This window comes from Ostrea edulis, chromosome 2 (genome assembly GCF_947568905.1).
Source record: "Ostrea edulis chromosome 2, xbOstEdul1.1, whole genome shotgun sequence".
NCBI classification, from domain to species: Eukaryota; Metazoa; Mollusca; class Bivalvia; order Ostreida; family Ostreidae; genus Ostrea; species Ostrea edulis.
In genome coordinates, this window is record NC_079165.1 from 105,728,809 (window position 1) to 105,800,897 (window position 72,089).

Consider the following 72,089-nt stretch of genomic DNA (forward strand, 5'->3'; position numbering starts at 1 on the left):
TGACAGTAAGCAGTACATAGTGACAGTAAGCTGTAGGTAGTCACTGTAAGCTGTAGGTAGTGACAGTAAGCAGTAGGTAGTGACAGTAAGCAGTACGTAGTGACAGTAAGCAGTAGGTAGTCACTGTAAGCAGTAGGTAGTGACAGTAAGCAGTAGGTAGTGACAGTAAGCAGTACGTAGTGACAGTAAGCAGTAGGTAGTCACTGTAAGCAGTAGGTAGTGACAGTAAGCAGTACGTAGTGACAGTAAGCAGTAGGTAGTGACAGTAAGCAGTAGGTAGTGACAGTAAGCAGTAGGTAGTGACAGTAAGCAGTAGGTAGTGACAGTAAGCAGTGACAGTAAGCAGTAGGTAGTGACAGTAAGCAGTAGGTAGTGACAGTAAGCAGTAGGTAGTGACAGTAAGTAGTAGGTAGTGACAGTAAGCAGTGACAGTAAGCAGTAGGTAGTGACAGTAAGCAGTAGGTAGTGACAGTAAGCTGTAGGTAGTGACAGTAAGCAGTAGGTAGTCACTGTAAGCAGTAGGTAGTGACAGTAAGCAGTGACAGTAAGCAGTAGGTAGTGACAGTAAGCAGTAGGTAGTGACAGTAAGCAGTGACAGTAAGCAGTAGGTAGTGACAGTAAGCAGTAGGTAGTGACAGTAAGCAGTAGGTAGTGACAGTAAGTAGTAGGTAGTGACAGTAAGCAGTGACAGTAAGCAGTAGGTAGTGACAGTAAGCTGTAAGTAGTGACTGTAAGCAGTAGGTAGTGACAGTAAGTAGTAGGTAGTGACTGTAAGCAGTAGGTAGTGACAGTAAGCAGTAGGTAGTGACAGTAAGCAGTAGGTAGTGACAGTAAGCAGTGACAGTAAGCAGTAGGTAGTGACAGTAAGCAGTAGGTAGTGACAGTAAGCAGTAGGTAGTGACAGTAAGCAGTAGGTAGTCACTGTAAGCAGTAGGTAGTGACAGTAAGCAGTAGGTAGTCACTGTAAGCAGTAGGTAGTGACAGTAAGCAGTAGGTAGTCACTGTAAGCAGTAGGTAGTGACAGTAAGCAGTAGGTAGTGACAGTAAGCAGTAGGTAGTCACTGTAAGCAGTAGGTAGTGACAGTAAGCAGTAGGTAGTGACAGTAAGTAGTAGGTAGTGACAGTAAGCAGTAGGTAGTGACAGTAAGCAGTAGGTAGTCACTGTAAGCAGTAGGTAGTGACAGTAAGCAGTAGGTAGTGACAGTAAGCAGTAGGTAGTGACAGTAAGCAGTACGTAGTGACAGTAAGCAGTAGGTAGTGACAGTAAGCAGTACGTAGTGACAGTAAGCAGTAGGTAGTCACTGTAAGCAGTAGGTAGTGACAGTAAGTAGTAGGTAGTGACAGTAAGCAGTAGGTAGTGACAGTAAGCAGTGACAGTAAGCAGTAGGTAGTGACAGTAAGCAGTAGGTAGTGACAGTAAGCAGTAGGTAGTGACAGTAAGCAGTAGGTAATGACAGTAAGCAGTAGGTAGTGACAGTAAGCTGTAGGTAGTGACAGTAAGCTGTAGGTAGTGACAGTAAGCAGTAGGTAGTCACTGTAAGCAGTAGGTAGTGACTGTAAGCAGTAGGCAGTGACAGTAAGTAGTAGGCAGTGACAGTAAGCAGTAGGTAGTGACTGTAAGTAGTAGGTAGTGACTGTAAGCAGTAGGTAGTGACAGTAAGCAGTAGGTAGTCACTGTAAGCTGTAGGTAGTGACAGTAAGCAGTAGGTAGTGACTGTAAGCAGTAGGCAGTGACAGTAAGTAGTAGGTAGTGACTGTAAGCAGTAGGTAGTGACAGTAAGCAGTAGGTAGTGACTGTAAGCAGTAGGCAGTGACAGTAAGTAGTAGGTAGTGACTGTAAGCAGTAGGCAGTGACAGTAAGTAGTAGGTAGTGACAGTAAGCAGTAGGTAGTGACAGTAAGCAGTGGGTAGTGAAAGAAAACAATAGGCCGTGGCATTAATCATTGAATAATTATTGATATGAAAAGTTTGTTGAAATGAAAAATTGATACAGATAACTTTGAGAATTTTTATTTTGATCAGTTGCATCTAAATATCTTTGATTCGAAGCTTTTATGAAATTAATTTTTTCTTTATATTTTGATTTGTTGATGCAAAACTTATACGGTACCAATTTTGATGCACCAGACGCGCATTTCGACAAATAATGTCTCTTCAGTGATGCTCAACCGAAATGTTTGAAATCCGAAATAACTATGAAGTTTTAGATCTAAATATAGCCAAAAACAGCGTGCCAAACAAGTGGAGCCAAATTCGTCCAAGGATAAGAGCTATGCATGAGGGAGATAATCCTTAATTTTGAAATGAATTCCTAAATTTTATAACAGCAATTAAATATACATCCGTATTTTCAAGCTAGTAACGAAGTACTTAGCTACTGGGCTGTAGAGACCCTCGGGGACTAACAGTCCACCAGCAGAGGCCTCGACCCAGGGGTCATAATGCAAAACTTATATCATAAATCCCAAATTATCACAAATTCCTTACTATCAATTATTCAAATTCAACACAGAGTACTTGATATTAATAATTCTATGCACATGTTTAGTATCATAGTAAATGCTTTTTTGCCCCGGGGTTGGTTGGTTCGTTGTATAATGTTTAACGTCCCTCTTGAGAATTTTTCACTTATATATAGACGTCACCAATGCCGGTGAAGGCCTACAAAATTTAGGCCTTTACTAGGCGTTTACGGCCTTTGAGCTGGTATGGATCTTTATCGTGCCACACCTGATGTGACGCAGGACTTCGGTTTTTTGTGGTCTCATTCGAAGGACCGCCCCATTAAGTCGCCTCTTACGAAAAGCAAGGGTGCGGTACTGAGAACCTATTGTAACCCGGATCCCCACGGGACTCCCGAGTTTGGAAAATCATAAAATTGTCTTCCAAAATTGCCCTAATTCTCCATATTACACAGATGTACATTACGTGGTGACGCATTTGTATATTGCCTGTGCCCAACCCAGACGTGAATTTAGGTAATGGCTGTTCCTTCACCAACACTCGGCATTTAGAAACGAGATCCGCGGGTCTTTTGGCTGAGGGATGTACCGTGTCGTGGAGGACGTTGGTGCAATCATCTGTTTTATCTCTTGTTCACGCATGTACAGACCTGTCAGGCTACCTAAAGATTTGACCTAGATATACATGACGCTCAGAGCCATTGCAGCAAGGGTCCCTCATCGTGTTAACGCCTACCACGACACTTGCCATCCGTCCCTAAAGTCATAATCTGATTAAAGACCGGTGGTTTTCACTTCAAATACCGAATCAGATTCGATGGGAACGAGATTCGAACCCGAGACTACTTGGTTACAAAGCGAACGTCCCAACCACTAGACGGCCTGCTGACAGAGAACATGAACGGATCAAGGATTATTTCCCCTGGTCGAATTTTTTGCAAGAAAAATGCACAACTCGCTCAGAATTGGCATCTGAGCATTATGGACCAATGATCATTAAAATAGTACAAAACATGGGCCACTTTCTAACCCCTCCTCATGGAGATCTACACTCTCCATAGTAAATTGCCGTAAGGGTTGGTTGTACTCTGTGTTAAACAGTTAAAAGCACGATTGTATCTTGCGTAGGAATGGTTGTATCCAAATAACGTTGGGCCACGGTGCAAAAGAGGGCGGGTTTGAAATACCTACACGACATATACTGTAACTTCATCTGCAGATTTTCCAAAGTTCTTTGTCTGACGTCAGGCGTAAATTTCTAACCTTTCTTCATCTGCTGATGTTTTCTCGTGAGGTGTTATTTAGACAAAGAGATTTTATGGAGCACCAAATTAACATAAAGTCAAAAAATTTAAGATATTTTTAATTATTCGAAGATATCCTCAATTCATTTGATGCGCGCAACAAAGACATCTTCGAACAATTCATTCATATATCGATTCGGCATATCCCAGTCGAAATAAAAGACACCATACAGTCTTCCACATTTGCTTTGCACTTCGGTATTTTATTGAAGATAGATGTTAACGGCAAACTAACAACTCAACTTTATGACAAACGGGGTGACTTCAGTTTCTCCACCGTCAACTTCCCATATTTATGTAGCAATATTCCATCATCACCTGCATTTGATGTATATGTCTTTCAACTGATTCGATTCACAAGAGCTTGTTCTGCATATGATCATTTTTTAAACCGAGGCAGGCTACTGACGGAGGTTTCAACAGTCTCGTTTAAAGTCAGTATTTCGCAAAGTCTATCGTCCTTATTAACAATTACAGCCCGTCATTGGGTCAAATGCTGTCTAACGTGTTTCATACCAATTGTTAGGCTAACTCTTCCTAGACACCGAACCTACCTCTGGTGTGTCTAGGGGTCCGTGTTTGCCCAACTCATCATTTTGCATTTCTTATAGGACTTCTGAGATTGATCACTGTTCGTTATCTTCACCTTTCCATCTTCAATTCTGAATTAAATTGCGCGCATGATTAATTGGGTTGGTGATCATATTAATTATTCTGCTGAATTGATGCGCGCCATAAGTGAATTGTTGCTCTCTTTAAATGAATTGATGATATCAACAATTCAGGTGATGCGCGCTATGTCTTCATGTGAAGAGAGGAATGATTCAATCAATGATATAATCAATTCAATTAATTCGAGCAATCATTGAAGTATTGCTTTCTTCAATTGCATTAATGATATCATTAATTCATTTCATGCGTTCAATAATTCTTTCAGAGATAGCAGTATCTAATTAAAAATATCTTCAATTCAACATATCCACAATTGATTTAATGATCTCTTTAATTGGATCGAACTGGTTTAGAACCTCTGTCTTTTAGAAGAGCAACTGCTAAACTAGTTACAGTATACTATGTACAAAATTCATAATAATGAGGTTCCGCAGTATCTAAACGAAACAATACCTAATAAAACAAACAAAAAGTCCACGTACAATCTCCGTAATGGAGACAACTATACAGTACCAAAATGTAGACTTGAACTTTATAAAAAAATCATTCGTTCCAGATGCTGTATCAATGTGGAATTCTCTTAGTATTGAATCAAGACAGGCCTCTTCAATTAAACAATTCCGTAAAAGTATTAGCTCTAATAATATCAATAATTCTAAACCACCTATATACTTCTCACATGGTTCTCGTTTCCTGAATATAATTCATACCAAACTAAGACATGCATGTGTTCTGAATTATGATCTGTATAGACGCAATATTGTTGATTCCCCGTTGTGTTCATGTGGCATGCGTGAAGATGCATACCACTTTTTCTTTACTTGTAATAAGTATTCAAATGCTAGATATAAATTAATGGATAGATTGCTAAGGTTAAATGATTTGGTAATCATTGATACACATGTACTACTTTGGGGTGATAATGTTTTATCTATTGAACTAAATAAACATATTTTTTCAAATGTTCAGACGTACATTCAAGAAACCAAAAGATTCAATTAATGCTATATTGTACTACTACTTATAGAATATACCTATATGTACCATTATTGTATTAACTATTTACTGTATATTAATGACAATTGTGTGTTATTCTATTTTCTATAAGGAGAAGAACTCGTAAGTTGCAAGAACTTGTTTCTAATCCTTTTGTATATAGTATATACAATAAAATATGTTCAAATCAAATCAATTGGATCTCTTTAATTGGATCGTTGCTCTCTTTAAAAGAATTGTTTCGCGCATTAATGCCTTATACAAAATCGCTGTAAATAATTAAAGATATCAATTAGATTAAAGAGATAGTCAAGTTATTTATATCGAACTCCAATTTGAATTTTGCGAGCATTGATTCCACCACGTTGATGCGCTCATCAATTGAATTGAAGAGAGCAATAATTGAATTGATGCGCGCATCAAATCAATTATCGCTCTAATCGACTTAGACATCTTAGATCCGCGCCATGTGCTCTTCCGTAGCTTTCCCTTCAAATATAAGGCACATGGACTCAAGGAGGGGGATGCCCCATTTGTTTTTCCAACGATCATTTCAGTTGTTTTCTTATCCACATTAAGATACATGTATATTGTTTGACTGCCCCCCCCCCCCCCCCATTTTTTAGAGTAGTTGCGAATGGGAAGAAAGTAATCTTTAAGCTATGAAATGAACCCATGTGTAGATGCATGAACACTAGTACCCCCCCCCCCCCCCTCACCATGCAATCACGATTTAAGAAATTGCAGTTTGAGCAAAAATGAGGTAGTTTTAGTCACAGGGGCTTGTCTTCCCCATTGTGGAAAATAAAAAAAGGAAAATATGAATCCTCTTGAAAACCTCCCTTGAAGTAGTTTTGAAAGATGCCGACACGTTTCGGCAATTATAATATTTCGTTTAAATCATACACCGCAAGTAGTATCATATCGATATGAAATTTTTTCAACCTTGTATTCAGCTCAAGAAGCAAACATCCGTGCGATTTTTCGTAGGTACTCGATATTAAACACGAGTGTTTGAAAAAAGTAACTACTTTCATTCAAAGTATGGGGCATATTCTGTTTCTTAATACGTCTGTGTCTTCCGTACGATATGTTTTAGACAAAGAAATCTCTCATTTATGTTGTTTCTGAGAAAAATAAATAGACCAATCGCTTCAACTGCCTGGAACCCGTGCGTTACTGAATCTTTTCACCATGGTCACGACTCACGATGGTCCACGGTGAATAATTGATTTGATAAAATCTTCAAATAATATTAAGGATATCTTCAATATTTTGAGTTTATGTTGAGTTGGCGCCTCATGCATAAATGTACAATTTCTTTTCGGTCAATTTCTAATTATGAACAAAAATGACTGTGACAATGCAGCAGCAGGAATACAATTTACTACATGATATTAATCAATATGGCAATCTTTGATATCTTTTCACCTTGGTAACGATACATCTTCCATGCGTTTCACCCTGCGTTACTTTCATTTTCAAGCATTAGGTTAATCGATCCTCGTGTGATGTCATAGGTTTTTGCAAAAATCTTTATCAAATTAAACTTTGCGCATGAAAGAAATATATCTTCAAAGGAATTTTATTTACTACATAAAATAAAATTTTTTGGTAAACTATTGATATTGAAAAAGTGTATATTTTCTATAGATAATCAATTCTTTATAATTAAAAAAATGTTGTCAAGGGCAATAACTCCTATGCTGGTATTTCTTCTACTGCATGTCTATTATGCATGATTTCCCTAATATCCACAATTAATTTATACATATTTATGAATTAACAGTTTTCTTAAACTGTTGACATTTAAAATCTGTCATTTCAACAAGATTTTATCTATTTTAATTATTCTGTACAACAAAAATGTGTGATTTTCTGATGTTAACATATACTTCCGTTTTTTTTTTTTATGTCTGACGTCTTTAAAAATGTGGCAACATGCACATTTTCTATGGTTACTGTTTAAATTTAACTATATTGAATGGAAATTAATACAGTTTTTGCACTTTTAACCATTATTATTGATAAGTCACATGAGGATCGACCGACCTTAAAGTTTACATTAAGAAGTTTGCTGTTATGTAAAATGTATTGAAAGAACATCCTCAGAAGCCACCGTAAGTTCCGACGATGATGAAAGAAGGATATCAAACAAATTGTTTCTAGTATACATTCGTTTGAGAAGACTACAATCGTTTCTAGTATGCATCCGTTTGAGAAGACTACAATCGTTTCTAGTATGCATTCGTTTGAGAAGACTTTATACATAATTATTTCATGATATTTTTTTTTTATTTGGTTCGGTCCTCAATACTTAGCTCACAAATGTAATAATTCGATAGTTTTTATCAATCATGATTGCATTATCGTCGAACTCACGGTTTCCGACGATGTGATTGTATGTATTTCACAATATTTTTGGTATTTTTATTGGGGGGGGGGGGGGGCTATCATAAAAAGAGTTATGGACCTTGAACTTTGCAAATTTGAGGGATTTTAACAGTTTTCTGGACACTTTATGCATATCCCTGCACCTCTTGATTTGAAAATGTATACATAAATGAAATATATCAATGGGGTACAGATCAAGTTTCAGGGATGTGACTGAATTCCTCAGAAATCAGAAGAAAACTGGTCAAAAGGGAGGAAAATACCTTATCCTACCTGAAAAATATCATATTCTGCCACTTTAGATCAAATCCAAAGTGTTTCATTTTTTCAAAAATTGAGCAAATCAAAGGATTTCCTCTAAAAAGAGGAAAAATCATACCCCTGAAGTTTATATGTGGGCTTTTTTTTATTACCTTTTTTGAAAGAGTTGTGGACCTTGAACTTTGGAAATTTCAGGGATTTGACTGTTTTCGAATTTTTTCAGGGGGAGGGAGGGAAGTTCTTTCTTCATATATTGATTGAAGCTATTTCCACTTTGGTCAAAATTTGTGGCACTTTTGCCTACAAACGATGATGTCTCTAGACTATATATGAGTGAAAAATTCTCGAATGGGATTCAAACCACATACAAACAAAACAAACAAATGATTTCAACATGCATCAGCATATAATAGATCACAATTTTCAATGCTGTTAAAACAAAACTTGACAAAACTGTATATTAAGTTTGGCCTGTTATATCATTACTGTGAATAAAATAGGGGAAGAAACTTGTCTTAAGACAAATTCAGTATTTTGATGACTCGAACAACGATATATCAATTGGTTATTAAGGATCAAATTGGAGTTTGGGTTTTCGTAACCTTTTTTGCTTTTTGTTTAAAGATGCGGGCCGTTTGGTGATACTTGCCATCACAATGATATATATAGTGTTTACAAATGTTAACATGTTTCTAGAGCTATAGATACTCTGTATATACCATGCAAAATTTATGAGAATTGATTTATTGATACGACCAAAGTAAAAAGTTTTCCCGTACCTTTTTAAGGGGATGTGGGGTGGTGGTGGTGGTGGTGGGTGGGTGGGGGACTATTCCTTTATGCAGCTAAATTAATTTGAGTGGTTTTTTTGGCTTTGGTCAAAAGTGACGCTTTATCAACAACTGATGACGTCTCTATATATGGATGAAAGAATTCTCGAATGGGGATTCAAAGCAGCATACAAACAAAACAAAGGAAGAATTTTAACATTAAAATAAAATAGTATATCAATTAAATCTTCACTGTAAATAAATTAGGGGTGAAACTTGTCTTAAGACAGACTTCAATCTGACAAGTATTTAGTAACAACAATTATGAAATATATGTACCTGTCAGTTATTGGCATTTTAGATTAGAAAAGCTTTTAAGAAAATTTCAACAATATCAATTTAAAATTGATATTTAACATAAAGGGGGGGGGGGGGGGGCAAGTAATCGCCTATTACTGAAATATTCTTCAGCAAAAAATATCTCCACTTTCTTTAAAAAATGTTTTTCATATAGGTATATGTATATTTCGAGAATTAAAATCCATTGAATAAAATCAAACACAGAGGAAATGACACTGTTTTTACTCAAAATAAGAGAAACTGAATATTGTGCCTAATGTATATATTTTTTGGATGAGAACTCGTTATTTTCCGTACTTATTCGCTTAAGTCAGTACTTCGTCATTGAGGTCATTAAGAACAAAAAAACCAATCACATGGCGTAATTTGAGTCACGTGAGTGGTCCGTTATAACTTCGGCTATTTCCGCTGCTTTCTGTGACAAGCGTAAAACTTTCATCAACAGCGGCCATTTTGGGTTGGTAATATCCGAATATTCCGTCTGTTCTACGGATAAAATACGACTTAAGAACGACTCTGGACACTCCGAGGTCAAATGAATTTGAAGATGAGATATTGTTGAATGATTTAAGGCGGAAAAAGGTGGACTTTATTCATTTCTAAACAACATGTGAGGTTTTATGTTACTCAAATTTGTCAGCTTTTTGTGATGGACTATCATGGCGAATCGAAATTGGAATTCCAGGGAATAATTATGCGGATAAAAGACAGCAGCATGGCATATATTGCAACAAACCGGATTTATATATTTGCAAAACTTAAATATCTTCATTCTGGATCGTAAGTAGACTTGAAAATATTCTGAATAGTGCCGATTAAAAGTCTTCAGTCTTTGACTTTTGATTCGGCTCATCATGGCCGACCAACTCGATAGTGTGGAGGGTCCTCCAGCGGCGAAGAGGGCTAAGATTGCATCTCCCAAGCCTTCTACGGAGGGTGGAGGTAAGTTATAAACTCTATACGTGTTATTATGAAAATAAACGTAAGGAAATAAATTTTCTCCTCTGTGTATGCGCTACCTTGCATAGAACATAGCCCCTGCTTTGCAATGGCAGATCTTCCTGGGAAGCAATGACATCAGTTATACACAATTATCTCCACTTAAATGTCTTATGAGACTAAGTATTTGACATGGGTGGTAAAAATAGTAGCATATTGAAAATTTGTTGTTATTTTCAGATTTTAACGATTTGCTCATTCATGACATTGTTGATGCACTACCTGATGAACTGATGGGGTCAAGTGACCAAAATGGGATGATGGACTCGCACCATCCCATGCAAGACCCATCGAAACAACATGCTCAACTTACTCAACTACTATCAGGAGCCTCATCAGCATCGAGCATGGCTCCGACAAGTAGTAAAAGTCCGATGCCGAACATGGGAAGTTTAGGAAATATAAACAATGCTGCAAAAAGTCCTAGATCTGCTAATTTGTCATCACCTCCGCATGGTTTAGGGGGTAAAAATGCTGTGTCTCAACATGTTGGGATGGACAGCTTTTCATCAAACAGTGCTGGTTTTTCATCAATGAACTCTGTTGGACCTATGGTATCAAATGCAAATATGATGAACAAAAACATTGGACATAACCCGATTAATAGCATGGGTGTGCAAATGCCAATATCAAACATGGGACAGCAAGCAAATTCTATGATGTCAAATGGTCCACTCTATTCTGCAAGTGGACACAATCAGGGAAGGGGAAATGTGTCGGGAATGGGTCAACAGTTGCCTAGCATGTCTCAGGCGGGTGTAATGGGAGGGATGAACCATCAGCAGATGCATGGACCAAAAAGCATAGGACACCCAGGAATGAGCATGCAGCCACAACAGATGATGAAGGTGCAATATATTGTCCTTTGAGGGTCTATTTAACAATGACATTATTTTAACTAATTTATGTTTCATTCAGAACTTGTATATGAAAATGATGACATGTATTTTTAACTTTGATAATGTCAGTATGAAATAAAATTTTGGTTATGGGTTATAAACAATGATGAAATAAAGAACAAATTTAGTAGAGAGAAAAAATGAATGGTGAGTTAATGTGTTAATCAATGTATAACTGATGATTTGTTTGCTTCTTTTAGCAGCAAAATGGACCTCATGGAGGAAGTTCTTTTGGATTTACTAACACAAATGTTGTTGGACATCCACAGCAAACACCATCTCCAAACTATAATGCTACATCTATCCCCATGTCCCTCCCTATGTCTTTGTCACCAAACTTGACATCAACTGCCATGTCTATGTCACCTATAACAAGTACAGTTAATACAGTAAGTATAAAGTTTACAGAAAAAAAATGTTAAACAAGGGTAGAAGTGTGTTTTGTATACATGTAGTAAAATTAAGAGCTCTAAAAGATTTCTAGGGATGAAGTATAGTTATTATTTATTGAGTTGCTAATTACAGTAAATGTTCTAGCACCAATATTTCACATTCTCATGTACATCAACTTTACAGCAACCACAGATGAATGCTGGCGGAATTGTGACAGGTCCTGCCACAAACATGGGAGTTTTGCCGGTTGGCAATGCCAATTTGTCACCAGGAGCCACAGGAACACAACAGCCACCAACTGCTGATCCTGAGAAGCGAAAACTTATTCAACAACAATTAGTGCTTTTGCTGCATGCCCACAAATGCCAGAGACGACAGCAGTCAAATGGAGAGGTGTGCTCCCTACCTCATTGTAGGACAATGAAGAATGTGCTGAATCACATGACAACTTGCAATGCTGGAAAGTCTTGTCAAGGTAATATTGGATCAAACACAAAATAATTCATTAAACAATTTGTTGTCAGTGGAAGAGGCTTTAGATATGATGTGATGAAACCAATGTGTTTAATCATGAAATGATGAAACCAATGTGTTTAATCATTTAGTCAAGATTGAAGTTTTTTCTGCCGAGAGCAATATATAGATATGTTATTGGTACATGGCATTTCAAGGAAGGGAAAACAAAAATCCCTGAAAATTAAAAGAATTATTGGAAAGCACATTTTATATTGTTGAACCCTGTCGTTTCAATTTCTTATTCTTTATGTAACCAAAAGGTGTTTTAGTCTATCATAGACTGAAATTTAGGAGCAGCTATATATTGTAACCAGGGAGTAGCAAAATTCAGTTAATTTTTTTTTTTTTTTACTGCATTTTAGACATGTCTAAAGGGATCACTTTGTGTGGCATCTTATTTTTTGTCCACCAGTTAAGGTGATTTCCCACTTTTACACAGTCAGATTTTTTTTCCCATCACTTTGTTACGATTGATGGAGTTACTGGCCTTGAGACCATAAACAGAGATTAGACTTAAGTCAAAATTTTCATTACTTATACCTTAAGATTTATTTTGCAAAGATTTTTTTTTTTTTTTTGAAAACTACTGTTATTTTTTAAAAATCAAATGCAAAATATTCTGTCTACATTTAATTTGTTTTTTAAAATTATTTCCACGTTGGATTCGAAATTTAATCTTCAAGTCTATTCTCAGTTTATGGTCTTGATGCTGCATGTTATCAGATGAAAGATTACATATGAATTCCTTAGATACAATTTTAGTCAAACTTTGATTGATTGTTGTTCGGATTGGAAGGATTTTTAAGAAATGAATTTCATTTTTGATATTGCAGCATGAGGGTATGAACTGCAGTGGTTCACGCCAAATTATTTTTTAGCTCACCTGAGTTGAAAGCTCAAGTGAGCTTTTCTGATCGCCTGTTGTCCGTCGTCTGTCTGTAAACTTTTAACATTTTCCGAGTTTTGACTTCTTCTCTAGAACCACTGGGCCAATTTCAACCAAACATGGCAGAAAGCATCCTTGTGTGAAAGGCTCTCTAGTTAGTTAAAATAAAGTGCCATACTCGTTTCAAAGGGGAGATAATCACAAAAATAGGGTGGGTCATTTAAAAATCTTCTGAATAACTAGTGATGTGCAATAGGACCAAAAACCATAATCGATTATCGGTAAAGCCAAATAAAAAAAAAAATTGTGTGGTTCTGGTTGCCCAACCGTCCCTAGTTTTTACCCCGACCCTAAACTATTTCCAAAATCAGTTACCGTATTTTGTTGAATATAATGTACACTTTTTATCAACAGTGATTTTTTTTGGGCTAAAATGCCACCGATATTCGGCTGTTTCCCCTCACTAAAATTCGCTATTTTTTCCCAATTATGTATATATGTTTTCCCCAATTTCAAATCTAGGGAAATTAGGCCATTTAAAAAAAAAGGTTACCGTATATTTCTGACAGAGTAAATACGTTTTTTTTCTTCAGTTTTATTCTCCAAACCACTGCACATGCAAAGGGTTTTGTAATGAATATATGTAAAACAATAGAGGCATCCATATCAGCAGATATGCAGCGAAGTATATAGCTTCCAGCTGCACATTAAGCCATATTGTTTACTATTTATTTTGACCTCCATTTTTGTGGGGTCAGGCTAATAACAGGAAGTGGCCAACAGTATAGGGTTTTACTTACATTCGAAAAATACAAAACAGGAGAGACATTCTGGAAACTTGATTATTAATATAATACTAATATTTACAAGATTATGGGTACAAATGCTGGTGAATTAATAATTTATTATTTTCTTTATGAAATTAGACAATAAGTATTTCTTAGAAAAAGTAAATAATATATATACAAGGTGTGACTTCCAATACATATTTAAAGTAGGGGTCTAGTAGCGCGACGTCATGTCCGGATCGAACTCTGGTATTGGTTCACGTACTATTATTATCAAACGTATTTTTACATTTACCTGGATGTTTTTTAATTTAGAAAATGAATACGATAACACTCAATCACTTATATTTGAGTAGACTATGGCTCCAATCTTCTTTCCATTTTTTGTCATCTAATTCACACATAAAACCAGAGGTACATATTTGTTTAATTGATATACAGGGGTATTACATGTTAAAATTATCTGTAAATTAAACAAAAATTCATGATATGCGATAATGCACTTGTGGAATCAAATAAAACAATTCTGCACTTGTTATATATTTGTTATCTTGTTATATATTTCTTATCTTCTATTATGTGAAAATCATCTTCAAAATGGCTATTTTGGCCAAAAAATGTAAATATAAATTGAGATGCTGTGAAAATATTATGCTGAGAAAGGGCAGATTTTTTAAATGTATTTTAACAAGCATTCATATATGAACATGATATGTGAGTTTGAATGAAAAATCACAAGTCAAATTTTTAAAATATTCATATTAGTGGTGTTGCAGTGCCGTATTTTTGACTGCCGAGGGCCTGTATTGAGTTCAATTTTGTACCACCATTATTAAAAAACATGAAACTGTGTTAAAATTTCACTTTTAATTATTTAGTTAAACATATTTATTTCATATTTGAGGAAAAAAATTGCAGCATCATACCTCAAACAAAATTTTATGGACATATTCTAGGACTTCTTCAATGAATTCTGATATTGCCGTTTGACAAATGGGGGTACACGTAATAAAAATACCATAATTTACTCATTATACTGATAACCCCCCATTTTTTTGTTTTTATCATACCCTCAAATGAACAATCTAAGTATTTAAACTCAAATTTTTGAGAAATCACAAGTAGGTCCAGGACTAGGGACCTACCTTAATGTTAAATAATGATTTATTTTATGATTTTAAATCAGATCTGAAATAAACCTCAAACAAAAAAATTTTATTTGATTATTTTATGCATCTTTACCATTTTAATTTACTATGAATGATTTTTCCCAATTTGAGGAAAATGTCGCTAATTTTTCCCCAATTCAAAAGGAGGGGTGGTAGTTTGAAAAACAAAAACAAAAATCACTGATCAAGATTTTCTTTTATGAGAAGGGGTGCCTAATATATACCACTACACATGGGTTTTTGACCCATTTTCCTTCAAGTGAAGCTTGACTGTAAGTCCATTCATAGCCAATGTATAGATACCGCTAAAATGCTAAGCTGTAAACACTTACTACAGGCCATCTAACATTAGACAGAAAGTAACTTAGAACTAAAGAGTGCTTACATAAACAATAGTGCAAATTTCAGGTTGTTTGAATATACTAAGCGATCACCCTCCTTATTTTTAAAAAAAAGTTGGATAGATTTAAAAACTTGTAAGGGCTTGGTACTCTGGTTGAAATATCATTTCCTACTTTCATGTTCAAAAACATGACATTGGCAAATGCACTGATTTTTTTCTGTACTTATTTATTTACAAGAATTGTCAAAACTAGGGTGATCCCTACCATTTTCATAGGTATATATCACACTATATATATAAATGGTACATGCAAAGAAGTGAAAGTAAAAGAAAATTGTGTTTCCATCTAAAATCTATCATTACAAAAAATAAATTAAAAAAATAAAAGAAAATCCCTACTTACCTACTCTATTTTTCAAGGGAGTGTAACTGGAACCACACATATTTTATTTGGCCTAATAATCGGACACATGTAATCGATTATAATCGGAATTGTCATTTAAGTGTTTTCCCCATAAAATTGATAACAGAATCATTATCGCAATTCACCTTTGAATTAGAACGCTGTACTCGATATAGTATTGCATTGTGTGATGACACAATTGAATGAGACGATTGAACAGTTTGAATGACATGTTTGATGTAATACAACAAAATTTTTCATTGGCCGATTACAGCCCGCCCACTTTCTCGAGCGGATTCAGGTGATCAGATATGATGGACGGACTAGAAAATTATTCAGGGCTTGAAGCTAACTTTTTATTTCACCAGTCCAGCCGGACTGGTGGGGTATAATTTCAACCAGTCCACAGAAAATTTACCAGTCCAACAGATTTTTCCAAATTATTAAAATGAAATTTTACTCAATATGTCTCTGACAATATTGTAACACTTATGTGAGATTTATGTGTATTAATCGGGTTCATCTGATACAGTGGAAACCCGTTATTACGTTCCCCCTTTAATACGTTAGTCCGCATATTACGTTGGAATTTCAAAGCACAAAACCATTTCTTAACAAACCTATATAAAATAGACCTCGTTATTACGTTGTCCTAAGATGCCGGGACTCGGTATTACGTTGTAAAAATTCCGACGAAAACGTAATAAACCCCTAATTATTCAATAGTGATTCTCAAAATAATAAGCCATTCACACCTTGACTGCCTGAGGCAGTCACCACGTAAATTTCCTGATCTGTTTGGGGATTAGAGACGCCTGACTGATCACGCTTCGATAGATCTAGCGACATCAGTACAGGTGAATACCCCGTATCGAAGCCAGTGATAAACAATTAAATGATGTTTATTTAGAAATTGTACTCTATGAAATTTACTTCATTTTTCATATTTTGATAATCAAAGAAATAATTTCTCAACCACCTGCGTGTTCAGCATAGTGTGATTACCTTCGCTATTAAAACTCTATTTACAGACAGCTTTGGTACCAAACATGAAAGACAAGATTTATCGTAGCAATGTTAAAACCGCTTGGGTAACTTCTTGGACATAGGTGACTAAAGGTGTTCAATTAAAAAATTGTCCGTTGTTTGGACATGCAGCTTGGGTGTTCGTAAATCTCGTCCATACATACACAAATCAAACTGTCCTGTGTTATCGGCCGATTCGTGCACGGCATTTACCTCTGTGAATATTCTAAAATCCCCTGATGCGCACGTGATTTTAGTGCCATCATTTAGCGTTGTAAATGAAATCTTCGTGCATCATTATATATTTTTTATGTGGATTGCGCTGAAATTGTTCTCCGTGTTTATCGTTGGTGAGAAAAGTGTTGGGTATCATGTGCGTTTTGTGTCTATAGTTTTGTTGTTTTTTGGATGGGATTTTTTTTATTGCGTTGTGTATTGTGTAATTAGCGAACTTAATAAAAACGATGTTTTGTTATTTATTTTAATACGAATGTTGAATACGAACCGGAACGAGTTATTGAGAGAAATTTACATGAACGCATTGTTTTAAAGTTGAACAAAATGGCGGTCCAAACGAATGCAGAAAAACAACGTTTATCAAAACATCCTTATGAATCCTACACCAGAAATAAAGAAAAGGGATAAGAACATGAAGAATTACGGACATTAAAGATAAGATGTAAATAAAACAAAGTATCATAGTCTTTTAAACAAAGAAACAGTAAAGATATATTCACACACCCCTTCACGGAGTACCAACGGACGATATACAATTTCCAAACGATATTTTTAACGGATTTCACTGGGAACGTTTATTACGTTGCCCCCGGTATTACGTTATTTTATCGTGACAAAATGGAAAACGTAATAACGGGGTTCCACTGTATCTACAAAAGCATGCCAAATGTGTGTATAAGATTTCATAAGTATATTTTCCAAAATGATGCTTTAGAAAATTAACCATTCCCATCAGACTGACTAAAACAAATTTCGGTCAGTCCGCCAGACTTTTAACCAGTCACAGACTGACGGGCATATGTTAATTTCGAGCCCTGTTATTAGCTGGAGAACTGTAGCTTTCTGAAAAAATATTGTGACGGAACAGAGAGCTATAGATCCACCTCTTATAAAAACTTTCGATTTACGGGGCACAAAAAGCTGCGCATGGTTGAGGCCTGATATCTGTGTATTCTTGTGTCGCTGTTTCACAAATTCAATATTTAAAAAATCTTAACATATTTTCCTACTACACTTACATACCTTCAAATATTCATTAAAGCCACACACAACCTGAAAACTCCCAGCTTCAAATGATTTCGTTTGTTGACATAGCCATGTTAGGTAGCCGGTCAATTTGAACTCGGTTGCTATTGGTATCTATTCATAAAATTGGTTGTTAATTACGTATTCGCTCTTCATTTATTATCAACACGAATAATTAATAGAAATTAGAAAATATAGTTTTAGTAAAGGTAAAATAAGCTCTTCATTAACGAAACTGCTGCATAAGCCCATTATGGTCCTTAACACTCGTGTGGCAGAGATGGAGACCGGCCCAGACAAATGAAAGCTACGTTTCCGTGAGTTTAGCTATTTGAATAATTATCATTTAATGGAACTGGGATGTTATATTATTTAAAATATTTGTGGTGTATTAGTTCACATCTAGACACTATTGTGGCAGTATGGAAATGAACCGGAATTTGAATTGACTGGCTACCTAAACATGGCTACGTCAACGAACGAAATCATCAAAAGCTGTGAGTTTTTGGTTATATGGGCTTTAATAAATATTTGAAGGTATGTTTGGACACAAGTATAGTAGGAAAATATCTTAGGGATTTTTTTATATTAAATTTATGAGACAACAACACAAGAATACAACTTTTTCTCTTTCTTCCTTTGAAGTTTTTTTCCATCTGGCTGTCACGTTTTCAAATGCCGACTACTCCCGTATAAGGGAATTTGGGCGAACTTATACATATGGACCAATGAGAGTTTCTGTTGCATTTCGCAATTGTATTACAAACAGATTCAATTGTGTCGTCACTCAACGCAATACTATATCGGCCAAAGCGTTCTAATTCAAAGGTGAATTGCGATAAACGTATGGAAACAACATTTGAATTCTTGTTTGTTTCATTTATTCACAGGTAAATAAATCAAAATTTCAATATATCAAGTAATGGAATTTATTGATAATCTCAATGTATAAAAGATATTTGAGATTTATCTGACTATTGAATGTCGTTGTTACTGTCCTTCATATCTCCCACCATTTTGTTTGCTAATTTTTGATCGGGTTTGGCATAACAGAAAATAAAAATTTTGACAAAGTTCAAGAGATTTCCAGATTTTGTTTGGTCAATGATGTCAGCAACTTTTATTTTGTAATTGATTAATAGCATCATAAGTCTCTGAACGACCGACAATCGATCATCAGTGACAATCGTTTCATCACTATCAATAATCACTGAGCCAAAAGAGCTGAAATTTACATGAAAACTTCCTGACATAGTGCAGATTGAAGTTTGTTAAAATCATGGCCCCAGGGGGTAGGTTGTATGGCTGAAACGATACGCCCCCTGCGCGATACGATACACATTACAATACTTATGCCATGATGTAATACTTTCTATTCTATACGATGCAATTTACAGAAGAACAATTTAATTACCAAGATTCACAATCATGATTTTAAAAGCAAAACGGTGAGGTGTTTGTTTGCTCTGTAATTTGAACTGATAAACTTCCTTATATTTTCGTCAGAATCAAAGCAAACAACTGTCTGAACGTTATTCAACATTATTTTGTCCCTTATGCAGGTAAAGATAATACGTACAAAGCGAGTCTGCTGTATTTTACTGAACCTGTTTGTAATAAAAGTATTGAACCGAAAATTGGGCCAATGAATCAAACATTGAATCCAGCATTTATATTGAACAGTATGGATATTTCTGGGAATCATTTCAGCGCTGGTAGGTGGGGGCCATTGTAGGGGATCAAAGTTTTACATACAAATATATAGGGAAAATCTTTAAAAATCTTTTCAATAACCACTGTGCCAGAAAAGCTCTTTTACATGAAAGCCTCCTGTCATAGTTTAGATTCAAGTTTGGGTTTAGGCCACAATAGGGGATGACAGTTTTCAATGAATTTAATTTTTTTTTGCGGTTTATAAGTGTAAACTGTCCCAAACCAATATATATCATATAACATTTTAAAAAATCAAATTCATTCCTTATAATTTAATTTCAACACTACAAGATGCAAACATTTTTTATTTGATTTCGTAAATAGAAATTGATTGCATTGTGTAAGGATTTGCTTATCAACATACTGACGAAATGTTGCTTATGGAGGAAGTCATCTTGGTTCTTCGCAAATCGAAGCATGTGCTTTATTTATCAAATTTGAAAATGGTGGAGTTTGTAACAAATTTTGATAACAGAAGAGTTCCGATAGTATAGGACGCCTTCTAATGGATTGATTAAATATTACACAGTTTTCATTTTATTACTTTAATATTTATGCTTAAATGCTTTGTACAAAGTAATTGTCAACCAGTAAGTTCTGTATTTTCAATCATAGTACAAATTGTCATGAAGTAGTATATCGGAACTCTTCAGTGTTGAGAAGGTAAAATATGAAATGGTGGCCGTTTGCAATGGCTTCAAAAATAGCCAACTTGAATTACTGTGGGATTTACACCTTGTAAAGGTAAGAAATGCATATTTCATTGTGATAGGGAGTTAATAGGATGTCTGAGGCGAAAAGTTGAAGCGGGCAAGAAATTCAATTTAACCCATTTTAATCTCAACAAGCGGCCAAAGTTCAGGCAAGATTTCCCGAATCACTTTATGTGACACTGGTCTGAGATTCGGAAGAGGCGTCAGTCCAAATATCCAGCCTCGACGAATCTCGCTGAGATTACACTAGTCCATACGGACTAGTGCTATAGAGAGTTTACTAGTCCGACACGTTTTTTACTAGTCTCGGACTTGCGGACATGAGGTAATTTCGAACCCTGCTGTTAATATTTCTCTTTTAGGGTCTTGAAACCCTCTCAAAGGGTTGTCACTAGCAAGTATTGAAGACGAGTCCCGGACTCTTGGTTTATAAGCAGCTTGAGTCCCATGAAAATTTGATCGAGTCCCTTGAAAATTTGATGAGTCCCATGAATATTTAATTCTTTTTGGATTTTAATCCAATCGTAACTACTCGGCTATTTCCGTAACCGCAAATCTTACTAGTTACGGAAAAGGACAAGCGCATGATGGGATTAGTACTCATTCGTGACTTGGTCTTGAACGACTTATTGTCCAAGCCAACAGAATTACTTCCCTGAATCTCCTATCATCACAACAACCCTATTCAATATTAAACAGCATTTTAATCCAATTAGATGTGTACTGGTTTGGTTTGCTGATAATCTGTTAAACCTACCAAAGTTTACAAACTGTACGCTGCTTTCGATTCCAATAAAAATGGCAACCGAAAGATAAATATTTATATTTAAATATAGATCCTGATTTGTATAAAAAAAAAAAAAATAGATAAAAGATAAATAACTGCCAGTGGCAAAATGTTTTTCGCTTTGCATCTTTTCTAATTATCTTTTTTGATAATTGACTGACGCTAAACAAGCAAGTCGAATAGGGACACTGTGAACTCGATGATATTATCTCGGTTCACTAGAGCATAACTTAGACACAATATCAGTAAAATTATGATTTTTTTTACTCGGAATCCGAGACGTGTCCGCGGGACTTGCCATATCAGACAAACTTGCAACCTTAATGAATTTTTTGCGTCGAGAACACAGATTCTTGCGTTAGTGACAACCCTGTCTCAATAAATTGCCACATTGTTTATACGTGCCTAGTCTAGGTCACACATATGCTTGACGTAACTTGTGCTTAGCATCTGCTTTGCTCTCGACACAAATAATCTTGGTTAGTATAATGATATATTGATAAAGAAAGTACGTGTTCTGGGAGAAAGTTTGGTCGCCATGTGGGCGAGGTGATTTTTGATATCTAATCGCCCACAGCAAATATTACTAGCGTTTGCGAATGGGTGAGTGTTTATCCACAACCCTGTCTTACTTGTGAAGTAATCCATATCCAACTACAAAGCATTGAATATCCTCTATATAATATAATTCACAGTTGTAACCTCTTGGGCCACAGTTATTGTATCTTTTGGTTTACAAATCCACACACCCAATTTTTTCAAGCTTTTGAAATTAAGAATAATGGATTTATTCACCTGTGTTGTTTATTTTTCTGGAAAATTTATTCCCAATCATCAGAGTTTTAACATTTATAATGCAACTGGGTCCAATACATGCATTTAAAACATCTCCTTGATTCATACATTTCAGTGACTAATAACAGGAATATGTGTTAAACATGGCGGTTAGTACATCTTTTTTTTTAAAAGTACCTTTAAGATGTTTTGGAGATAGTACATTATCCCAAAAACTTTCATCTGGGGGGCGAAAGAGGGGCAAGCTGTAGGTAAACAATACTTGTGTAGTAGAAAGCTACCAAAAGTCCACAATGCTTTAAAAGTAAACAAAAAATGGTTATTGATTTTCTATTTGAGTAAACATTGTTCCAATACTGTGGAGATATAAAGTGTGTAATACTGTTGGTGTGTTTTTTCCTTGACATTCTGGATTAAAAGAAGTTTAAATTTATTTTTATTTGTCACCACCCAATGGACAGTTTGATTGGAAAAAAATCAGTAAACCTAACAATAAAATAACTTTGGCCTTACATTTTGAAGAGTAAATTAGGAAAACCTGGCTATTCACTGATTGACCTTTGACTGACCCCGCAAAGGGGAATAATTAGAATTAGTGTTTGATAGGTGTATTAAAGTGAAAAAGAATTTTGGACTACCAAGTTTTCAGTTGGACAAGTGCAAGTTTGCATTTACTTACTCTAAGGGTAAATGAGATCAAAAGTCCTTTTCTAAGAGAATTTAAAAAGTGAAGGTATCTTATTCTTGAAGCAGGGGCAGGTTACTCTGATTTAAATGTATAGTAATACTCCGTTGCAGTGAATTTCTGGGGTCACATTGATTTACTTGCTCTATTATATCCATAATTTTCTGTATCAGTGTAACATTATTTTTACAGGTTATGACAAATTCAATGTGAAAAAGGCAAATATGTGAATTTAAATCTGTTTAAGGAATAGAGTTCATAATTACCATGAAGAACAATAAAAAACATTTGCAAGTACTAACATTGTTTTATATATAAGTGCAAAATTTCACTGTTTAGGACATGATTGATAGAAATTATAGAAATGTTTAGTTTGGTTTTTTCAAGTGTACTTCAACTTTGAAGCAAATGAAAACCTGTGTGCTTCAGCAGCTAACATAGTCTTCATACAGTATTTGGTTGAAATAAACATTGGTTTTGTTTGGCAAGTTTCATGAATTGAAAATTAACTGCCTTGGCTAGAGTGTAATTACATGTGTAGACATTTCAAGTATGGTTTACCTGCCATTTGTAAAAACACATGGAGATGTATGTCAATGTTTTAATTGGTTAACCCTGAAAATTCACCCAACTGGCTTGATTATGTGGGGTAGAATTTCTAATATGTAAAAGGTGTTTCTAGTATGTAAAATATTAGTGCTGAGAGATGTCCAATGCTTAAAATGACAATAGAAATAATCCAAAAATATGTCAAATGAATTGCGTGTAAATCAAAATGACAAAATCAAAGTTACCTCTCTGCGCTCCTGTCCTTGCATCAAATACCACATGGTAACTCTTTCCTTCATTGATAAATGAAACAGGTTATTTTTAGTTAACTTATTTACAATATTTATGTCAACCCCTCCCACTTCATGCCACGTGCACAACAGATTTTTACTGGTGCACCAAGACAAAAACACGTTTGTTTTATTTAAAACCTTGCTTAATTCAGGAAAAGTCTTTGGGAAAGTGGGATAATTTTCGATGAAAATTCACCCAGAAATGTAAATAACACCTCATAATAACAAGTAAAATTCTTCTAAGCTCTGTCTGCTTCTTGCTGCCATCAACAATTGTCAATTGAAGTCTGTGCACTACGTCTTTTACACCTTCAAATCTCAGAATGCAATATATATTGGTGGAAAATGCAAAAAAACAAAAACAAAACAAAGATTTCAGATGAAATCAATGACCACGTAAGATTAAGAAAATTATGATAATGCATTATATTTATTTTTAAAAAATGGAAATGTTTTTGTAAAATGACTTACTTGCATTATTTTTTTTTAAGAACTTGTTTTCATTATGCCCCTGAGTGGTAAAATGCTATTTTCAGTACTACTGCCCATGGCTAGCACCATTGCAGGGCTGAAAGTAGACTTTGGGACAAGGTTGCCAAATGACACCTGTTTTTAAGGGGCATGGACACAATTTGAGCTGAAAGTTTTCAAATTTTATTTTGTTTAGAATTCTTAACTAAGGTATTTGTCAATTTTAGGTCACCTTCAGATATCAACATATTTGCAGATTTGTTTAATAGAAAATGCTTTTGACACTTGTTAATTTTTCTTATTCATCTTTCTTTGGCTCCTCTGTGTGAACATATTGCACAATCATTGCTTATTTTCTTTTGCTGAAATGTCTAACCCTGTATCATTCATAATACTACAATATTTCATGTTCCTTGTTTGTTTTTAAGAGACACCAGATATGCCCAATTTTTGATATTTCATTTTCCTCTTTCGATTTGCAGATTTATTGGCTTTGTCATAACGGAGTTAAGAGACTTGAAATTTTCTAATATTAATAAGATAATATCACCTTTTTCAAAAGATATTAATAAAATAATAGCACTTCCTATGGCATATACCAATTTGAGATTACTTGAGAAGATTTTCATGAAACTTTAAGGTAATGCTCGGATAAGGTAGAGGTGATCCAGTTCCATTTTCAGATTTATGGGTTTTACCATTACGGAGTTATGAGACTTTGGATATTTTTTTTTTAATTTAAATATTTCTAGTTGATGTATAAGTAAAGCAGCATGAAATACATGTGTTGGTGGTGCTTTTGTTAAAACAAGCCAAACTCCCATGGATCTGGAATTTCCATGTGTTTCTTATCACCACTGGACAAAATTTATCGTAGTCTCATAGAACCTGACAGTGTCTGAGATCTTAATTCTGTTGTGTATAGATGTACCCAGACTAGTTTGGGATTGCTAATGTTATTTTTAAACTTCCCAATTTCATGGACCAATCGAGTGCATTTCTGAACTGAATTTATTTCTCATCACAATTACACAATTGTATACAGAGATTTAGTACATATATTTTATATAAAAGTGATGGTAATATATCACTAAATGTTTTATGGCATGCATGAGTATGGAGATAGGCAACATATGCAATTTTAGATTCGAGTAGTCATTGGGTCGGGGAGCATAGTTTATTAATATTTCTTATAAAGGAACACAATTTTCTTAGAAAGTATTACTTGTTTGAATTCATTATATTTTTAAAAGTGATGATGTTTTTGAAACATATTTGTTTTGGTGATAAACATTGTTTTCTTATATCAATCAGAGATTTGCAATTAAACATGTAGTGGAATTCATCACCAATTTGAATCTCTTAAGAATGGTTGGCAAGGGAAATTGTTTATCTTTATTTTGAGTCACATTATTTTATTGCTTTTTGTGAGAGTTTGTGTTTAAAAGGAAAATTCCTGAATATTCTTTACCATATTGATGCCATCTCTGCTTGATGTGGTTCAGTTTTTAAGAGTTGCTCAGTGATTTTCAAGAGCTATGGAGAATTTAGAAGTCAACTGTGTGCTAGACTTTAACCCAATTTCTTTTTTTGTTGTTGAGAAAAGTGACCATGAAAATATAGCAATGACAAAATAGACTATATGGGCAGAGGAAGGCACCATATAATGACAGACAGTTTTATTGACATCATGTGACGACCTCAATTACAAAGTTTTATTTACACCATGCTTACATTATAATATATAAATACAGACTAATACTGTACATCTATTTTAACAGCTTGGAATTCTGACAGAAATGAAAGTAGATATAAGAAATAAACTTCATTTTTGAAACTGCGTAAGAGTATGAATTGCAACGCTTCACCCCAGCTTTTCATGAAGCTATATGCCATGTTTCATAAAGTATGTTGGAGTGAAGCATCGCAGTTCATACTCTCATGTATTTTCAAAAATGAAATGCATTTCTTAAATGATACTGTTATTATACATCAGATTTTGTTGGATATGAAGGATTTGACAAAACGAACACCTCAAAAACTCTTTAGATGTATACCTTGTTTTATGTAGTAGTAAGTAAAAGGCCAATGACTATTGGAGCAAAGTTATTTCCCAGTTTGTGTTTGGCATTAGGGTAGATGATAAATACGTTGTGAAAATGCCATTGAGAATTTTACTTTAAAGTGATTTTTTTTTTTCAGTTGCCCATTGTGCATCATCCCGGCAAATAATTACACACTGGAAGAACTGTACCAGAAATGACTGTCCTGTGTGTTTGCCACTTAAACATGCCCAGAAAACGGACAGAACTGCAGGACAGAATCCACCTAATCCCAGTGGTAAGGAACAATATGGTCACATCATCGTTGTTGTGTGATGTCGTTTTGTACAGACTAGATTTAATACGTACTACCAGAGAAGGATAATGTATTTTGTGATACCTTTTGTATTGAAACATGAAAAAGATTAGGGATGCAACCATGTAACCAAATCATTAGTTGAAATATGAAATGTGACATACTGCAATACATATTGCGATACTGTCTCAGTGTATCATACATAGTGGTACACCTCAGCTGTGTCTTTACACTCAACAAAAGATGATGCATGCGTCATCCATATCATTGTGTATCTAGATACAGTGGCCTCTATTGATACATGATCTTTTGTATTCTAAGAAAAAACATCACTTAATTTCTCCAGAATTGTTGAAATAATTATTTTGTCCCACACATCAGATGATTTGTGAGGTCAATATCTTAAGACATAAAACAACAGTGGCATATACTGTCTGCTACCCGATTAGCTGAAATTTTTTAACTTGTATCACGAGTACATCAAATCAATTTATGGATATTTTTGTCTCCGACCTAATAGGGAGTAAACACACAACTGGCAAAACATAGGATTTAGATGTCATTGTCAGATCATATAATTTTGTAGTGACCACAGTGCAGCCGAGTCAGATGAACCCGATAGCTGGAGTCGGTGCAGCAACTAACCGAGTAGGAGCAGCGGCTGCCACTGGTACCACCAGTACCCAGCCCTCTCATGGTCTGACTGATAGTCAGATGAAGAGAGCCTATGCTGCCTTAGGTTTACCATTTAATCAACCCAGTACAACAGCAGTCAGACCCACTGGTGGACTAAATGATGGTAAGTCAAATTTTCAATTTATCAGTCAGTGATTTTTTAAGGCCCATTTTGGGTCCGAATTTCGGTCCTTTCCCCTCCTAAAAATTGCCAATTTTTTCCCAATTTAGCTTGCATTTTTCCCAATAATTAAATTATGAAAAGAAAACGTATTTGAAAAAAATAAACATTCAATGTGAATTATATACATAAGACTTTACAAAGAGTTATGGGAATGATGATTTGGATAAAATAGGGTAAAATTTTAGGAAGGTTAATGAAAATTAGATGTGTAAAATAAAGATAATATAATGTTTGATATGATTTTAAACCTTATTTACGATAAAATTGAATTTTCCCAATTTGACTAAACTGTCAACAGTAAAAAATGTAGAAAAATCACTGTCATTGTAACCATGCATACATTATAGTTCTCCTTGAGAAAAGATAATGGATTTATTGTACATAACCTATTTTCCTTAATCTTTCAGCTTCTGGAATGAATGCTAATAGTACTGGTAATCCTCAAAATAATTTATTGGCTGGGTTCACAAATCCACCTGGCATGGATCAACCGAAGCAGATTGCTGCTAACACCAACAGTGGTTCAAAGGAATGGCATCAGAGTGTGACCCAGGACCTCAGAAATCACCTTGTTCATAAACTGTAAGTTGAATTTAAAGTGTTACCATACCTACATGTAAATGCATGAAAAAAAGAGAAATGATAACTTGATTCTTTTCTCAACAGAGTTCAGGCAATATTTCCTACTCCTGACCCAGCAGCTCTGAAAGATAAGAGAATGAATAATTTAGTTGCCTATGCCAGGAAAGTGGAAGGGGACATGTATGATACAGCTAACAGTCGGGTAAGAGATCATTTAATGAATATGACATGTATTTTCACAGGGTTTTACAAATAACTTTTTCATGAAGTGAAGCACAAAAGAAAAGAAAAAAAAACAAACAAATTGACTGCATGTCTTTACAGGAGGAATACTATCATTTACTGGCTGAGAAAATTTATAAAATTCAGAAAGAGTTGGAGGAGAAACGATTATACAGAATTCAGCAGGGGACAGGGGGAGCAACCAACATGACAGGAGCAAGGCAGAGACTGAGTAAGTCTTGATGAGGGAACAGAATTATGTTTAAGCAGCATTTTTGTCAATGGGACATTAAGAAAACATTCTGCAAAGGGGGGGGGGGGGGGGGGGGGTTGATCTGAAGTTTGGAAATTTTCCTTGCAAGTGTTTTCTTTAAACAAAATCAAAATATGGAATATCTTTTAAACAGATGGACCTTTGAGTTCTTTGTTGCCCCAAGCAGCTGGGAATGATCCCTATGGTTTGCCTCCACCTACTCCTCTGCCTGACATGAGAGGTCCCAGTCCTCGACAACCTCTCAACAGTACACCTGGAATTCGTCCTGGAATTGACAATTCTCAAAACTACCAAAATGTAAGTTGGGTGTATGCCAATTTATAAAGTCTATGACTGTAATTTAGGTATGCTGTTTTCTGTAGTTTTTACTGTCATTGGATGGTAATTAAAAATATCATTTTAGATTGCTGGAATGACACCCCAAGATCATTTACAACAAATCAGGAATCGTTTACCACAGCCTCCAATTATCCATTCATCACAGTCTCCCCAAGCTTACCAAAATCAAATATCACAGGTGATTGTTCGTCTTTATTCCTTCAGTGTGCATTTGTTGGTCTTTATTCCTTCAGTGTGTAAAATAGGAATAAGATCAGCTGAAGGTAATATGATGATGATTTCCAAATTGTCTTGTAGTCACCATCTACCATAACCCAGGCATCACAAGGCACCACACAGTTATCATCACAGATTGGGTCATCAGTAAGCAGTCTTCTCAATTCATCAGCCCCTCAGCTTACTAGTCAAGTTCCAGCTTTGATATCACAGACTGTTTCAAATTTGTCCCAACCATTTGATGTAAGTACTCTACCAAGCACTTTGTTACTCATTAGAAAAATTGATTTTAATATGTAAAAATTAAAGAAGCATTTTGAAAGAATGCAATATCTTTCACTTTTAGCCAACAACTACTGTCACAAGTTCAGTGGGCAATCCACAAATTAAGACTGAAATAAAACAAGAGGATGGAGCTGGGGGCATCAACTCTCAAACTCTCAAGGATGTGCTGATGGCGCCAAGCACAACTGGAAACACCCCAAACACCTTGTCTAATGTTCAGACATCGTCAATCACTTCTGTCTCTACCACATCAACAGTGTTTACATCCACCACTACCACTAAGGACATCAAACAGGAAATAAAGCAGGAAGTGGAAATCAAGACAGAACCAGAGATTAAACAGGAGCCTTGCTCAGAGGGAGGCAAACAGGTAGTGTATTTTTACAGCAGAGTATCTAAGAAAGTAATACTGTATTTACCTAGTTCAAGGACTCTTCATTCTGTACAATATCGTGTGTCAACATTACACTGTCAGATTCCAGTATACTGACTATATGCTCCACTGCTAAATCATGATATAAATTACAGCAAATTACAAAAGACCAGTTGGATTTTCAATTGCTTGCTGGATTGATGAATAGACTTCACAATTTGGTCAGCCAAGAATCACATTTGGTCTGAATTTAGGTCACAAAGTTACTCAATCTTAGATTGCTTTTACAGGTAAATCTGAGTTGATTTCAGTGTCTTTTGCAGCTATTTTTGTACGTTTTTTTTTTAAAGTGAACATTAATAAAATCAAATTTGATTATATTTCTCTCTCAAATATACATTTGATTACCTTAATATGTTGAAGTAAAAAATAAAGGTGCACTCTCTCTCTCTTTCTCAAATTTGAAACATTATTTCAAGTGTTTCTAAATGAATTTGGAATAAAATCAAATTTGATTATATTTCTCTTTCAAAAATACTTTTGATTACTTAAAGAAAAGAAAGGGTGCATTTTCTCTCTCTCTCTCTCTCTCTCTCTCTCTCTCTCTCTCTCTCTCTCTCTCTCTCTCAATTTTTTTGATTATTGATTAAATTGAACTTTACTAAACTCTCATCAATTTCACTTAAGAATTTTTCATTAGACATCTCGCAATGTGTCCACATGCACCATTCCTCTGTTCAATCTACATTTGATGTCAGTCCATTCATATCACACAAAGAAAACTTGCAGTATAGTCTTCTATTGTTTAGTTATTCTATTTATAGTTTTCAGGGTTGGATAGTGCACATCTACCTAGCAGTGTATTTCTTTGGAATTTTACAACACCTATTCAGCTTATAACCATGGGGGGAAAAATAAGATGGGGAGATATTTTAGAAATGAAAAAGAAATTTCTGAAGAAACAAGCAAAGAAATTATTGACCAGAAATTCTTTTCCTGAAATAATCAGTAAAACTGGAGTGTTAAATCATTTTATTTTCAGGGTTGTCACTCACACTGAGAAAAAAAGTTGTCAATTCTTTGTCATACCTGAGTAACTTTGTGATCTAAATTCAGACCAAATGTGATACTTTGCTGACCAAATTGTAAAGGCTATTGGTCAATCCAGCAGGCAATTGAAAAACTCACCAGTCTTTTGTAATTCGCTGTAAATCAAGAGCAATGCTTGTGTCGAAATACTTTATATTTTACTGAAACATTTCTTGATGAATTATACTTGTGAGCTGAAGCAATCATGGATTTTAATAATATTTGTTATGATTTTATAAAGATGAAAGATGAACCAGGTGAAAATAGCAGCAACAGTATGGATGTGTCTATGGATTCCAAGGCAAGCACAGAAGGGGAGAGTCAGGAGACGAAGGATAGTCCTCTACCCTCAGTCGCCACTCCAGCAGGTGCCACGGCTGCACCAAGCACCTCCCAAACCAAACAGCCTCGGCAGAAGAAAGGTAAGAATTCCGTGTAGGAAATATGAAACGCAGTGTTTCATAATAGATTACATGCTATCAGTGTTATGTATTCTAAATAATGATAAATGTAATTCTGTTTTCAGTATTTAAACCTGATGAACTAAGGCAAGCATTGATGCCAACACTCGAAAAACTTTACCGCCAGGATCCGGAGTCGATGCCATTTAGACAGCCAGTGGACCCAGTTATGCTCAACATACCTGTAAGTAGTTTTTGTGTGTGTGTTAAGTTTTGTGTTTATCCGTTATAGTGTATGGTTACTCCTATGTAAATTTCCATTTTCCAGGATTACTTTGACATTGTAAAGAAACCCATGGACCTTTCTACGATCAAAAGAAAGTTGGACACGGGCCAGTACACAGATCCTTGGCAGTATTGTGATGATGTGTGGCTTATGTATGATAATGCGTGGTTGTACAATAGAAAGACTTCTCGTGTATACAAATATAGTTCAAAGGTATGCAGAAAGGACCCTTTTTATTGTTCAGAAATCATAACTGAATACTATCAAGAATAATGTAGGTTGTATTAGGGCTATCGCGGTTCAAAAAACTTCCGGGTCGGGTCGGTTCAGAATTTTTAAATTCAGGTTCGAGTATTTCGGTTCGGGTCTATATAGCTATTTTAAAGATCTGATATACAAGTTAAAATCAAAAACCTTTATTGTATTTTGTCACAATAATTACTCGTGGACATGGACTCGGGTTTCGACTCGACATCCATGGTACTAGAAACAGCATTGTCACTTCCACTCAATTTCATTCCACTTTTTCAATGTTTTGTTTTTGACGATGTTGATCCTATGGCGTATTTTAAATATGACTGACATATTTTGCATACTGTCATTGTTTTGTCCACAATGCTATCATTTAACAATTGATCAAAATACAGCCACAGTTGAGGATTTTGACAGCATTTTGTTTAAACAGATTTCTAATAATGAATCTATAATAAAAACCGGACCTGAACCGATATATGGAAAAATGGAACCAAAACCGACCCAAACAACACAACCCACAATTATCGGTTATTTCGGGTATCCGTTGCAGCCCTAGTTTTAATATTTTGATAGATATTGCATGTGTAAATATTTTAAAGAATATTATGTGGAATTTTTTAAGGGTATATAAATATTTTGAATATTGCTGAAAACCATGAGAAATTAACATTTATGGCATATCTTAGGACTACCAACAATTTTATAAGGGAGACACCCTCTATCAAAATAAACATGAAATTCACTTAATAAATAGAAAGTCCATTTGAAGGAGTTAAGGTCCACATAAAGTATATTTCTTTGTTAATAGTACTGTTTATGTATGGATGTTTTCACTTGGAATTTACTACATTTGTTTTCAGTTGGCTGAAGTTTTTGAAGCAGAGATAGATGGAGTGATGCAGTCTCTTGGGTACTGTTGTGGACGGAAACATGTTTTTAGTCCACAGGTTCTTTGCTGTTATGGTAAACAGTTGTGCACAATTCCCAGGGATGCAATATACTTCAGTTACCAGAATCGGTAGGTCATTTGATATATGTTATTCTCTTGTGATTCAGTTCTTTAATTTTTATTCATCCTAGATCAAGTAATTGGGCCATATCATTTTGAGTCTTAATGTCTGTCTGCATCTTTTACCTTGATGTAAACTTTTGAACTAAGAATTTTATTGAGTTCATACTTAGTGAATTCAAACGTTGATGTCAATACAATGTGACTGTTAAATGTCAAAATTTGCCACACAGAGGGCATTATGTTTCACACACCACATCTTGTTGTGTCTTTGTTGTTTTTAGTATTTACTGAATTGCTTATTGTGGAATTGGTTCATCATCATTTGCTTGCTATTTGCTGTGCTTGTCTCATAATATTGGCTTTAGATTATGCCTCACTTCTATTTACATTTCCAAATTCATTTGTATTTATTAAGAGATATATGTCTGAATGTGTACAGCACACCTTGAAATACGGAGGAAGGGGGGTGGGGGTGGGGGGTGATATGTTCACTCTGTATTATGAGCGCCACCTTTTTTATTTTGTTTCAAAATAATGTGATCTAAGTGTATGACATTTTCAGAAAAACTGAGATACTGACTTTTATTCAAGAAAGTTTACTCTCTCATGAAAATGTCATTGTGTCATTATGAGTCACAAAATCTTTTCTGTGCTTGTCCCCTGTATGTGTAAAATGTCCAAATGATATGATGGTGGCATAGGATCTGTACTTGTGTGCATGGGTTTCAAACTTTGGGTGCTTCCCATAAACTATAATGGATTCAAATAAATTGAAAGTTGTATATGATAGACTATGACTTGTAGTTGAACATTAATGAGTTTTAAGCTTGGGTCCGGCCTCATTGGTCTGGGAAAAATGGCAGGTTACAGACCGAACCATTGGGACTATGACCATCAAACTTGGTACACATGCACCTTATGCCAAGTAAAAATATTACAAAGAGGGTAGATGATTTGTCTGTTTTTACAATGCAAAGAAAGTATGCCACACCCTGATGATTGCTGATACTACCTGAAGTCAAGTTCTACCAATGGTGTCAGAAAAGCACCCTACATTAGCTTGTCATGGGCATATTATATACCGTTGGCGGTACTCTCGTTTTTTGTTGTGTTTTTTTTTAATCTGGGGAGGGGGTATTTAAACTTGAGGTTGTGAATGGAGGTTTGATGTTATATGGCATATTTGTGGTCATATCATATGCATCTGTTTAGAAGTGCCCATATCATTAATTGCTTGAAATACATTCTTTATTATCAGTTTGTTCAGGTCATCTATATCATACATATTTATCAATTTATGTTATAACCTACTGATTTTATATTTTTTTCATTTCATGATTTATTATAAACCTAAATTACTCTGATTGTAGAATTTCAAGAATTTGCATTTATATTTGTTTTGTCATACTTTTCACTTGGTTCATTGCATTGGTATATAATGGGGTTTTTGTTGTTTTTTTTCTTCTCTGTATCTGCTTGTGCTGATGTGCCCTTGCTGTTGTAACGTATGCTCTTCATCACTGCACATTCATCATATCATCATCATTGCTCATCATCACTGGAACCTACCAAACAGTACAAGACAAAATGGCCTCTTTTCTGACAGATACATTTATTGTGAGAAGTGCTTCCAAGAAATCCAGGGGGATGAGGTGGAATTGTCTGATGATCCCACTCAACCTATCACGTAAGTTTACTTCTCCTACACCCAAATATCAACACTCACTTTTAAAGATGTCTTTTTGCAGTATTTGAAATTTCTTGACCTCTTTTAATTTGATGCAGAATGAGATTTTCTATTTTGCCCTTGCATAATGGAAATGTGATTGTATTTTTCAGAAAAATTTCAAAGACCCAGTTCAATAAAATGAAGAATGATCAATTGGATTATGAACCTTTTGTGGAGTGTGATGAATGTGGAAGGAAAATGCATCAGATTTGTGTCCTGCACTTTGAGGCTATATGGCCTAATGGGTAAATAAGAATTGTTCAGCTTTCAGAGGAATTCATATGAAAGAGTAGTGAAAAGAATATGGGAAAGGGCTTCTACTTTTAACATATTTGAATTTTGTATTTAACAGGTTCATTTGTGATAATTGCCATAGATCAAAGGGGACAAAAAGGAAAGAAAACAAATATTCTGCCAAAAGTAAGTATAAATGGAGAGAAAACATTGTTTGAATTTTTCTTATTCGAGATTGTGAGATGCATATACTATTGTAAAATCTCTTTTGTAGATTTGCCATATTCAGGTATTCCTAACACAAAGTTGGGTACATACCTTGAGAATAGGGTAAACAACTTCCTGAAAAACAAAGATGCTGGTGCTGGTGATGTCACAATAAAAGTGCTGTCTAGTGGGGATAAAGTGGTTGAGGTCAAGTCAGGCATGAAGTCTCGGTCAGTACTCCATTTTATAGCCCTAGATATGTGTCTACTTGGATGGGAATAAACTTTTTCATGTGATGTATTTTCATTGAGACCAAAATTTGCATACTTTGTCATACCAACTGAAATGCAATGTAAAATATGTTCTATCCTTTCAGATTCTGTGACAATGGGGAAATGCAAGAAACTTTCCAGTACAGGGCTAAAGCAATGTTTGCTTTTGAAGAAATTGATGGAACAGATGTGTGCTTTTTTGGAATGCATGTGCAAGAGTATGGCTCTGACTGTCCCCAGCCCAATAATAGGTGAAAAGCTAAAAAAAAAAAAATTTATATGTAAGATCCCATATTACAAAAAATGGTTTCTAGGTAATATCTTGAATACTGTTTTGAGCATCTTTACATGAAGAGTTCCTCTGACTTAAATGTTTTTGAGGTCGCTAGGTCACACACGATAATAATATCTTGATGATATTCCAAATACTATTTCAGCTTTTTGGATTAAATTTCACATGAAAAGTTAATAATAATGAGTCCTATTGTTTTTGAGTTTATGGTCACCAATTCCCAAAAGATGAGAAGTGTTTTCTTGGTATCTCAGATGATGTTTTAAGATTTAGCATCTCAAATGCTGTTTTTATGCTTTAGCAATGGCATGAAGCATCTAGAACATTATGGTGACCTTTATTTTAAACATTTTAGGTCACAAGGTTAGAATCACAAGAAATCTTTTGTGGGCGATGTCTCAAATGCTAATCAGAGTCAGTAATAAAATTCCATGTGAGGTTCTCTATCCTTGATCAGAATGTTAAGGTCACCAGATCGTACAAGCCAACATTGTCTCTAGATAGCATCTCCAATATCTTGTATTCTGATTTGGCACAGATTCATCTTTGTAAAACACAAAAAAAATGTCTATAATATCTTGTATTCTGATTTGACACCAATTCTTTGCAAGAAGGACCTTTGTAGACACTTACCCTTTTTTAAATAAGCACAAATGTATCTAACATTGAAGTGAGGGGCATGAATTCACTAAGTTTCCATTTTATTAAGACAAAAATTGATCAATCGAAAGCACAGATTTGTCATTAATCAGAATACTTAATCATCCATTTCTGTGTTGTGGAAGCTTCTTACTATCATGTATAAGTCTATTTTGTGTAGTTTAATGTGACTTGGTGTCTCATTGAAATCAATTGATGATTGTGAATGTATTTGAATTTCAGGAGAGTATACATATCATATCTGGACAGTGTCCATTTCTTTCAACCACGTCAACTTAGAACTGCTGTGTATCATGAAATTCTCATTGGCTATTTGGAATATGTGAAGCAGCAAGGCTATGCTTGGGCTCACATCTGGGCCTGTCCACCCAGTGAAGGGGATGACTATATATTTCATTGCCATCCTCCAGAACAAAAAATTCCGAAACCAAAGAGATTGCAAGAGTGGTACAAGAAAATGTTGGACAAAGCAATCATCGAGCGTTGTGTGATAGATTATAAGGCAAGTCACTATGTGTATGATAACATTGTTTGTTAAGCTAATCAAACTACAGTTCAATTTGCAGTGATGGAAAGCAAAGCTTTTTCACAAAAGTACAAATATTAGAACATTGCAGGTATTTAAGACAGAATTAGGACATTTTTAGAAGATAATTCTATTCCATTATGATCCAAGTATTTAGAATATAACCTGTTGGAAACCCTAAAACACATAGTTCTTTCCTATTTGCAGGACATACTGAAGGATGCCATAGAAAGCAATGTTACAAGTGCTACCCAGATTCCATACTTTGAGGGTGACTTTTGGCCCAATGTATTGGAGGAGAGTATAAAGGAATTGGATCAAGAGGAAGAAGAGAAGAGGAAGCGTGAAGAGGCAGAGGCAGCAGCTGCCGAACAGGAACCCGAGTGTATCGACGAAGGAGAAGGCAGCAACCAGGTAAAAGCTGGGAGACTCGTCTGGTGATGATTTCTAACAAAGCATACATTAACACAAAATAATTAATGGTTGAAAAGGACGATTATTATGCTTAGCTCCTAATAGCACAGTAGAAATAGCTGAGTAATGCTAATTGGAATGTTTTCTCTTTCAGGGAGTTGGAAAGAAGAAAGGAAAGAGTAACAGAAATAAGAAAGCCAGCAAAAGCAAGAACAGTCAGAGGAAGAACCCAAAGAAAACCAATATGCCCCATGGTGGCAATGATCTCACCCAAAAAGTATATGCCACAATGGAGAAGCATAAGGAGGCAAGTCGAGTTGTTGACATAATAAAAAGATGAATCTAAATCTGTGTAACACATGTATGTTTTTTTAGTGATTTCTATAATTTTCTAATTTGGCTTGCTTTTAGGTATTCTTTGTGATAAGACTACACAGCCAGGCCTATGCTCCACAGTCGCTTCCTTCAATAAATGACCCAGACCCCATGATCACCTGTGACCTGATGGATGGGCGCGATGCCTTCCTCACTATGGCTCGTGATAAACATCAGGAGTTTTCCTCACTACGGAGGGCTAAATACTCAACCTTGGCAATGTTATATGAAATTCACAATCAGGGAAGAGACAATTTTGTGTACACATGCAATAACTGTAAAGCCCATGTGGAGACGCGTTGGCATTGTACTGTTTGTGAAGTAAGTGTGTTTTTTGTTTCCTTATATTCTGCATTAACTTCCTTTAAGAAATGATTTGAGTTAAATGTTGATGGGTATCTATAGTTACATGTATATCTTGTGAGTGCATCTTTAACATAATCAGTTTAACTAGATAGAAAAATGATTAAGCAGGGTGTTTGGCAATCCTTCAGGGGCTGTCACATTTTACATCATGGTTTTGTTGATATAATTTGAATGTTTCTGCAAATTTTTTTTGGAGTGGTGTACCAGTTATAGTTTTTGTGTTTTATATTTAGAACACCACTGCTGATTACATTTCATATGACACAATTGTCTTTTACATAGGTATTTTCATACCTGAAGAGCTAAACACAAGACTTTTTCACCTTTTGATAATTTTCTCTGTGTGACTGATTTTCAATGAGGATTTTCTTTTGATAATAATCACTTTGTAAATTGTATTTCAGGACTACGATTTGTGCAATGCGTGCTATGAAACGGAGAAACATATTCATAAAATGGAGAAACTTGGACTTGATTTGGATGATGGAACATCTACAAGTGATAAACAAGATAACCCTCAGGAATCTCGTAGACAATCTATTCAGAGGTGCATTCATTCACTTGTGCATGCGTGTCAGTGCAGAGATGCCAATTGTAGACTACCTAGTTGTCAGAAGATGAAGCGTGTTGTTTCTCATACAAAGTGTTGTAGGAAAAAGACCAACGGCGTGTGTCCAATATGTAAACAACTTATTGCTCTGTGCTTGTATCATGCAAAACATTGTACAGAGAACAAGTGTCAAGTACCATTCTGTCTACAGATTAAACATAAACTGAGGCAACAACAACTTCAGCATCGGCTTCAACAGGCTCAGATGTTGCGAAGGCGAATGGCTGTGATGCAAAGGACTACTGCTACTCCAAGTACGCAACAAGTGACATCTCAGCCATCGCCTTCACCAGTGACTATTCCACAACAACAGCCACAACAGCCTGGACTGGGTGGAAAACCTCCACCTGCTCCTCCTCAAGCTGCCATGCAGGCTGCACAAGAGGCAAAGAGAATAGCTCTCCAACAGACTCTTAACACAATGAGCAAGCCTATGCCTACTGTGCCCCAGAGTACAAACATGGCACCCCCACCTATGAAACCTAATCCAACACTCTCTGGTATGCCACAGCAGCAACAGCAGCAGCAGACACAATCGGTTGGAATACCTAACTGGCAGAACTATTCCCAGAATAACCAGTCTCAAATTCGCCAGCAAATTCAGCCTCAACAGCAGCTGCCAAGAATGCCAATGCCGAATAGACAGCAACAACCAGTGATGAATCAACCAGGCATTCAAATGCAACCAAACCAAATCAGACAAACGAATCAGCATGCTCTACATGAACTGTTAAAGACTCTGAAATCTCCATCATCAAACCAGCAGCAGGCTCAAGTGCTTCAGATTCTGAAGTCCAATCCACAGCTTATGGCAGCTTTCATTCAACAAAGAGCAAAACAACAGCAGATGCAAGGACAAGGTCAAGTACCGCCCAACAATCCTAATCAGCTGCAAAACATGGGTCAGATGGGCATGACTGCTCCTCAGACAGCAGGACAGCCCACAACCCAGCAGCAACAAATGTGGCAATATCAGCAACAACAAAGACTAAGAATGCAACCGAATTCTGTTCCTCAACAACATAATGTGCAACAACCCCAAACAAATCAAATGGGACAATTTCAAGCTCCACAACCTCCATTTGCACAACGACAGCGCATGCCATATCCCCAGCAGACACCTGGAGCATTCCAAGGGGATGGATCACAACACATGCAGCAACAGTTTAATCAGCAGCAGCATCAACAACAAATGATTCATCAAGTTCATCAACAACAAGTCCAGATACGACAACAGTTTTCTGGTGGAAAACCTGTCAGTCCCCAAATGTCAGCTAATCAGACCCCATCTCCCCAACAGTTCATGCAGCAAGTGCGTTCACCCACATCATTACCACAAACTGTCCGATCCCCTCAACCAACTGCATCACCTCATCAGCAGCTAAATCCATCCCCTCGCCAACATCAAATGTCACCTCATCATGTCATATCCAATCAATCTCATCCGGGAGTGCATGACACTAACCAAATGAACTCGGAGGCAATGTTATTTAGTGGTGGTATGTCCCTCCAGAGTCAAGGAGCAGATTCTGGTCTGGGCTTGTCACAAGACAATGAGGTGGCTCCATTAACACCACAGGACCAGCTCTCTAAGTATGTTGAGACCTTGTAGGACTTGGTCAGTTATCTGTTATGCCTCTTTAAAATGCAGATGCAAGTAGTATTGTACAAAGGATTAACTTTCCTTGTGTATTGTACTTGTTTACAGAACAAAAAATCGAAAGAGGTTTTAATATATTTTAATGGTACTATTGTTGAGTCAAGCATGAATGTGATGTTTGATTGTTGTTTAGTTTATATATAAGATACGAAATTTTATTATGATTACAGAGAAAACTGATCCATTTCCTTTTTCATAAGGAACTAGCATAACACATGTGACTTGTAGATTTTAGTCATGCCTGCCACTATGTTTTATTTAAGAAATTCTAGATCAAAATCATTCATGAAACAAACTTTGCTGTGTTATTAAGATCATGTTATGAATATAATGTAAATGTTACTGTACAGCTGGTGAAAACCTATCATTGCTTTTTGTTTTTCTCTGATGTGCAGGTTTTCACATGAATGAAAGAATTATATTTTGTATGTTTCCTTAAATTATGAGTTGGTGTAGAAGTACAAATTTGTGCAACACATTCACAGCTTTATGAACATTTTCTTGGTTTGTACATTTGTATTCTGTCTTCAGATTTTTAATATTGATTACTCTGTCATGTTGAAATGAAGGAACCATTGTATAAATACAAAAAATCAGAAAAAGCGTTGGTTGGTTTAACATGGAGCTAAGTTCACCTGAAACTTATAGGGTAAAGTTACCAAGATGCGATGATTTTCATCACACTAAACTGCAATTTTCCTTGAATACCACTAATTTTCGTATTAAACGAAATTATACTACTATCAAAATACAGGTCACTATCAGAAATACCATTTCTATCAATTGTCAAGAGTTATCTTTCTTACGAGAGGGACAGTGTACCTTGACAGACTACTCTTAATACGTTGACAGGAATAATACTATGAAGTGCAAAACAAGCTGTCCTTGTAATGATGTGGGAGTGGACAGGTCAGGGTCCATCTCAAGCCCTTATCTTCCCTCCTCGTGTAGGTTTGCCCTTTCATCCTTTCTGAAGTACTTTGGAACAAAAGATCCAAAAAGCTATTGTGCTGTCGATAGCAGCGTCTATGGACAATAGATTACAGTTACTGGATTGTTTATTCGTAAAGAAACTTTTAATCCTACATGATGCAAACTTGCATGGCTGATGCATATGTAGATGCATAAAGAAATTGTAAAGAAGGTCCATTACTCGGTAATTAGTACATGTGGAGTAAACCTTGGGATGCCCATTGAGCAGGTCCATTCATAAAACTACTAATTCGCTCAAGTGGCTGACCACACAATATCAATGTGACACATCTTTGTCTACATTTTCTAACCTTTTCAGGAAATTGTAATTTGCACAAAAGGTCTTGTTGGTTTTCGAGGTCAAAAGGGAAGAGAAAATCAAAATATTTTCGCACACAAGATATTATAAGATCAGTTCTTCATTTTCAGGAATATTGCCTTATAAAATGTCCTTGGTTCCTGTTAGTTTTCATGGTTAGATGAAACAGTCACTGAAAAGTAGATTTCGAAGGAAAAATATTGTGTATATTTTTTCAGATTGTTAGGAAGGCTAGGGTCACCAAACCTGGTACACGCGTCCAAATGATCTATTGTTTTTCAAGGTCCAACTTGCATGGGTAACAATAGATGGAAGCAATACTGATAGGGTAATCAAACTTGATACACATTCAACCATCAGACGGATCGCACTATGGTATGGTGCAGTGTGTCTTGTCTGCTCGTCCATCAGCACCATGCGGGACGGATAAAAGTTATCGAATCTGGTACTCGTGTTCCCCATAGTGAGAGGAAGATGCCTGTAGTTTATCAAGGTCAAGTATCATTTAAATATTTAAGAAGAAAGTGGTTTTGCTACTAAGTCATCTTTTGAAAGTGAAATCTTTCTTCAGTTTGATTTTGAATAGGCCTTGGAACGGACATTGAAGTGTGTAAAGACTTGAATGGAAAACCTTTCTTTCATTGCTACTGCATTTCGTTGTTCTTGGTCACTTGCGTTGTCTCCAGTTTTAGGTTAAGTCCACAAATTATACTTCTATATGTCGCTCAAGGCCCTAACCTTTAAAATGATGTAGGTTTCTGAGTCCCTATTGGTTTGAAAGTGATGTAGACTGTCAATGAAAGGGTTTGTCGTAAGGTTCATGTAATCTACGTTTTGGTTGTGCCGTGTTTATCTATGTACAGAATGCTATTTTGCATTAATTCCTCTAAGGACAAGGTCCCCGTTATAGAAACGCACACTATTCCTTTTGTTCTGATTTCTGTAGCACTTGAAGGATTGCAACATGTCATGTCGCGAGGGGATGCATCCTTGGAACATTAAACTAAAAAGTACAAAATATCACATTTTCAAAATATTCAGATGATTATCGGAAGATTTTTCTGTTCCGTTATCTGTTCATTCGGAATAAAGAATTCACAAATTGTGTCTCGGGGATGCATTTCATTTCAGATGAAGTGCCTTTGGGTACTCATATCAAATTTTAATGGTAATTTTTAAACTAAGATCGTCTCAAAAAATTCTTTCATTCGCCTCAGAGAAAATGTCTTCACATATTGGAGGAACTCGGTTAAGGTATTTATTGAATTTTAGGTCGTTGTAATGAGATATTTTTTTTCTTCTTTCGTTTTGGCTGATGCTGCAAGGTATATTGCAGATTTCTGTAATGAGTCGCCCACAATCTCTCGTCTATTTATTTTTGGACGCTATGATTGTCTTTTGTCATTTAATCTTCGTTAGAAGTGTGCCGTCTACACCACAGACACGTGTACCCTCATCCCATTGTTGTTTTTCTCACCGAATTAATATTGGCGATCATTTACAGCTTCAATTATGATGTTTTTCGCATTTTCATCAGTATTTTGCGCTCGTATCAAGCATTGATTTATTTTTTACCGTTGAAGAAGAAATATCAGATAGTGGGGGTGGGTGTTACACCGTTCAGTGGTCGAGTACCTGTGATCTGCAATGCCACTCTCCTTGGAATTTTTTCCGGCTTGGAAAGCCCACTGTCCAAAATACACTGACAAAAATTGTGACTGAGCAATAATGGATTTGATGCTCGCATCAATTCAATTGATGACAACACTAATTGATTTCATGCTTGCGTCAGTGTGATGGAGTTACTGCTCACAACAATTGATTTGGAACTCGGTATAAATGATTTGATGATGTCGTTAATTCAATTGAAGAAATAACGATTTTGTATAGGGAATTAATGCGCGCATCAATTCTTTTAAAGAGAGCAACAGTTCAGTTAAAGAGATCCTTGATTAAATTGTGGATATAATGAAGTGAAGATATTTTTAATTGCATAGTTGCTCTCTTAAAAGGAATTACTGCGCGTATTATATCACTGATTCAATAAAAGAGATCAATAATTCAGTTATTGCGTGCATCAAGTGAATTAATGCACTCTGCAGTTCCATTGAGGAGAGTAATAATTGAATTATTGCGCGCATTAATTGAATTGATATCATTAACTGAATTATTGCTTTCATCAATTCAGTGGAAGCGCGCGCATCCATTCAATTGTATGAAGAAATATTTTATTGAATTGTTTGCGCATTAAGAATCGATGATGTTTTCAAATAGTTAAAGATACTTCAATTATTTGAATTTATGTTAAGTTGGCACTCCATGGCGTGTGCATACAAGCATTTGCAATTATACATGTGTGATGTCAGTAACATGGAATTAAAGCGGAGAAATCTTTTGCTAATTACATACTGATGGAATGGAATACACGAAGAGCATCGTATATATAAAACGCATTCAATTCTTGCAAAATGCAGGTGCGTGTGCACATGGCATACTTGCCTAGAAAACGCATCAGATGTGGACAGCTATTTTCCCGGGACCCGTGCACTTAACCAAAAATGTTGAAACGAAACAAAAAGTATCTCGACTGTTACATTATGACAGATTGCGACACACTTCGCCCGAGCCAGTCAAGATGATGGTCTTGAATCAGGGTTTATTGGAGTCAAATATTTTTCCTGTATTGAATGCTTGACTGTTCAGGGTTTTTGCAGTTTATAGAAATCAGGAATCTGATCATGCACGGGCATATACACTGAACATCTGTTTGGATATATTGTGTGCACAATTCAAAATTTATAGGTGAAATACATATAAACATGAATAATCGAAAATATATATCTGATAGAAAATACGGTTATTACATGCACATCCATTATAGACAGTTATCTAATAGAAAATACGGTTATTACATGCCCATCCATTATAGACAGTTATCTGATAGAAAATACGGTTATTACATGCCCATCCATTATAGACAGTTATCTAATAGAAAATACGGTTATTACATGCCCATCCATTATAGACAGTTATCTAATAGAAAATACGGTTATTACATGCCCATCCATTATAGACAGTTATCTGATAGAAAATACGGTTATTACATGCACATCCATTATAGACAGTTATCTGATAGAAAATACGGTTATTACATGCACATCCATTATAGACAGTTATCTAATAGAAAATACGGTTATTACATGCCCATCCATTATAGACAGTTATCTGATAGAAAATACGGTTATTACATGCCCATCCATTATAGACAGTTATCTGATAGAAAATACGGTTATTACATGCACATCCATTATAGACAGTTGACGAATACATAAAAAGGGGAGTAAACATGTAACTATATAGTTGAAAATATAAATAGTGAAAGGCGAAGATAACGAACAGTGATCAATCTCATAACTCCTATAAGCAATACAAAATAGAGAGTTGGGCAAACACGGACCCCTGGACATACCAGAGGTGGGATCAGGTGCATAGGAGGAGTAAGCATCTTCCGTCGACCGGTTACATAGTACAGTTTCAAACTTTGCTATCTCTTCGGGAAGGGCATAATTATTTACAGTCACTTTGCATGTACATATTCATTGATTGAACAGGTGAGATGTACAATGCTATTTCACAGAAGAAAAGAAAATATTGGTCTCTGGTATCAATGTAAGCATACACGCATTTATGAATTTCAACTATTTCAAAATCTTGGATTGACAACATAGTGGAAACTTACAAGAGTGGCATCGGTGCTTCTTTTTATCATTAGAAATAAAAACAAATATTAGTTTGTGTTTTGACGTGAAGTACTGAAAGTCTATCAAATTGCAGGAAACTTAAATGCGTGTATAACAATTGAGGTATACCTGCACGTAGCATTGTTTTAAAGGGGAGGGGGGGGGGAGACAGCCGGAGTTGTTCACTTCATTATTATTAGTAGTATTAAAATTCTTGATAAACAAGAAAAAATGGATTCGGAGTACTCTGTACAAAAACCTCAAAATCCTCAATCGTACGAGGGAGGTTGGGGGGTTGGGTTGGCAAAGGTTGGTTCACTACAAGTATTTTTCAATTCAGCACTTTACTCATCAACAACTTTCTACTATTACTTTTTTTTAAATGGGGGGATAGCCAATCAATTGAACTTTGTATGTAGAAAATATGGAATTTGTATGTTATAATAACGGAAAAAGTAAATTGTAAAAAATACCAGATCATCTGTCCACCTCAACAATTCCTACAAAAGAAAACAGCAAAAATAATGGGGGGGGGGGGGATCTTGATATCGCCGTTCGCATATGTACATGTATAGACAAAGTTATAATACATATATTGATATATAGGTTTGTTTGGACCGGGTATTGATTTATTTTGCAGTTTGTAAAAAAATGTTGTGGATTTCTGTAAAACACTATAATGAACACTATAGTGAATTATTTACGTACCCTATACACTACTATTGGAGACGTACGAGTTACCTGTCGAGTCTATCCGCACAGGTAAATCGGAAATATTTGATGTGAATTAAAGCGTACCAAAATCGTCTCCTTATATACCTTACCAACCCTGATACATATAACAATAGAATATACATCTAATATGGCAGATAAGTAGAAATATATGGTGGACACTGCGAATTCTACAATATTTAAAAATTCGTGTCAGCTTTAAATTAACGTAGTTCCACCCTTCTGTGACGACATAAGATTTTGCAAAGTCAATGATTTAATAAGATTTATGGATCACAGGAACATAAATCTTGTTGGGAGTCTTTTTCAACCGTTATTGTAAAAAACTTTGTTGTCCATAAAATATTTCAAAAGTCTTAAGTTATATATGAATTTATAATATGTTTCAAAATATTGAATCCAAGGGCAATAACTCTGTTTTCATTACATTATTTATCAAGTCCACTCTGCTACAAATTTCCTTTCTTTTTTTTTCACAAACATTTTGTATATTTTTTAAAAAGACAGTTTCATGAAATTGTTATGAATACTATTATATCGTTATAACTAGTTTTTGTGAAATTTTGATAATGCTGTTTAAGGAAAATGGCAATTTTCTGAAGTTGATAACGGGTATCTGTGTGTTAATTGATAAAAAAAATTATTTATACCGCAACATACTTATTTTATCATATTTGTTTGTTCCTAGGATATATTATTTCAAGAATCAACAATCAAATATTAGGTTAAACCTATAATTCTAGAGGGGCGGAATTACCTTAACAACAAAACATCAAGTGAAAAGACAAAATCAATCGCTATTAAATTTGCAGATTTGGGGGGGTTGGGGTTGGTTATTTCATATGCTTCCGTTTTCATGAAAAGTTTCGATGATTATTTTATCATTCGGTTTCATTTTGGATAAATTATTTTGCATCTGATAATTTAATGCTCTTCGCGTTAATTAAGGTTTACGAAGGCGCCTCTTGTTTTGCTTATTCTTGTTTTGATGTCTTCTTCAGCTTCACCACTTGTTGTCACAATGCTTTCAAGATACGTAAAGGCTCTTGCACTTGCCAGGTTTTCCCCATCTAGTTATATCCCCGTTTATCTTTAAGCCGATTTCACTGGCATTGGATTGTGACTTTGAAGTCTTACTCTGCATATGGGTTCAAAGATGAGACAGTAGCGCAAGGTCATCTGCGTGGTCAAGATTGAAACTGCTCTGAAGCGTAATGTGGCCCGTGGACCCTTGTTTTTTTTTTCTCTTCAGGGGTGGATCCAGGAATTGCGGTTGGTGGCGCAACTTTATAAGGTAGGGGATCTGAGGACGCCTTGAAGTCCCCAGTGGGTCCAGGGGGAATCCCTGGTGGGGGCCCAGGGGCGAAGCCACTGGATTTTACAGATTTTATAGGGCTCGAAATATGTCTCCTATGTAGTCATTTTTATTACTTTCTGTCATATTTTATAAGGTGAAATAAATAAAATGACGCAAATGTTAAGGGTTTTTTTGGGGGAAAAGTTCTCCCAATAAAAGTACTTCAATAAATCAAAAGATTTTGTCACTTATTTCTCCGAGAGTGGAAGACATTATTGCTCCTCTTATCGTTTACATTTTTTTGAACAAGATACAACCACTTACTTTGAATTAAAAAAATTTAGGGTGTGTGTGCCGGTGCGCCCCCTTAAACTTCATTTACCTTTATTTACACGAAATGAATTCTTTAATGATTATGTCATATACAACCTCCGGGTTATTTTTTTCCTTGTGACCTTGAACTATGTTCTGATCAGGATGTTTGTATACAGATTTTTTAGCCATTGCCACCTGACTATGATAATAATTAAAACGGTTATGTGTTTTACACTTCATTTAATTCTCTTAATGCACAAATGAAAACATTAAACTATAAACACAATTAGAACAGCAATCCATATCAAGGATACGTGACTTATGCATGTATCTTATTTGCTGTTACAGCGCTCTCAGCTGACATTTGCTTACCATAATTATGAACATTTGAGAAAATGAGTTATATTAGGATGATATTACTTAATAAATAGAACTCTCGACTGAGGTTCGGCTCGGCTGGATATTTGGACTGACGCCTCGAGTTCACCGAATATCAGTGATAGTGATACAGAGCTGGTTTAATAGTCAAATAAATTATTTGAAGCGAGTTGCAATGTCATCTAGGTGCACATTAATTGCTAGAAGCAGCTGAACCACGATGTAAATTTCCAGACATGAATTATGAAACACTGCTCCGAGATTTGATCAGTCCAAATAGCCAGCTGAGCCGAAATTATATCAGTACATGACTCACAGGTACTTGTAGACAGGAATCCCCCCACCCCCTCCCTATATCCCCTTGTAGACAGGAATCACCCACCCCCTCCCTATATCCCCCTGTAGACAGGAATCACCCACCCCTTCCTATATCCCCTTGTAGACAGGAATCACCCACCCCCTCCCTATATCCCCCTGTAGACAGGAATCACCCACCCCCTCCCTATATCCCCTTGTAGACAGGAATCACCCACCCCCTCCCTATATCCCCTTGTAGACAGGAATCACCCACCCCCTGCCTATATCCCCTTGTAGACAGGAATCACCCACCCCCTCCCTATATCCCCTTGTAGACAGGAATCACCCACCCCCTCCCTATATCCCCCTGTAGACAGGAATCACCCACCCCTCCCTAAATATATGCCCTTGTAGACAGGAATCACCCCCACCCCCTCCCTATATCCCCTTGTAGACAGGAATCACCCACCCCCTGCCTATATCCCCTTGTAGACAGGAATCACCCACCCCCTGCCTATATCCCCTTGTAGACAGGAATCACCCACCCCTTCCTATATCCCCCTGTAGACAGGAATCACCCACCCCCTCCCTATATCCCCCTGTAGACAGGAATCACCCACCCCCTCCCTATATCCCCCTGTAGACAGGAATCACCCACCCCCTCCCTATATCCCCCTGTAGACAGGAATCACCCACCCCCTCCCTATATCCCCCTGTAGACAGGAATCACCCACCCCTCCCTATCTCCCCCTGTAGACAATTACCCCCCCCCCCTCTAGGTTTGGCACTTTGCTGTCTTGAGTACCTGTTCTACAAACATTCTATGTGAAGTTTAGAGATCCAGTAGCATAATTTATTGGCAATACTGAGCAGGAACGGGATGTAGGACACGAGCCCGTGGTACCTGTGGTCATGTAAGGCAACACGGTAAGTGAAGAGGTTCTGTCGATCGTTGGATATAACGGTGAAATCAAAGTCTTCAGACAGAAACAGGTTCAACCGCTGATGCAGACGGTCAATTTCTTCCTTCAATACAGGTTCTCTTAATCTACGAATACTGTTACAAAAATCACAGATCTTCCTGTGCAACGTGTCATTTTCGCGTTTCAGCATTTGCAATTCTTCCCAGAAAAGTAGGAAGCCAATCATTTTCCCTTTACTCCCATCGCGCGGTGTTCCGTTGCTTGGCAACTGGCCAGAGAATCTCATGAGTTTTTTGAAGTTTCGGATGCTATTGATCTCGTGTGGTAACAGGTCTCCTCCCAAAATGTGAATCAGTTTGATCGAGTCTAGGAAAGACTGCTGACTCCGGTAAAACCAGTCCATGTAGCGCATTTTGAGCGAGTTCAGGCGGCCGACATGTCTATTGGCTTCATTCTTCAGACCATCCAGTTCCATCATCTTCAGCTCAAACTTGCTGAAGGCTTGGTTGCTGAAATAGATATTTTAAGTGCCTAGAAATTAAACACATGAACTATTCACCAGCTGTAAAAGTCCTAATCTCGGTTGAGATTCGGCTCGGCTGAATGTCTGGAAATTTACTTTCAGCTTCAGTCGTTTCTAGCAATACGGAAGTTCCGAGTTCCCCAACAGTTATTTCCCTTTATCGAACTCTTCCGTAAATTATGACGTAAAATATGATGACAGTGGGTACATTTGCTAATTGCTATCGTTGTATTATTTCTTAAAAGATGATATCCAGAGTTTCTGAGACCATCCTATCTCAGGGGAAAGGCAACTTTAGTGAGTTTATGAATATTGGATAACAAAATGGCTCAAACAAATATTGTTAATTGCCGTCTTTCATTGATAAAAGGGTCACTCATGTAGAAGAGGAAACGAATAATGATTTAATAGCCAATTTGATGATCTTATTCAAACAAATTATGCTTGATATGGTCAGAATATGCATACCAGTGATTGATAGAAACAAAAGTTACGCTTTCATTACATTAATCGTACGTAATCGTTATGTACAGTGCCAGTCTACGATATAATGTATACATTGTGTACCCACCATACGTCATAAAATGCGAAAGAGTTCGACAAAGGGAAATAACTTTTGGGTAACTCGGAACTTGCGTATTAATGTGCACTTAGGTGACACTGCTGTCCGCTTCAAATAAGTGATTTGACTGTTAAACTAACTCTATATTACTATTAATGCTATATTACTTACCGTCTAAATATGTAAATTCCATAAAATAAACCATCACTAATTTTTCCGTTCAAATGAAGATTCTATGGCGCAATATTTTATCTCCCAAAATTGAAGAGTTCCTATAGTTTGTTTTTTGAATTAGCGAAGTGCAAATAGGTGTGTAGAGATACGATGTATCTGTAACTATAGATAAAGCAGACTATAGGAACTCTTCAATTCCAGGAGATAAAATATTGTGCCATGGAAATCTTCATTTGAACGGAAAATGTTGTGCCTGCTTTCATTTAGGGATTTTTATACCTAAACGGTAAGTAATACAGCATTGATAGTGATAGAGAGTTAGTTTAACAGTCAAATTACTCATTTGAAGCGAACAGCAGTGTCACCTAAGTGCACTTTACCGGTAATTGCTAGAACTGACCGAAGCTGAAAGTAAATTTCCAGACATGAATTATGAAGGACTGCTCCGAGATTCGGTGAAGGCGTCAGTCCAAATATTCAGCCAAGCCGAATCTCGGCCGAGATTATAAAAGTCCATATTTTCGACAGGGTTAAAATTTCGCTGTGTACAGTCATTCGTTTGTAAGCACAGTTTCCTATTCACCTTATTACAGATACATAACACATTCAAAATAAATTCAAAGACATTGTCAAAGATGGACAGGTGAAAAAGAATACTCTGTGCCAACATGTTACTAACTGAAGTCCAGAATGCACCGAAGCAAGAAAAAACGAGAGCATTTCAAAGCAGAGCATTCCCATGCAACTACTCAGCGAGAGGCGTCAGTCCAAATACCCAGTCTCGACGAATCTCGCTGAGATTACCTCGCAATTAGACACATCTTACAACAAAGTGTTAGAATTCAAAGAATTTGAAATTAGCTTCAACAATTTAAATTTAACGTTGTCGATTTAAGATTAATTATAACAAAATAAAACAATATCTATAACAATTCTATTTTTATTATACTGTTAGTTTTAAAAAATACTTTAATATAACGCATGCTCTCTCTCTCTCTCTCTCTCTCTCTCTCTCTCTCTCTCTCTCTCTCTCTCTCTCTCTCTCAATCTAAAAAGCAATGTAATATATCGAAATAAGTAATTATATTATTGATTTATTTTGACCATCCGATTGAACATTTGGATCTTATAATTCACAAACCAATAGATAAAACGCAGGTAAATGTGGTCCTAAATGGCGGTGTGAAGCTGCTGGATTCATTTACAAAAACATCCATAGATACTTACTGATAATCTCGATAAGTCAACGTCACAGCCATGTTGTGTCTGTCACTACCTCTAATGTTACAAATCCTGAAATGAAATAATAGCAGTGCATATATCAGGAATGACTTATCTTGTTGACATCCAAAGGAACCTTAATCAAACAGAACAGCGTGTTTTACAGGAAAACATAACCCTTGAAATATACCGGCAAGTGTCATAGAGAAATCAACACTGGAAATAAAGCGTTTTCTTTTATGTAAAACTCAGAAGTGGAATTGCTGCATTCGAATGGAATTCTCGAAAAGCGTTTAATTTTGTGTTGAGTTTACGTCGATTTTATCCGAGTGCAAACCTCTCACAAACGTTTTTTGAGGAGGGTTCTTACAATATCAAAGAAAACGTCCCAAAGATTGACCAAGCCACCGAGACATTGACATATTAACACTCGCTTTTCACTTTTCACACAGTCTATGAAAAGAAGTCTCATTTATATGGAAATCAAACGGGTTTATTGTGAAAGAAATGAACAAAGTACCGTAATAGAAATTAAACTACACTGCCATCAGATAAAATTGGCATCTTATTAAATACACAATACTTTTTAAAAGGAAGCAATGCCATTTCTAACTGGAGTAATGGGGTATCTGTTCTAACTTGTCAAATGTCGAACTTCCTTTCATGTAAATCAAGTGTGCTTTATCAAATTTTTAAATTTGAAATTCAGTAGAACTTGTCAAGTTGTAAAATACATTTAAATTATCGGGTTTAATGTCACCAAAGAAGATCAACGTCGTTTAAAGGATATGGTTTCTTGAGCTTAGTTGGAAATGGAATTAAATAACGATTTCAAATGTAGTCTTTGGATAAGAAGTTAAAAAATTTCTCTGCCATTCTGTTTACAATTTATGTCTATTTATCATGCCTGGCTCAATGACAAATGTATCTGCTTGAATTGAAATTGTGGGATGGTCTAACAGAATACATCTACATGATTCCTATATTGAAAATCAATTCGTAAATCAATTTTGCCAACAAGAAAACATTAAGCACGACACGTTGAAACTTTTTTTTTTTTTTTTTTTTTTTTTTTTTTGTAACCAAAGATTAAATCTATAGCTGTTAAATCCTGGATGTACAGTTTGAATTTTCCCGAGAGATTAAAGTTATTTTTTCATAATGATTCGGTGTGCAAATAATAATGGAAAGCATTATTAATTGAGGTTATTTATTGGAAATGCTATTGATTTCGTTCCAAGTTTAAAAAAAAATCGAACAATTGATTATAAAATGTCCAAGCAAATACCACAATCATAATTCATAATGATACATAGGTACTGATTATTTCGGTGTTTTCAAATTAATCCGGATTAATATCATTCTTAAATCGTTAGTTAATTATTTACTTAGTGGTGTCGATGAAAAACTAGGTCAGTAGAGGGAGAGCTTAGATATATTTTCAAATAAAATGGACAGTATTGAATATTGTAATCTTAATTGTGTCTGTCAGTGAAGCTTTCTGTTGAATCGATAGATGATTTAAAAATACTCTAATCATACAGATACCGTTATGTCTCCTACTGTCATCTATAGCTTATACCAGTATTAAAAAAAACTCCAATAAAAATGATAAAAAGAAATCTATGACCTTAAAAAAATTGATTAAAAGATTAAAATTGTATACCTGACCCTATAACTTCAATTTGACCAAAAACACACGCGAAAGACATGCAGCTCTTATCATTTTTCATTATTTCATACTCCTAAAGAATTGTTAGACATAAAAATTATTCCATTAAGATATAGATAAACTTACTGTGGGGAAAGTTAATCCATTTTCAAGAATAAGTTGTTAGTGTTTACAACTCGTTAAAACCCCCTCGTCTGAGAGTATTATTTACAGTAACTAAGTAAAGGTCCGGCCGGGGTACATGTGTAGACTTCGTCAACCAGCGTTGATACTGCGCACACCGGGTAAAAGGCAATGTCGTTTAATCGACAGCTGTATATTTACTCAGGATTTCGATAAATACTTTAGCTTTTCTGTACACATTGTATATTTGCCCTCTGCATCGTTTTCTGCGAAGGTTACGGCACTCGTTAGATACACTTCCTATTTATCTATACTCAAAAGATTTATAAATATTTCGCTTTTAAGGTAATTGAACTAAATTAGGGGCAATATTCCAGCTTGACTAGTCAATACGCCCCATGTTGACTCCTTATTCCTTGCCATATATGCACCTGACTTGGCATACATAGGTGTATACACAAACCTGGTGTGTAATAAATGTCCGCTTTAATATCAAATGTTGCATGATATAAGTATTTGGGGGATTTTTAAACAACAAAAATATTTATTGATTAGCAACAAAGAATTGGAAGCACAAATGTAATGTATTAAACTGGGTATTGTCATCATCAGATATTTTGACAGAGGCTTCAGGAATCAACTGTAGAACACTGAAAACCTGCGAAGTTATGTGTCTAAAATCATGAAACTTTGAGAGCCAGTGGACACGCTATGACGGAATTTGTGGCCAGAGGAGTTTGAAATACACGATGTAGGCCAGAGTAGTGTACTTGTTTGCATGTGTTAGTTTTAATCAATGATGATGGTATAGATATTAGAAGACATTACCTTGCGCTGGACATCAGCCTCCCATCTCACATCTATGGCTCAATGCAGCAAAAGATTGACACTTTAAACACCGAATCTGTAAAAGCTGGCCTGAAGAGGAATTCAAAGAAGGCAAAGGTTTTGGACGAATTTGGAGGAAAAGAAGCACATCACTTCTAAAGTAAAACAACGTTTGAACAAGTTTAGATTATCACTAAAGATATATGTCAGCTAAGCTTCTGGTTTGATACATGGAACAAAAACGTTGTAAACAAATGAATAGGAAGAAAGCAAACACCGAGGATTAAAAGGGTATTGCCTCGGAAGGGACGTCAGGCGGCTTACATAAGATGACAGACAAAATGGGGTTAAAGAGAGTGGATTCACTACACACAACAATTTAAGAATCGAAAATACTAGTAGCATGCAGGCATCTCAAAACTCAACAAGGTGTGGAAACCAGGGAGACAGAAAGGCACACGGAGAAGAATATTAAATCAGGGATGAAACACCAAGGAACCAGCTAGAGACGATGGCTGAAAACAAGACTGGTTGAAGGGCCCTTGAAGAAGACTCGTTTATATGTTGCAAAACAAGAAGAGGATTAAGAAAGTAAGTAAATACGGGTCCCACTCTGACATACCGACGACGACAGGGACGTTTGAGGAATTGTTTAACTTCCATTACTCAAAAGGGGCAAACTCAGTATCAACGTCTACGTCAACTGCTTGTTTAGCAATAAGTTGAAATGTTCCGCCCATCTGGCGAGTATCTAATCGAATAGTGTTGTCAACAGCCACGTAACGGTATAGATCCACTCGCATGAAAGTGGTTTAGAATATTTGACCCCTAGAAGTATCTGCCAACAGCATCTTGTAGTCTCTATATGCATTCCATGTCGTTTTATTTGAATAGAAGTTTTATTATTTGATATTTGTAATCCTGAAAGTGTCCTACAAATAGGAAAATGAATGTCTCGCAGAAACGCCAAGTTTTGGTACTGAGTGATCGCATTCCTTATTAAGAATTGACCTTCTTTCCTCTCAACGCTTCGTCTCCGCCATTTCATTTGTTGCAGAGGAAAATACGCATCTGCAAAGGGAACAAGGCTGGACTCCTTGTATTTGCTGTTATGCTTTTTCAGTCCATCATTTCTTCTCTATTTCTGGGCCACTTTCAATCATTTCCTTGGTATGTTTTCTATTGGTAATGTAATTTTAGTTTCGCTGTTGGATGTGGTTTCCTCAAATCAGGCACTATTTATTTACGAATCCACTAACTTGGTTTCTCCATAAAATCTGCATCTTGGTTCTCATCAAAGGGATATTTTCCAAATTCATGCATGATTGGAGCTTGTTGGTCATTTTTGCTCCATCGTTTTGCTATACCGTAAAGCTCTGTCGTTTAGCCTCGTAGTTTGTAGTTGATCATTGTTGCTGTAGGAAATTAAAGCTGTATACTTCTAAAAAGCAAATAGTTTGACAGCCAACGATTTTTCACGGAATATATATTGCATTTAATCCAGTACCTGGATTGCGAGGATTGATGTTGTAGATTTTAACCGTATGGAATGTTTAATGTTGGTGATGGAAAGCTTATGAGACACACAGTGAGACAGCAAGAGTTCATCGCTTAAGAGAAACACCGTGGACCGTCATCCTTGGCTGACGAAGATGGGCACCAAGATACAAAGCCTTCATAGACAGACACCACGATACAAAGCCTTCATAGTCACCACAATACAAAACCTTCATAGACACCACAATACAAAACCTTCATAGACACCACAATACAAAGCCTTCATAGACAACACGATACAAAACCTTCATAGACAGACACCACAATACAAAACCTTCATAGACACCACAATACAAAATCTTCATAGACACCACAATACAAAACCTTCATAGACACCACAATACAAGCCTTCATAGTCACCACAATACAAAGCCTTCATAGACACCACAATACAAAGTCTTCATAGACAGACACCACAATACAAAGCCTTTATAGACATACACCACAATACAAAGCCTTCATAGACAGACACCACAATACAAAACCTCCATAGACAGACAACACGACACAAAACCTTCATAGACACCACAATACAAATCCTTCATAGACACCACAATACAAAACCTTCATAGACAGACACCACAATACAAAACCTTCATAGACAGACAACACAATACAAAACCTTCATAGACACCACAATACAAAACCTTCATAGACACCACATTACAAAACCTTCATAGACAGACACCACAATACAAAACCTTCATAGACACCACAATACAAATCCTTCATAGACACCACAATACAAAACCTTCATAGACACCACAATACAAAACCTTCATAGACAGACACCACAATACAAAACCTTCATAGACAGACAACACGACACAAAACCTTCATAGACACCACAATACAAATCCTTCATAGACACCACAATACAAAACCTTCATAGACAGACACCACAATACAAAACCTTCATAGACACCACGATACAAATCCTTCATAGACACCACGATACAAAACCTTCATAGACAGACACCACAATACAAAGCCTTCATAGACACCACAATACAAAACCTTCATAGACAGACACCACAATACAAAACCTTCATAGACACCACAATACAAAACCTTCATAGACAACACAATACAAAACCTTCATAGACACCACGATACAAAACCTTCATAGACAGACACCACAATACAAAGCCTTCATAGACAGACAACACGACACAAAACCTTCATAGACACCACAATACAAATCCTTCATAGACACCACAATACAAAACCTTCATAGACAGACACCACAATACAAAACCTTCATAGACACCACGATACAAATCCTTCATAGACACCACGATACAAAACCTTCATAGACAGACACCACAATACAAAGCCTTCATAGACACCACAATACAAAACCTTCATAGACAGACACCACAATACAAAACCTTCATAGACACCACAATACAAAACCTTCATAGACAACACAATACAAAACCTTCATAGACACCACGATACAAAACCTTCATAGACAGACACCACAATACAAAGCCTTCATAGACACCACAATACAAAACCTTCATAGACACCACAATACAAAACCTTCATAGACACCACAATACAAATCCTTCATACACAGACAACACGATACAAAACCTTCATAGACACCACAATACAAAACCTTCATAGACAGACAACACGATACAAAACCTTCATAGACACCACAATACAAAACCTTCATAGTCACCACAATACAAAATCTTCATAGACACCACAATACAAAGCCTTCATAGACAGACAACACGATACAAAACCTTCATAGACACCACAATACAAAGCCTTCATAGTCTCCACAATACAAGCCTTCATAGACACCACAATACAAAGCCTTCATAGACACCACAATACAAAGTCTTCATAGACAGACACCACAATACAAAGCCTTTATAGACATACACCACAATACAAAGCCTTCATAGACAGACACCACAATACAAAACCTCCATAGACAGACAACACGACACAAAACCTTCATAGACACCACAATACAAATCCTTCATAGACACCACAATACAAAACCTTCATAGACACCACAATACAAAACCTTCATAGACACCACAATACAAAACCTTCATAGACAGACACCACAATACAAAACCTTCATAGACAGACAACACGACACAAAACCTTCATAGACAGACACCACAATACAAAGCCTTCATAGACAGACACCACAATACAAAATCTTCATAGACAACACGATACAAAACCTTCATAGACAGACACCACAATACAAAGCCTTCATAGACACCACAATACAAAATCTTCATAGACAGACACCACAATACAAAACCTTCATAGACAACACGATACAAAATCTTCATAGACAGACACCACAATACAAAACCTTCATAGACAGACAACACGATACAAAACCTTCATAGACACCACAATACAAAACCTTCATAGACAGACAACACAATACAAAACCTTCATATGCAGACACCACAATACAAAGCCTTCATAGACAGACACCACAATACAAAACCTTCATATACAGACACCACAATACAAAACCTTCATAGACAGACAACACAATGCAAAGCCTTCATAGTCAGACACCACAATACAAAGCCTTCATAGACACCACAATACAAAGCCTTCATAGACAGACAACACAATACAAAGCCTTCATAGTCAGACACCACAATACAAAGCCTTCATAGACACCACAATACAAAGCCTTCATAGACAGACAACACGATACAAAACCTTCATAGGCAGACACCACAATACAAATCCTTCATAGACAGACACCACAAAACAAAACCTTCATAGACACCACAATACAAAGCCTTCATAGACACCACAATACAAAGCCTTCATAGACAGACAACACGATACAAAACCTTCATAGGCAGACACCACAATACAAATCCTTCATAGACAGACACCACAATACAAAACCTTCATAGACACCACAATACAAATTCTTCATAGACAGACAACACAATACAAATCCTTCATACACAGACAACACGATACAAAACCTTCATAGACACCACAATACAAAACCTTCATAGACAGACACCACAATACAAAACCTTCATAGACACCACAATACAAAACCTTCATAGACAGACACCACAATACAAAACCTTCATAGACACCACAATACAAAGCCTTCATAGACAGACACCACAATACAAAGCCTTCATAGACAGACACCACAATACAAAATCTTCATAGACAACACGATACAAAACCTTCATAGACAGACACCACAATACAAAGCCTTCATAGACACCACAATACAAAATCTTCATAGACAGACACCACAATACAAAACCTTCATAGACAACACGATACAAAATCTTCATAGACAGACACCACAATACAAAACCTTCATAGACAGACAACACGATACAAAACCTTCATAGACACCACAATACAAAACCTTCATAGACAGACACCACAATACAAAACCTTCATATACAGACACCACAATACAAAACCTTCATATACAGACAACACGATACAAAACTTTCATAGACACCACAATACAAAACCTTCATAGACACCACAATACAAAACCTTCATAGACGGACACCACAATACAAATCCTTCATACACAGACACCACAATACAAAACCTTCATAGGCAGACACCACAATACAAAGCCTTCATAGACAGACACCACAATACAAAACCTTCATAGACACCACAATACAACACCTTCATAGACAGACACCACAATACAAATCCTTCATAGACAGACACCACAATACAAAACCTCCATAGACACCACAATACAAAACCTTCATAGACACCACAATAAAAAACCTTCATAGACACCACGATACAAATCCTACATAGACAGACACCACAATACAAATCCTTCATAGACAGACACCACAATACAAATCCTTCATAGACAGACACCACAATACAAAACCTTCATAGACACCACAATACAAATCCTTCATAGACAGACACCACAATACAAATCCTTCATAGACACCACAATACAAATCCTTCATAGACAGACACCACGATACAAAGCCTTCACAGACAGACAAATCGATACTAAACCTTCATAATATAGAATATATCTCATAAATTATATAAAGCAAAGAACGGCCTAACAATCGGTATGAAACACGCCAGACAACATTTGACCCAATGACTGGTTGTATTGCCAAACTAGATCATTATATAACGACCGTATAATTTACCAAATGCTGACTTGAAACGAGACTGTTGAAACCCCTGTAATATCAATTTCTTTGTCAGTAGCCTGCCTCGATTTAAAAACTGATCATACACAGAAAAGAGACATGTGGACATAAACATCATATACAGGTGATAATGAAATATTGCTACAAAAAATATGAAAAGTTGACGATGGAGCCCGTTTATGGCACGCCATATTTATTCCTCTATAAAGATATCATATAATTTATGAAATATATTCTATTTTTAATAAGATATCTAATAAATTTCAGAATATATCTCATACAGTTTATAAGACGTATCATAAAATATATAAGATATCTTATTTAAACTATATAAGATTTATGAAATATCTTTAAAGAAGAATGAATGTGAAATCGGCATGCCATACCCGTTTGTCATAAAGTTGAGTTATTAGTTTGCCGTTAGATATAGAATATATGGATATTCTATACAAATATCACATTTGTGCATCCTTTGATATACCGCATATATATATATATATATATATTTACCGACTGACACCACAGTGACCAGACATGATGAGTTCACGCTCTGATTCTTATTCTTTTCTGAGTTAATAAAAAAGCCTGCAACATGTAATCCGCTGGAAAAGTGTTTAGCTAGTTTTGTAGTGTAGTTTTAGTGCTTATTGTTAATTATATTTGTGTTTTCTCCATAATGTAATCCTTTCCCGTCCTGACGAAGGGACAGGTTGTCCCGAAAATTTGACAATTCCAATTGTTCATGTCGTTGGTCATTCTAGTGCTTAATATAATTATTTTCCCTGACCATTGTATCTATTTAATATAGATCCGACAGTTTTGGATACTGAATGTTGTTGGTTCTTCAGTGCTTTATATATATATATATGGCAGGTCGTTTTTACATTTAAAGATATCTTATAAAATTTATAAGATATCTTCTAAAGTTTATGAGATATATTATGTCCATTATTAGATATCATATAAAAGATATGAAATATCTTATATTTTTTGTAAAAGATATCTTATAAAACGTTTAATATATCTTATATGTTTTTTAAGGTATCTTATATATATGATAAGATATCTCATAAATGAATTTTCAATAGATATTTTATAACTTATAAGATATCCTATGAAAAAAGTTTATCAGATATCTCATAGATTTTATAAGATATCTCATAAACTATGAGATATGATTAATTGCAAAATATCTTATAAAGTTTATGAGATATCTTATATAGTTTATAAGATATCTTATATATTTTATGAGATATCTTATACACTGTAAATTTTATTAGATATCATATAGATCTATATCATCAGTATATGAGATATCTCATAATTTTCGTTATAAAATATCTTTTAAAACATATATCTCATAAACTTTATAAGATATCTTATAACTTATGAAAGAAAGTTTATTAGATATCTCATATATTTTATAAGATATCATAAACTTTATGAGATATCTTGTTTAATATAAAAGATCTTATTACAAAATTTATAAGATATCTTATTGAAAGAAGAAGATATCTCATAAATTATATGAGATATCTTTATAGAGGAATGATTGTAAATATGGCATACCATACATATACGTATATATGATCATATATGATATACATTAGGTGAGGGGTTTCGCTACCGCTTTGGTGAGAATTTTTTTTTCTCCGAAATAGTTAGGGGACGACTTAATAGAAGTAGAAACAAACAATCATGGCGGACACAGCACCTACTCTGACGGTTGGAGGCGACAGGACTACTGGCCAGTCTGTTAGGACACAAAATGGTTTGTTTTGCTTTTACAGTATTCATTTAATTTCTATGCACGATGTTTTAACCATGTAAATACTGATATTATAAGAGAACAGTTTTTTTTATTGTTGTTTGGCTTGTTCACATGGGAAGCACATGGCTACCTCGAGAATGTTCCACAACGTGTGTAGACTGGCAGGATCAGACATCTAATCTTGAGTTTAAAAATAAACCCAATTTTCAGCTGTTTAATGTTTTGGATTCATTTTCATTACATAAAACCGTTTTCAATTTGCACTTATTTATTGATAAGTCTTCGAATTTCATTGTTTACGAAGGGGGGGGGGGGGGGTTAAATAAAAATTTCACTTAATAATAAATATGTAATTTATATTTATGTCTAGTGTTTACCAAATTTAAAAGGCTTTGACGATAACCTAACAAACCTTTTGATTATTATTATTATTGGTTTTCTCTGTTCAATGAACTTGACAAAAATTTACATACAATGTCATAATTATGTATAATTTGAAATCAAGATATGGTGAAAATTGTGTAATAATCAAACTTGAAGACCATCATGCCAATATTTGGACCTCGAGCTTTTACTGCAGTCTCACAGATTTCAAGTTTTGCTGAAAGTTGTTGCAAACACATGCCAGAATGGAATACATTGTTTTGTTTTTGTGGCATAAAATATGATATTGATGTATGATAAGAATTAATTTTTACTGCTTTGAAATACAGGATTTTTCCATTCATACGGAATATCGGAACCATCATTTTGTCTCCGATTCTGCCCTGGTTTTAATATTTAGTATGTTCAACGAGATCACGTTTTCTGCATTAACTTGGGCAACTTTTCAGCAAACAAGCACATGTTACTTATGTACTAACAGATATAGTGAATTCGGGCACATTTTAGCACCGTTTTTTAAAGGGTTGGAAACAAACGAAGAAAAAAAAGTGCCGTTATATTAATATGAAAAATCTTAGTTAGCAAGAAAAGCAGTTCTGCTGAAACCCCGAAATCGTAAAAGGGGGGGGGGGTATTCTTCAGTTCATCTGTTGAACTCATTGATCTAACCTTGCATTTCCACTACCATTCACCACTACTATATCAAGTGACCAGCTAATGAATCGATCTTTGTATGTACTAATAACAAACTTTGATGTATGTGATAATTCAACACAATCTCAGGATAAGGGGAGGCGGGGGCGGAAGTGTGTGGTGGTGGAGGGGGGGGGGGGGGGGGGGCTACATGTTGCTGCATGTATATGTACGTTTCTGAAGATCGATTTATAAATAATTTATTGTGATTAATTATATCATGTCATAGCGGTCGGTTGTTTTAATGACTCAAGAAAATCTCAAAGTAAATATCTAAGTGCATACGGTGTAGGAAATAGACTTTTTCTTTTGTTTTATTTGCTACCAAACATCAGAAATTTAATCCAATAACTCATGTTTTAGTACAAGTACATTCACTTGCAACATTCTGAAAAATAATCTTTAAACCAGGCATATATTTTTATATCAGAAATGAGTCGTCTTTAGCCATCACTAATTTGTATACAAGAGTTGCCCAAGTGACGCATAATTTTCGTAACTTCTTTTTCTGAAGAGTTCCAAAATTTTCTAGTTCCGATATCCCGTATTGTTTATTCTTGAAAGAATTGAACATTGGAGAAATCCTATTAATTTTCCAAAAATGTCTAGAATTATTCCCAAATCCAAATTACATAGGGCAGCTTTTAACTTTGGTGTGAAAAACACTGATTGATAAGTTTGTAGAAACTAGGAGTGAAACGATACAGTATATTCTCGATTCGATACAATAGCATGTACCAAATTCTTTATAATGCTACGTTTTTTTTATGTTTCATTGTATTTATTGCTCTCTACAAATAAATTCTACATAATGTAAAAATGTTAAACATAAAGCAACACTCTTATCACTTGTCCTAAAGCCAAAATGTTGCCATACCCAAGATTTATACATGGGGGGGGGGGGGGGGGGGGGGGGGGCATTTTTCAACTCGACTGCGTCCATTTTGATACAGCAAACTTTACTCGTATGTTGATTGGGCAACTTTCAATTCCATTGGCTAATCAGAAACCGTGTTATCAAAAGCAATGTGTGCTATGATTTTAGAACCACATCGAACCGAAACAGACCCCGAGTAAATTGAACATCAAATTGAGACCACTACATCGCGATTTGGCCGCATCGCGATGCATCGTTTCACCCCTAGTAGAAACATTGCCCTATATTTGAAAATTTTCGTTAGTTTTTTCCTTACTGCAGTGTACGAATGATAATATGAAATCTGATTGTCATCTTTATTAAACTTGCATATGTAATGGTCCAAACTGTATTTTGCATACAAGGACTGTCTGTCAAACTTGCAGTGTGTGTTTTCTCTCCTCTGTTTTGTTTCTGTTTTCTCTACTTTTAATTATTCTATCTTTATCTTGATCCTGGTCACATTATTTTTATTTTATTATTTATTATTATTTGCAATTTTTTGTCACAGAATCAGATTTTTGGTTGCATAATGCATACAAGGGCATTTTATTCTGAAACCAGGAGAATTAGTAGGTCTTCTATCTTATAGAAATCACATTTGAATTGTGAAATATTACTTAATAAAGAAATTATCTTGTTTCAGTCCTAGCAGCAAGTTCCATTGCCAACATAGTGAAGAGCAGTCTTGGACCAGTTGGTCTGGATAAAATGTTGGTTGATGATATTGGAGTAAGTATTCGTACATTATTTAAATATTTGTTTAGTATTTAAGTAAAATATTTCTTCTTTTGTGGCTGAGGACTTGATGAGGAGCAGTATTTCTTTAAATATGTTCTACTTTCTTGGACATCAAACAGCCAAACTTAGTATGAAGTATTGATAATGGTAATTATACCTAAAGTGTGAAATTCGTGGCCTTTGGGTGAGGGGTTATGGTGCTAGGGTAGGACTTGATGACTTGTATAGTGAATAATTTCTTCTTGATTTCCGACTTGCCAGACGGAGAACACAGTTAATGAGTTATTTGTAATGAATGCGCATTATGTAAGTTGGATGCATATGCAAGTGGCACACACTTCACCCTGGGCACTGTAAATTTCTTTAGGCATTTATGATGGTCAGAGTCAGTTATTTTAATAAATTTTGAAAGTAACAGACAATGATTTTGAGACGTGTCGGAAAATTGTGAGGGAATGATAACATATTATAGTCATTGATTTTATTTTTGAGTATTTAGTTCTTTTGTTTAAACTGCTTGTAGATACATGTGCTAGTTGTGGGTATAAGCAATTAAAAATAAAAACTTATGATGGCTAGAGCTGGTTTTATTGGCTTTTTCAAAGAAATGAAACAAAATATCATAAATGAAAACAAATTAATTGCTTAATTTTTTTATCCAGCACAAGTTAATTCCAACTTCAATATAGATCCTTACCCAGAAAGCACAATATTGATGTTTAGATACAAGCCATGATGCAATATATAGTGTAAGGAATACAATTTTATATTATTTACAGGATGTCACCATAACAAATGATGGGGCAACAATTCTGAAGCTGTTGGAAGTGGAACATCCAGCAGCAAAGGTCCTGGTGGAACTGGCTGATTTGCAGGACCAGGAAGTGGGAGACGGCACCACTTCTGTCGTAAGAACTGTCTCAGTATTTTCTTGGTCAAAATCACATGGCCTCTCACCTTTGTTGGCGCGGGATTGAATCCCGCTCACGCCGTTAAGTGAGAAAGTTTCCCAGTTTACTTGCGGAAGGTCGGTGGTCTCTTCTCTGGTACATTGTATCTGGGTTCTATCTTCCACCAATAAAAACTGGGCGCCACCAGATAACTGAAAAATTGTTGAGTGTGGTAGAAAACAGCAAAAGAAACAATCATTCTCTCTCTCTCTCTCTCTCTCTCTCTCTCTCTCTCTCTCTCTCTCTCTCTCTCTCTCTCTCAGCATTAGCGACATGCCTATTATCAATGTATTAATTACAATTATTTAAATGCTGTATAATTGTTGTACATGATGTGACTTGTGTTTATTTTAAATATGATTTATCATTCATGTTTATAGGTAATAATTGCTGCTGAGCTTCTAAAGAATGCAGATGAGCTGGTAAAATGTAGGATCCACCCCACATCCATCATCAGTGGATACAGACTAGCATGCAAGTAAGGAGTCTTTGTTAAAAGTCAGAATTAATTATTACATGTAAGGTTATGTAACTGAAGAATCCAAACCTCTCCCCCACCCACCCCCCAAGAGAGAGGGAAAGAAAAAAAAGAAGAATATAGTGTATATAATTACGCGGTCCAACAGATTTTGTGAACCAAGAACAAATGACATCTCACCTGAATTGTACTGAAATTTTGTAAATGATAAATTTGGGTTCAAGAAATATATTATTTTATCAAATTACATTCTACACTGCAATTATTTGGCTGTGTTGTACTTTATTTTAGAAATAAATTTGATCTTTGAAAATACATTCGGGTATGAACTGGGACCGGTACGGATATAAATTGGAACATTTCATGCTGGCATACTTCATGAAGCAGGTTAATTTATACCCTCATGTATTTTTAAAATGGAATTTCTTACATTTACATTCTGCTTTCATTTCCGTCAGAATTACTAATCGTTGAAATAGACACATTATATTCATCAAGATTCATATTTGCATTGTTTGCAACTGCAACACATTCATGAGAAAATGGCTAACCGTACAATTTGGTAAAGATATCAAAGGCAAAAAGATTGGAGATGTTAATATTAAGGTTTCAAATTGTTTTCTTTTGAACTCCAGTGGAAAGTGTGGGGCTTATTTTTTGTGGCAGTGGTTTGAAAGGATTGGATTCAATGTTACATGACATTGCTTGCAAATTGATTTAAATATTTTTGTATTTGAAAGGTTTTGATATGGCCCATAAACTCTTAAAAATGTTATCATGCAAAATATTAACACCCATTTATTTGCTGTGCACACAATATAGTGTGTAACAGTTATACGCATGGGATAAAGAAATACAACAGGGAAGTGCCAGAGTATTTGTCAATTACAGACAACTGCTGTGTATTTTTCCTGTTACATGTTCTGTACATAATTTGAAACCATGTTCTAATGGTGGGAATTCTGAAAGAAAAAGATGCATATTTCCATTCATTTGCTATGCCAACTTTGTGCTGGTGATGTTTATTTGTATGGAGATGAAGAAAAAATTTGTACCAGGGCACTTGTGGTTTTGTAACTATATTTTAAGTCAAAGAGCCATAACGCCACTTGAAGTATCTTCTTTGGAATGTAACTCAACAAATCTGTTTGCCTGGAACTTATGAGATTGATCACTGTTTGTTATCTTTACTTTTCATTGATATACAAGTACACACTAAATGTCAGCTCAATATCAGAATTATTTGGCATGGCATAATCATTCCATTAAATAGGGATGTATGTGTATAGTCAGTTTGTTGTGGTAAGGAGTTATGAATCCCCATAGTAGCCCCATCCTGGCTCTGGTGGCTATTGTTTAATAAATTTGACTTAGTACGATAAACTGTTACTCTCAGATAAGTTTTGTCCTTTCTGGTCCACTGATTATGGAGGATTTGCAATGACCCATCTCGAATAGAAGTTTTCTTAATTTTCTTCCCTTTGAAGTGGGTACAATCCTACAATTGAAGAAACAAACTTGAATCCTTTCTATTCAAAGATACTGAACTTGTTTGCAAAGTTGCTTTTCTTGAAAATATGGTCCAATGGCTTTTGAAAGATATTATGACAAACTCAAGATGGAATGACTCACTTAGGCTATTGGATCAAGTTAAATGAAAACAGCCCACAGGACCATAAAACTTCGACTAGCTCAGCCTATATTAATTTAAGTCTCACAATGTGGTGAAAAAAGTGAGACTGAGATCAGCTCGTCCAAGTGCTGTGGGGCCAGAACTCCTTCATCTATTTCCCCACTGTTACACTGAACTGTACATCTGAATTCAATCATTACATCAGTCGGAGGAAATTAGTGGGCATGAAACAAACTGTATACAGGGATAGTTTGCACCATGTTATTTGTTGCCATAGGCCCTGAGAAAAGACTGAATGGCATTTTAGATTTGATCATTGCTATTTTGTGCTACATAAGATCAATGAATAAATTGTAGTAGCCCAGTATGAAATTTGTCCAGTTGCGATGCATACAAGTTGTCAGCGAGAATAAAAAAGGGGAGACAATTTCCTTGTATACAGCATTCATTGGTGGGAGTAAAGCAGAAATACAGATAAACATGTCCAATTTCATTCCCATTTATTTGCTGTGCACACAATATAGTGTGTAACAGTTATACGCATGGGATATAGAAATACAACAGGGAAGTGCCAGAGTATTTGTCAATTACAGACAACTGCTGTGTATTTTTCCTGTTACATGTTCTGTACATAATTTGAAATCATGTTCGAATGTTGGGAATTCCTTTTAGTTGAATAGAAAGATGTTTCTCCTACTCCAGCTCTTTGCTGATGATTTATAGCAAGTACTGTGACATAAAGTATACCTGTTCATAAGTACTTCGACTCCGAGAGATCAAAGTATGTGAGTCACATGTAATTCATTCATTTTAAGGAGGGGAAAGGGCCGAAATTCGGACCCAAAATGGGCCTTAAAAAATCACTGAATCATTCATCATAATTACAGTGTAATTTATTTTCAGAGAAGCCTGTAAATACATCCAAGAACACTTGACGATCAATGTTGACGAGCTCGGAAAAGAATGCATCGTAAATGCTGCCAAAACTAGCATGTCCAGTAAAATTATAGGATCGTATCCTTGTTAAGAAGACAATGATACATGCATGTGTGTTATTCCCTACATATACAAAATCATCAGGCACTATGTTGTGCTTATGATGTGTTGTGTCTTCATAACTAGCTAGCAAATAACAGGTAGAATATTTCTAATGTGAATGGCCCATAACATTTAAAAGCTTACTTTGGAGTGACATCAGGAAATTTACTCGCTTAAAATTTTTCAGTTGTTGGTTATTTACAACTTTGGGAAGATTCTCATTGATTATCAGATTGTCGTTTGATATAACTATATTTCCTGTGTATTTTCTCTTTATTTGAATTTTACCTGTTAATTTTGGTATTTGGCTGATTTATGCAATCATGTGTTTCTTGTTGCAGATGAAAGCAATGTCAATTTCAACAGAAATATAAGAGAAAAGATACAGTGAATTTAAATGTATTACATGTACTGTATATGTATGTTTATCATAATTGTCAATTTGGATTTGTATTCTGTTTGGTCAGATCGTAATCCTACTCATTGGTTGGATTACCTACGTTTCCTGCATCTGATTTTCTTTTTGTCACAGTTCTTGTTTTCTTTCTTTTTGTCACAGTTCTTGTATTGAATGAAATTTTCCTTAGTTGTTCCCAGTGAATCTGAGTTCTTTTCCAATATGGTTGTTGATGCAGCCAATGCAATCAAAACTGCAGATGGGAAAGGAGGCTATAGATATCCAATCAAAGCTGTTAATGTACTGAAGGCTCATGGGAAAAGTTCTAAAGAAAGCTTGGTGATTCACGGTTATGCTCTCAACTGCACAGTAGCTTCTCAAGGTAAGATTTTTTTTATATGTTGGTAGTAATATTCGTGTGCAAGATTTTGTTAAAAGTTCTTTGAACTACTTGTTAAAGTCAGCTCTGAAAAAAGTTACTGTAAACCAGCTCTTTATATACTTGCAAGATTTGCGTTCCTGGACCTGTCATTAATTTTCAATAATGTCTGCAGCAACAAAGTAATAAAAATTTAACAAAACTGACCATTTGGAATGTAGATACATGTATAATGCTCAGTTCAAAATATACCAAAGTTTCAAGATGTGTGATCATGGTGATATTGTTTCCCAAATAAAATGAAATAAATACTGACGCTGCAAGACTAGTGTTCCATCTGACACTTACGAATAAAAGATGATGCATATAATAGCTGGTTACAGTAAATTGTAGAGATTTGTAAAGATTTTGATAGCATTCTAAATTTTATATTGATTCTCAATTAAAGCAATGGTAAAGAAAATTGTTGGGGCCAAGATAGCCTGTTTAGACTTCAGTTTACAAAAGGCAAAGATGAAGATGGGTGTTCAAGTCCTGATTGAAAATCCAGATCAGTTAGATGCAGTCCGGCAAAGGTGAGAGCTCATTAACCGGTCAGCTGGAATGAATTTTAGGTAAAAATATGTTTGGCTTCAACAGAAAATATGGATAAAAATTTGTATTGTTTCAGGGAGTATGATATTACAAAAGAAAGAATAGAAAAGATTTTGGCTGCTGGAGCAAATGTTATTCTGACCACTGGTGGAATTGACGACTTGTGCTTAAAATACTTTGTGGAAGCAGGGGCCATGGCTGTAAGACGGTGTAAGAAAGTGGATCTCAAGAGGATTGCCAAAGCAACAGGAGGTGGGTCATTTTGTGACGTTTTAATGTACTTCATATACAATATTTTAAAAACATGGTCGGTGTGTGTCTAAGTTTACGTAGTCAAGATTTTACAATGCTAAACGACTTGTATTATCAAAACAAAGGGGAAAAAAACCTTCCTGTCACGCTTTACTTTAAAAAAAAATTGTCAGAGAAATTCTCAGAATAGTTGAATATCTGATATCATACTAAACCTCTGATATCAAAGTTTTCACTTCCACACTTTTGACAGGTCAACTAGTGATGACCTTGGCTAACCTTGAGGGAGAGGAAACGTTTGAGGCCTCCATGTTAGGAAATGCAGAAGAAGTTGTCCAAGATCGTGTTTGTGATGATGAACTCATTCTTGTGAAGGGGTAAATACAGAAAATAACAAATTTCTCTACAATACAATGATTTCAAATTAAAACGGAAACATTTAGATACTTTCAGGGTGATTCTCATCAGAAAATGTGTATTTTAGTATACCTGTTAGTGTATAGTTTGTTGTTCTTTTTTATTACAAAAAAATGTGGTAGAATTTCTGATGAGTATATTAAATGGTGATTTCGTGTTGAGTTGAGGGCTCAGGTGAGCTTCTTTGATCAAGTATAATCTGCCCTCTATATGTATGTCTGTCTGTCTGAACGTTTTCACATTTCAATCTTCTTAAAAACCACAAGTCCAAATTTCAACCAAAATTTCAACAGAGCATTTGTGTATTAAAGGCAGGGTTGTCACTGACGCAAGAATATGCGTCCTAGACACAGAAAATTCATTTGGGACACAAGTTTGTCTGATAAGGCGAGTGACGGTCACAGACTCTGAGTAAAAATCATAATTTTTATTAGAAGCCCTGATATTGTGTATCAATTAAAACTCGTAGTAGGAAAAAATCTAGGTAAAATATTACGCTCTAGTGAACCGAAATAATACCACTGAGTTCACAGTGTCCCAATCCGACTTGTTTGTTTAGCGTCAGTCAATTAGGTGCAAATTAGAATATAATATTCAAAAGATAATTAGATAACATGCCAAATGGAGAATGTTTTGCCACTGACAGTTATTTATTCTTATTACTTTATTTGTTTGTTTCACAAATCGGGATCTATATTTAAATATAAATGTTTGTATTCCGGTAGCCATTTTTATTGGAATCGAAAGTAGCGTATAGTTTGTAAACTTGGTACTAGGTTTTTTAGATCGTCAGCAAACAAAACTAGTACGCATCTATTTTATCAAAATAATAATTTGACTAAAATGCTGTTCAATATTGAATAGGGTTGTTGTGATGATAGGAGATTCGGGGAATAATTCTTTTGGCGATGTCCGAGGCCAAGTCGTGAATGATTAAAAATAAATCTTCAAAATTGATATATTTTGTACTGCTTCCATTTTAATTGTCTAATATAAAAGGACTCATTAGATATTCATGGGACTCATCAGATTTTCATGGGACTCATCAGATTTTCATGGGACTTGATCGAATTTTCGTGGGACTCGAGCTGCTTATAAACCACAAGTCCGGGACTCATCTTCAAGAATTTCTAGTGACAACCCAGATTAAAGGGATTCAAATTTGTTCAAATAATGGATCCCAGGGGGAGATATTTAAGAAACAGCATGGTTATTAAAGGCTCTTTCAAGAGCTACTGAATCAGAATAGCTGAAACTTGTATTTAACTTTACATAAATTATGAAGATTTAAATTCAAACCATTAGCCTCCAATCCAGGGCAGGGGAATAACAAGGATTCAGTTTTTGCATTGGAATAGATAGGAATCTTCATCAAAGCAATGTTCTTCTTGGAACCACTATAATAATGCAAGCAACCTCATGTACAGCCACAAATGGGTTTAAAGTTTTTCATAGGATGCTTAAATTTGTTCCCTTTAGAACCATACTGGTACAATTAATCAAATTAGTATGCAAGCTTCCTCATGTAGAGTAGTTTAAATTAACCCCAGGGGCCATAATTGGGATTAGATAATTCATGTCGGAAAATGCAACTACTTGGATGAGTGGAGTAGCCCATTGGCCTTTTTTTTTTAAAAGTATGAATACAATTTTCTTTTCAGTCCCAAGGCACGGACAGCAGCCTCTATTATTCTGAGAGGTGCCAATGACTTTATGTGTGATGAGATGGAGCGCTCTGTCCATGATGCTCTGTGTGTGGTAAAACGAGTCCTGGAATCTAAATCTGTTGTCCCCGGCGGTGGAGCAGTGGAGGCAGCATTGTCTAT

The 72,089-nt window shown here is 35.6% G+C and overlaps 3 protein-coding genes across 6 annotated transcripts in view; 2 read left to right on the plus strand and 1 right to left on the minus strand.

The window, feature by feature from the left end:
- The first annotated feature begins 9,619 nt into the window (after window positions 1-9,619).
- On the plus strand, window positions 9,620-40,408 carry LOC125679251 (CREB-binding protein-like). 4 transcript variants are annotated; one of them, XM_048918329.2, is made up of 27 exons: window positions 9,620-10,161; window positions 10,399-11,066; window positions 11,318-11,506; window positions 11,694-11,985; window positions 26,113-26,250; window positions 26,855-27,067; window positions 27,535-27,709; window positions 27,794-27,911; window positions 28,034-28,163; window positions 28,339-28,502; window positions 28,609-28,722; window positions 28,842-29,003; window positions 29,107-29,415; window positions 30,749-30,929; window positions 31,034-31,152; window positions 31,237-31,407; window positions 32,310-32,467; window positions 34,038-34,148; window positions 34,301-34,435; window positions 34,543-34,610; window positions 34,699-34,861; window positions 35,008-35,154; window positions 36,078-36,357; window positions 36,589-36,795; window positions 36,950-37,102; window positions 37,207-37,491; window positions 37,941-40,408. In XM_048918329.2, the coding sequence occupies exons 1-27, from the start codon at window positions 10,074-10,076 to the stop codon at window positions 39,756-39,758; spliced, it is 6,756 nt and encodes a 2,251-aa protein (XP_048774286.1). In that variant the 5' UTR covers window positions 9,620-10,073; the 3' UTR covers window positions 39,759-40,408. The 4 variants fall into 4 exon arrangements, with proteins under 4 accessions (XP_048774286.1, XP_048774287.1, XP_048774288.1 ...); XM_048918330.2 differs by having other exon boundaries at window positions 9,626-10,161; window positions 34,068-34,148; XM_048918331.2 differs by having other exon boundaries at window positions 9,626-10,161; window positions 28,079-28,163.
- Window positions 40,409-48,630: 8,222 nt separating this feature from the next.
- LOC125680828 (uncharacterized) lies at window positions 48,631-53,307 on the minus strand. The gene is made up of 3 exons (XM_048920601.2): window positions 53,058-53,307; window positions 51,266-51,331; window positions 48,631-49,288 (listed from the first exon to the last, which is right to left on the minus strand). The coding sequence occupies exons 2-3, from the start codon at window positions 51,295-51,297 to the stop codon at window positions 48,667-48,669; spliced, it is 654 nt and encodes a 217-aa protein (XP_048776558.1). The 5' UTR covers window positions 51,298-51,331; window positions 53,058-53,307; the 3' UTR covers window positions 48,631-48,666.
- Window positions 53,308-61,267: 7,960 nt separating this feature from the next.
- Window positions 61,268-72,089, plus strand: part of LOC125680748 (T-complex protein 1 subunit alpha-like) — a 12,111-nt gene continuing 1,289 nt past the window's right edge. Inside the window, exons 1-10 of the mRNA XM_048920506.2 lie at window positions 61,268-61,391; window positions 64,031-64,116; window positions 64,905-65,033; window positions 65,456-65,553; window positions 68,090-68,200; window positions 68,822-69,003; window positions 69,449-69,575; window positions 69,671-69,846; window positions 70,100-70,223; window positions 71,925-72,089. The exon at window positions 71,925-72,089 is cut by the window's right edge and continues 28 nt beyond it. Coding sequence (XP_048776463.2) covers window positions 61,319-61,391; window positions 64,031-64,116; window positions 64,905-65,033; window positions 65,456-65,553; window positions 68,090-68,200; window positions 68,822-69,003; window positions 69,449-69,575; window positions 69,671-69,846; window positions 70,100-70,223; window positions 71,925-72,089 — 1,271 coding nt within the window. The 5' untranslated portion in view covers window positions 61,268-61,318. The remainder of the gene's footprint in view (window positions 61,392-64,030; window positions 64,117-64,904; window positions 65,034-65,455; window positions 65,554-68,089; window positions 68,201-68,821; window positions 69,004-69,448; window positions 69,576-69,670; window positions 69,847-70,099; window positions 70,224-71,924) is intronic.

Bases quoted from the DNA above. Each gene is read 5' to 3' on its own strand.
- LOC125679251 (XM_048918329.2), top strand. From the start codon at position 10,074: ATGGCCGACCAACTCGATAGTGTGGAGGGTCCTCCAGCGGCGAAGAGG. The intron at 34,436-34,542 runs GTAAATAAGAAT...TGTATTTAACAG, and splicing joins GAGGCTATATGGCCTAATGG to GTTCATTTGTGATAATTGCC. The intron at 36,796-36,949 runs GTAAAAGCTGGG...TTTCTCTTTCAG, and splicing joins AAGGAGAAGGCAGCAACCAG to GGAGTTGGAAAGAAGAAAGG.
- LOC125680828 (XM_048920601.2), bottom strand. From the start codon at position 51,297: ATGGCTGTGACGTTGACTTATCGAGATTATCA. The intron at 49,289-51,265 runs GTAAGTATCTAT...TATCTATTTCAG, and splicing joins TTGACTTATCGAGATTATCA to CAACCAAGCCTTCAGCAAGT.